The sequence below is a fragment of the Opisthocomus hoazin genome, chromosome W (assembly GCF_030867145.1).
Source record: "Opisthocomus hoazin isolate bOpiHoa1 chromosome W, bOpiHoa1.hap1, whole genome shotgun sequence".
Lineage (NCBI taxonomy): Eukaryota > Metazoa > Chordata > Aves > Opisthocomiformes > Opisthocomidae > Opisthocomus > Opisthocomus hoazin.
The window spans coordinates 46303427-46375515 of NC_134453.1; the positions used below are offsets into that span (position 1 = coordinate 46303427).

Consider the following 72089-nt stretch of genomic DNA (forward strand, 5'->3'; position numbering starts at 1 on the left):
AGAATGGATTCAGGTATCTATTAGTATTAATTGATACTTTTTCTGGATGGCCGGAAGCTTTTCCTTGTCGCACCAACAAGGCAAGAGAAGTGGTTAAGATATTGCTAAAAGAAATAATACCAAAGTTTGGGGTACCAATCGGCATGTCTTCTGATAGGGGACCACATTTTGTAGCAGAAATAGTTCAACAAGTAAGTAAAGTCTTAGGAATAAATTGGAATTTACATACCCCCTGGAGGCCACAATCAAGTGGAAAAATTGAAAGAATGAACCAGACATTAAAAAGACAAATAAGTAAAATTTGTCGAGAGGTGTCTTTAAAATGGCCACAAGCTTTACCATTAGCACTCCTAAGAATCAGAATCCAACCAAGATCTAAAGATGGTGTAAGTCCATACGAAGTCTTGTATGGCAGACCTTATCAAACTCCTTTAATCCCAGGGGATATGAAAATAGCAGGGGAAACAGATTTAAAAATGTATTTGATTTCTTTAGGAAAAATACTCGAAGCACTCCGAAAATACATTGTGCTGACCAGATCGCTTGCTTTGGATACACCTGTGCATCAGTATTAACCAGGTGATTTTGTGTACATAAAGACTTGGAACTCTGAACCACTGCAGGAGAAGTGGAAGGGACCTTTCCAGGTGCTGTTAACAACTTACGCTGCTATCAAAGTAGAAGGGGTGGAACCATGGATACACTACACTCGAGTGAAAAAAGGCCCCTTCGTGGAAGGTCATCAATAGAGACCCAGAAACTGCAAAACTGACTTTAAAGTATATCTAAAAAGAGATATTATTGCTGTAAAATGCCGGAAAATTGTATCTGGCAATTAATGGTGATGGGAGCTCTGTTTAGTGTGTTAGTAGAAAAGACAAAGAATGTTGATCCACTACCAATAAAAGCTGAACAATTAATATACCTCCCAAGGAGGACTCCGGAAGAAAATTTGATGATTTGGCTCATAAAAGAATTCGCAAATTTACAAAACGTGACCCAAATAACTGCATGTCTTCCAATCCCAAGGGCGGTAGGAGAATCAGTCCCGTGGGGAATCTTGACAACAAATCTGAGTAACAAAGAACCCAACAATAACGGTACTCATTGTGAGCAAGTTCCTGTTGTTGAGTGGCAGGAACAAATAAGTTATATTAAAAAGCAATGGAAAACCCCTGGGAGTAGAGCAAATTGTGAGAAGTTACTAAATTATGGTTTTGTCCAAATAGTTCTTCCCAATATAGGTTGGTGTGCTTATGATGAACTGGTGAAGAAAAACGTTAGTCGAACAATCATGAAATGAGAATGTAGAAAGTCCAACCAAACTAAACAAGAAATAACTTTGTGGGATTCGGTATGGTCAATGGCCATCACATCTCAGTTCCAGTATACGGCCAGTGCCCCCTGGTGTTTCACTTGGGATGGGATGATTTTTGCAGCTTTCCCATCGGTCGGTGACAAAGGAAGTAATTCCCGAGAAAAAGAAATTGTAGTACCCTGATGGAATTGTACAAAAATATATAATTGCAGCACAGTTAGTAAAGCGATCCAGAATGTTCCCCCTCTAGCAGCTGCCTTGAAATATGGATGCCAGTGTAGGGGACTTAGAAATGATTTACAATTGACTGATACCTATAAGCCCAAAAGAGGAACATTCTTTAGTTGTAGGAAATCTACAATTCAAAGTCCGGGACGTTTAGTTTGGGCAATGAGTGATGGAACCTGGTCCACTCACCTACCGGTGGATGGTAAGGTAAAACAAATCACTTTGGGAATGCCAACATTATGTCCGATTTGGAAAAAGACTCCCTTTAAAGGGAACTCTGAAAATTTGAAATTATTACGAACAAAAAGATCAGAAGTTGAGGAAGACGAAAACTGGAATGAGCCTTCAACAGGAGTAAAAATTGGATGGGCCTTAGAATCTTTATTGACTCCCTTATCGACTTATAGGAATAAGGCCTGGCTATATAAATTAACTGGTCAAGTAGAAAAATTAGCAAATGTAACAAGGAAGGGATTCAGACAATTAAATCTACAGTTGCAAGCAACCTCAAGAATGACCCTGCAAAACAGAATCGCCTTAGACATGCTCCTGTTAAAAGAACATGGAGTATGTGGATACCTGAGAGATAAAATAAATCATTGCTGTGTACACATCCCCAACGTCACTCAAGATGTTGAACATGACCTAGAGTTACTAGGACAAATAGAAAAAGACACTCAGGAGATTCAACACGACATGCAGGAAAATTGGCTTGACAAAATTTTGAATGGATTAGGGTGGAACATTATTTCTTGGGTCAAATCTTTAATCAGTACTGGACTGCTTTTATTGGTAGTAGTTGTAGTAATAATGCTCATATATTATTGCCTGAAAAGAGAACTCACCAACAGAACTGCTTTTAATTGGAAAATTATTCAAGCTGTTGTTAAAAGACAAAACCCTGGTGAATCGGCTGCTACACCTCCACCACCCTGTAGCGAAATGAATGAATTATAAAACGAATATAACAATCAATAGCTATCTAACCATTGTGACTGAAATAAAGTTTGGTATAGAATAGAATGGAAGTATTGAAAAGATAATTATTTCAAAACTTCCAAAGGGGGGAAATGTAACCAAGGGGATGAAATCTGTTAACCATAAACATAAACCATGTTGCTAGTTATGTCCCTTGTATAGCCCCTGCCCATCTGGACGTTAGGTCCAGCAACAGAGAGTTTGGTCTCTAGGTAATTATCAATGTTAAACAATAACGGTAAAGGGGGATTTTTAATAGGAATAGCATTACTATGGTTGCAGGTGTGTTTGTGGTTTTTATCTATTGTCTAAATTAACTGAAACAAAAAGTCCCATGTTTCCCACCTGAAATGTTAGCGGTCGCCTAGAGCCAGTCAAGGCGACCTAGCTACAGCGACCTAGTTACAGCGACCTAGCTACGGGACAAGAGCCAGAAGAGGACTGCGCATGTGCAGAAGCTGGGGTCAACCAGCGGACACTGTGATGAAGAGGATGAGCCTTCATCTTGGGACCCCCGACAACCACCACTAGGAGGCACTGCGCAAGTGCGGGTGGGAGGAGTGTATGAAAATGAACTAATTTTATTATGAAAGGGATAAGTTATGTAACCTAATAAATACGTATATTTTGATCTATATAAACTGCATGGAAAAGGTATGAGGTATGCACGTTCGGTGGAATTATCCCCCGTGCATCCAGCGCTGCAATAAAGAATGCCTGCCTTTTAACACTACATTGGTGTTACGAGGTTTTATTCCCGGATTTTCGGTGACACATGGGCGACTTCTGAAGAGGACCCTGCTCATTGTCCTGCTTGCAATCCTGATCCAAATTCCAATCCGTGCATTCCTGAGTCCAGTTCCTGCCCACTGCTGAGGCCACTCCAGGACTTCCTGGTGCTGCCCGGCAGCTGCTGGCAGGACGCCAGCGCCCTGCACTCAACTCCAGGAAACTCAGTATCGGTTTTGTATATTTTGCATTATTTCTCTTATTATTAGTGTCATTAGTAAAACTTCTTATATTCAATTTGTAAGTCTCTCTCCCTTTTCCTCCTTTTTCCCTTCCCCTGGTGAGAGGGCAGGGGTTAATAGAGAGCGTCTGTCACTCAGTTTATTGACACCCTGCTTTTAACCTGTGACACCAGGACAGGGTTAATTTTCACCAGAAGCCAGGAGGGGACATAGCCGTGATGGCTGACCCAAACTGGCCAAACAAAACAGGGTATTCTGTGCCATGTGCCGTCATGCTCGGTGCCGAGTGGGGGAGCTGGCTGGGGGGAGGTTAATCACTGCTCGGGAGCGCGCTGGGCGTTGGGCGGTGAGAGTTGTTCTGTGCATTTTGCTGTTTGTTTTGTATATTCTCCTTATCAGTATTATTGTTGTTACTGTTCGCTTCCTTTGCTGTTTTGTTAAACTGCCCTTATCCTGACCCACGAGTTTTGCCTTTTTCTTTCCATTCTCCTCCCCACCCCAGCGGGGGGAGGGGCGATAGAGCGACTGCGTGGTCCTTTGTTGCCGGCCATGGCCAAACCAAAACAGGCTGGCACAGCCATGATCCTGTTATCATAAAGTCCTTAGTATAGTTAGAATAGCAGGACTTCGTTGCTTATTCGGTAATGTGTTTGAAACCTTTGCCTTCAAGCTGCCAAGAAGATGAACAAAAGGAGCCTTTAAATCAAGGGAACTGTCCTTGAAGTGATGTGGGAAACTGACGTTTAATTCGATTTTGCTATAACTTTAGTTTGATTTTGTTATATAGTTTTGCAGCCATGTCGAGGCAAGGATTAACCTCTGACATTTAGTTTGGTCCTATTCTTTGTAACCTTGCTAATAAGGACTGCTGTGAGCTCAAATGTGGAGTTTGTTTCCACACGTCAGAAGAAGATAAGAACACCCTGAGAAGACTGCTTGTTAGCGCTTAGCTAGTTTGGCTGGTTGAACTGGGAATTTGGGAATTGGTTTTGGGATACTTACAAGTTAGTACGTATGTTGGGGTTACAAGTTCTCTGGTTATTTGGCATTGATCGATCATTTTGGGACTCTAGTTTTGGGTTGTATAATATATATACTGTATATATTGTTTTGAATGAGCTCTATGTGTATATATATATAAACATATTGGTTGAGGTAGTTAGGTTGTAAATTGTATGTATATATATTGTTGTACTTAAGTGATATACAGTTTATAGGCTGAGGGATTTTAAAAAGATCCCCTCTAGGATGTGTGTGTGTGTGTGTGTGTGTGTTGTGTTAACCAATCGGTCAAGAAGTAGAGAGGTTATTTTATTGTAAAATGTGATTCTGGACGATCTTCGGAGGGAGGTGATCCCCTCACAAGGAAGCAATTAATTGAATATTGTAATCATTGGTGGCCAATGTACATTTTGGAAGATCAAGAGAAATGGCCAAAGAATGGAACTTTAAAGTATAATATTGCAATTGATACCTGTGAATGTAACAAATGTAACATGTAGGGGATGTTATCACTTTAGGTGGTCAGAAACATTGCACAACCAAAACAAGTCTTGGTTCTTTGTGAATAATTGGGACGGTTGTAAGAGACGAGACTCTGGAATAATCCCTTTAGGCCTTGGGAGAGCAGGTATGCAAACTACAGAGATAAGGAGGCTGCAGGATAATCTGAAGACCTCCCCATCACCGAGAGACGCCAACAAACATGCGGAAGGACATTACCATATACTAATGAGTTGCTGGTGTGAAGGGAAATGGGATGCAACTGTTGGTGAAGAGGAAGTGAGCTTGGAGCAGAAAAGTATAGGAGATGAGAAGTTTAGCCTGGTATTGGGAAAAAAAACAGAGGGAATGGGAATGTGTCTAAATTCTATAAAGTATTACAGGAGCCAGAGGAAAATCCCTCTGGAGTTTACAAACAGTTGTGTAAAGTGACTAGGACAGAAAGGTGTCAAGTTACAGGCTTCTTTGCTAGCTGCTGCTTAGAATGGAAAAGGCAGAGAAGTACTTAGAAGACAAGAGACAGAAAGATTAAATGAAAGGGGGGGAAGACAGGGTAGTCTTCCCCGGAAATGAATGGCATTGGAAGATGGAGTGCCCCAATTAGCGGGACAAGTCCCAAAGGGGGGGTACAGTTCCTGAAGCTGATCTGCTTGTGTTAGATAGTTGTGAGTTAGATTAAAGGGGACCAGGGGTGACTTTAAAGGTATCCCCTGGTTCCAGTTAAGATGGGGAACAAAACTGTAGATTTTTGATTGATACAGCAGCAACTTAATCTGTGGCAACTACATGTAAAGGATGATGCCGTGAAAAGCCGGAGTTGAAGACTCAATATGTAACCACGGTGATGGAATTAGTTAATCATAAAGCACGAACAATGCTGCTATGTCCCTTGTACAGCCCTACCCATCTGGACATTAGGTCTGGGAACAGAGGGTTTAGTCCCTAGGTAATCATTAACGTTAAACAATAATGGTGAAGGGGATTTTTTTAATAGAAATAGCGTTACCAAATGATTGCAGGTGTATTTGTGGTACCTATCTATTGTGTGAATTAATTGAAGCAAAAAGTCATACATCTCTCCCCAAAGAAGTTAGTTTTAATTAAAACCAGCAGGTGCCTAGAACTGGTCAAGATGACCCGTGCCGCAGGGACAAGAGCCAGAAGAGGACTGAGTTTGCGCAGAAACTGTGATGAAGAGGATAAGCCTTCATCTTAGGACCCCCGACGACCACCACTAGGAGGCACTGCGCAAGTGCGGGTGGGAGGAGTGTATGAAAATGGACTGATTTGACTATGAAAGAAAGGGCTTATGTAATCAGATGAATATGTATATTTTGATCTATATAAACTGCACGGAAAGGGTATGGGGTATGCACGTTCGGCGGAATTATCCCCCGTGCATCCGACGTCGCAATAAAGAATGCCTGCCTTTTAACACTACATTGGTGTTACGAGGTTTTATTCCCGGATTTTCGGTGACAGTTTCTGGTGACCCAGATGGGACCCTGCTTGTGAATACCGACAGATCCGCGGGATCACGGGACCTCCAGCCGGCATCGAGGGATTCTCGAGGAGAACCTCTGATCCCCGGACCGAAGGATTCCAAGTAAGTCCCCTGGAATTTAATTAAGGCATTCTTTAGGTATGATATACGCCTGCTTGTAAATCGTGGTGAAAACCTCGTAGAGTTGGGCTGAAAGGTACCTTTGTGGAAAGTCTCTGCTCGGTGAAAGCCGGTGGAGCGGGGCCCAAGGGGGAGGTCTTCAACAGGGGGTTGAAGTCTCCAGGATCTCAGCAGGGGGCTGGGATCCCAAAAGGGAGCTCCAACAAGGGTTGGGGTCCCTCTGATTAGTGTTTGTGATATAGTGCACAATCACTACCACTGGTCATTTGAAGGATGGGCACCTTTCCCAGTAAAAGACCCATCCCAAGGGGCACGCCTTTGGGATGTATTTTAAAGCACTGGAAAGAGCTGGGGGGGGATCCTTTAACTCGGAAACAGTTAATTAAATATTGTAATCATCGGTGGCCGTTATATACTCTGGATGACGGGAAGAAGTGGCCGGAGGACGGGACACTGTGTTATAATACCATTTTGCAATTAATGTTGTTTTGTAAAAAGGAAGGTAAATAGGAAGAAATGACATATGTAGATTTGTTTTTCTCGTTGAGAAATCATTCGGAATAGCAAAGGCAGTGTGGGATACATCCGCGCGGTTCTATGGTAATGGCTTTAATAAAAGGAAACTGCGAAAAGGGTTCAAAGAAATGTTGTGTCGCTTGTAGTGTTGGCAAAGAGTGTTTGAAATATGAGCCTGAGGAGGATGATGTTGAATTAATAGTGGCACCGCATCGGAGATGGGGGGATAATTAGGAAGAGGAATCCGAGATCGTTAGCCCTTCCACCTCCCCTCTGGGGGAGGGTGCGAGAGGATTTAGCCCGGTTTCGGGAAGGACACAGGGAAGGACGGGGCGGGGGGGGGGGTACCAGAATCGGCTTCTCCCCTCCAAGCCCCTCTCTGAGAAGACAGAGAATGAGGAAGTAAAATTTTTAATAAATACAAGAACCACTTATTTGGTATTAAACACATGTAAAGGGAAATATAGTCATAAATCTGTAGATGTTGTTGGTGCGACAGGGTAAAAAGAAAATTAACCTTTCTTAGAGCTGTTGAAATTTAGATTAAGAAAACAGTGGGTAACTCACCAGTTTCTATATATGCCTGAATGTCCGTTGCCTTTGTTAAGACAAGATTTATTAAGCAAATTAGAGGCACAAATAACTTTAAAAAAAAAATGAAGAAATTGAATTATTGATACCAGAATCAAAAGCCGTAGAGGCAAGGGTGTTTGTGTTACAGGATTCTTTTAAGGAGGAACAAATTCCAGAAGAGGTGGAAAACGCAGTAATCCCGCTTGGTTTAGACAAATGAAGTTCCGGGACAGTCCAAATTGGCAGAACTGGTAAAAGTGACCTTAAAACCTGGATCCAAACCGGTAAGACAAAAATAATATCCTATTAAGTGGGAGGCACGAAAAGGATTAGAGGGGTTAATCATGAAATTTTTGGAATATGGGCTTTTGGTAGAATGCGAGTCAGAATACAACACACCTATATTACCGGTAAAGAAACCTGGGGGACGGGAATATCGACTAGTCCAGGATCTAAGAGCTATAAATCAAATAGTTCAAGATATACACCCAGTAGTAGCCAATCCCTATACTTTATTGACATCCCTGAAAGAGGAGCATAAATGGTTTACTGTACTAGATTTAAAGGATGCCTTCTTTTGCATACCTCTGGATGCACAAAGTCAAAGCATATTTGCTTTTGAATGGGAGAGCCCTGCAACAGAACGAAAGATGCAACTGACATGGACTGTACTTCCACAAGGATTTAAAAATAGCCCCACAATATTTGGAAAACTGTTTGTCCATGAGAGGCAACACCTGGCCCTTGGAGTGCTGGCACAACATCTGGGATCCTGGAAGCGACCAGTAGGATACTTCTTTAAACAACTTGACAACGTGAGTAAAGGATGGCCGGGATGTTTGCGCGCCGTGGCAGCGATAGTATTACTGATTCAAGAAACTTGAAAATTGACTATGGGCCAAAAGATGGTGGTATATGTACCACACATGGTGGTAACTGTTCTAGAACAAAAAGGGGGTCATTGGCTGTCCCCCAGCAAAATACTAAAATATCAGGTTGTCTTGCCAGAGCAAGATAATGTGGAACTGAAAACCACAACCATCGTAAATCCAGCAATGTTTCTGTCAACGAAAAATCCAACAAAAAATCTAGAACATGACTGCCTGCTAACTGTTGAACAAGTCTATTCTAGCAGACCGGACCTGAGGGATGAGCCTCTGGAGAACCCTGATCTGGAGTTGTTCACGGATGGAAGCAGCTTTGTGAAAGAAGGAAGACGAATGGCCGGATATGCTGTTGTCACCATGACCGAGGTACTAGAGTCAGGAACGCTACCTGCAAATACCTTGGCACAGAAAGCAGAACTGGTGGCATTGAGGCAAGCCTTGCGAATGGCAGAAGGAAAAAAGGTAAATATATGGACTGACTCTAAATATGCATTTGGTGTAATTCACGCTCATGGAGCCATCTGGAAAGAAAGAGGACTGCTCTCAGCCCAAGGTTCATCGATAAAACATAAAGAAGAAATCCTTCAGCTCCTCGAAAAGGCGCAGAAACCAAAGGAAGTGGCAGTGATGCACTGCAAGGCTCATCAATTTGGTCGGACAGCTGTAAACATAGGTAATCGATTGGCAGACAAAACAACAATGGAGGCTGCTGAACAAGGTATCTTTGCACTAGTACCAGTAAAACAAATAAAAATCCCAAATCTGAAACAAAATACAATAAATTGGATAAACAATTGACAGAACAATTAAAGACATCACAAAATACAGAAGAGTGGTGGGTAACACCAGAAAAGCGGGTAACAGTAACCCCGCAAGTCATGATAGAACTTGCGAAAGAAAAACATGCACAGACACATTGGGATGTAGATGCTATAATCTCGAGCCTAAAATCATCTGTAGTGTGTGTAGGAATGACAAGAGTAGTTAAATCCATAATAGCTAAGTGTCCAATTTGTCTCAAAAATAATCCTTTAAATCGGAAAAGGGCACCCCTAGGGGTAACAAAACAGGGTAACATTCCAGGAGATTACTGGCAAGTTGATTTTTCTGAACTCCCCAGGCAGAATGGATTCAGGTATCTATTAGTATTAATTGATACTTTTTCTGGATGGCCGGAAGCCTTTCCTTGTCGCACCAACAAAGCGAGAGAAGTAGTTAAAATATTGTTAAAAGAAATAATACCAAGGTTTGAGGTACCAATTGGCATGTCTTCTGATAGGGGACCACATTTTGTAACAGAAATAGTTCAGCAAGTAAGTAAAATTTTAAGAATAAATTGGGATTTACATACCCCCTGGAGGCCACAATCAAGTGGGAGAATTGAAAGAATGAACCAAACATTAAAAAGACAAATAAGTAAAATTTGTCAAAAGGTGTCTTTAAAATGGCCACAAGCTTTACCATTAGCACTTCTGAAAATGAAAATCCAACCAAGATCTAAAGATGGTGTAAGTCCATACGAAATTTTGTATGGCAAACCTTATCAGACTCCTTTAATCCCAGGGGATATAAAAATAGCAGGGGAAACAGATTTAAAAATGTATTTGGTTTCTTTAAGAAAAACACTTGAAGCACTCCGAAAATACATTGTGCTGACCAGATCGCTTGCTTTGGATACACCTGTACATCGGTATCAACCAGGTGATTTCATGTACATAAGGACTTGGAACTCTGAACCACTGCAGAAGAAGTGGAAAGGACCTTTTCAGGTACTGTTAACAACTTACACTGCAATCAAAGTAGAAGGGGTGGAACCGTGAATACACTACACTCGAGTGAAGAAGGCCCCTTCGTGGAGAGTCATCAATAAAGATCCAGAGACTGCAAAACTAACTTTGAAATATATCTAAAAAGAATAGTTATTGCTATAAAATGCGAGAAGACTGTATCTCGATCTGGAAACTGATGATAATAGGAGCACTGTTCAGTGTATTAGAAGTAAGAACAGAAAACGTTGATTCACTGCCAATAAAAGCAGAACAATTAACATACCTCCTAAGGAGGACTCCAGAAAAAATTTAATGATTGGGTTTATAAAAGAATTTGCAAATTTACAAAATGTGACCCAAATAACTACATGTCTTCCAATCCCAAGGGCGGTAGGAGAATCAGTCCCATGGGAAAATTCAACAAGACATGCAAGAAAATTAGCTTGATAAAATTTTTAATGGATTCAGGTAGAATATTAGTTCTTGGGTCAAATCTTTAGTCGGTACTGGACTGCTTTTACTGGTAGTAGTTTTAATAATACTGCTCATTTATTATTGTCTAAAAAAAAGAACTCACCAACAGAACAGCTTTTAATCGAGTGATTATTCAGGCTATTGCAAGAAGACAAAACCTTAGTGAGTCAGTTGCAACACTTCCACCACCCTATAGCGAAACAAGTGGACTATAAGTGTAGTGTTGTAATTTTAAAAAGTATATTTTAATAATATTTAATCATTATATAATAAAAAAAAATTTAATTATGGAAGTATTGAAAAGATAATTATTTCAAAACTTCCAAAGGGGGGAAATGTAACCACGGTGATGGAATTAGTTAATCATAAAGCACGAACAATGCTGCTATGTCCCTTGTACAGCCCTACCCATCTGGACATTAGGTCTGGGAACAGAGGGTTTAGTCCCTAGGTAATCATTAATGTTAAACAATAATGGTGAAGGGGATTTTTTTAATAGAAATAGCGTTACCAAATGATTGCAGGTGTATTTGTGGTACCTATCTATTGTGTGAATTAATTGAAGCAAAAAGTCATACATCTCTCCCCAAAGAAGTTAGTTTTAATTAAAACCAGCAGGTGCCTAGAACTGGTCAAGATGACCCGTGCCGCAGGGACAAGAGCCAGAAGAGGACTGAGTTTGCGCAGAAACTGTGATGAAGAGGATAAGCCTTCATCTTAGGACCCCCGACGACCACCACTAGGAGGCACTGCGCAAGTGTGGGTGGGAGGAGTGTATGAAAATGGACTGATTTGACTATGAAAGAAAGGGCTTATGTAATCAGATGAATATGTATATTTTGATCTATATAAACTGCACGGAAAGGGTATGGGGTATGCACGTTCGGCGGAATTATCCCCCGTGCATCCGACGTTGCAATAAAGAATGCCTGCCTTTTAACACTACATTGGTGTTACGAGGTTTTATTCCCGGATTTTCGGTGACAAATAGTCGGCAGACTATTAAGCAGGTATTCTTTATTGCGGCGCCGGGCACACGGGGGATCTCTCCTCCAAACGTGTGCACCGAAGAGACACAGTTACTAGGTATTTATGCTATGTTAACATACATATTAATTACATTTGCAAGAAATGTTTATCATAGTAATGGCTTTTCTGAGAACTCATTAATATATTGTAATGTCCGTCGCACATGTTTGTTTGGCGTCTCTCGGCAGGGGTCTTCAGATTATTTTGCAGCCTCCTTATCTCTGTGGTTTGCATACCTGTTCTCCCAAGGCCCAGGCGCCTAAAGGGATTATTCAGGAGTCCCTTGTCTTGCAACCGTCCCAATATTCACAAAGAACCAAGACTTGTTTCTGACAACCTGAAGTGATAACATCCCCTACATGTTACATTTGTTACATTTACAGTTATCAATCCCTCCTTTTCTTTTGAGGATTTGTAGCTAGAAAGCTATGAATCCTCACTATTCTATTTTGTAGGTATTATTTTCAAATAATTCTATTTGGTGCCTAATCTTGTTCCTTTTTCCAATCACTGTGTGTCTCAACTGAATCCTGACAACACCAAAGGAGACATTTGAGAGACATGCAAACAAGTATTCCTAAAACGACCAGTGTGATCATTCCCATGAATAATTGTTTCAACCATTCTAAACTGGGGAGCCAAGAGGTTAAATTTTGTTCCCCTACTTACAAGTGGGTTGTCTTCCCGTTTGGCTCGTCTCCATGATGTTCTTAATATGCCTTTAGGTATTTGGGACTGATTACATATTTGGTCCTGGCTGACTAGATGACCTATGGTACACATTCCCTTCCAACCCCCAGGGAGTGCTTTCTGCTAATGCCATCACCACATAGCCACCAATACCTGTTGTGTAATTTACAGGGCCCGTCAGTGGCTGTGAGATTAGCTCTGCAAAATGCTCCGCGGCCCACCCAGCCAATTGGCACATTCCCAAAACAATCCCAGCTCGAGGAGCCATAGGCCTCCAACTGGGTTTTGTCACGCCTGTCCCTTTCAAACCCCAAGTTCCCACTTCTACTGTAGTTTTGTTGATCAAATATTCCACCCATTCCTGCAAGTACAATTTTTGTGTGTATGGAAGGGGGTCAGCACGAACAAGTGCTTTCCATAGGCAGCTATTATTGCTGACCAATATCTGGGATTGTCACAATTCCAATGAGTGGATCCTACCCCGTATAAAGGGAGTCTCATGTCACCTTTTGGTAAGGCAGTACAAATCCAACAATCAAATCTTGGTCCAGTTATGTAGTTCGAGTTGTCATGATCGCAGTATACTAAAAAGCCTAAGTTTAACAAAGTTACCGCCACAATCATAGTTTCAAACCGCCAGCCTTTTCGACCATCCATCCTGGTTTAGGAGCCTTCTTCACTCGGGAATAATGGATCCAGGCCGGTTGTTCTCTAATCTTGGTTGCAGTGAAGGTAGTCAGCAATACCTGGTAAGGTCCATTCCACTTCTCTCTCAGTGGATCACCTGAAAAATTCTCTTAACATAAACCCAATCTCCAGGGCCAAATGGATGGATCGAGTGATCTACCCCTTTAGCCCTGATACCCAAAACATTTTTACTAATTTTTTCTAATTGTTTTCCCAAGGATATAGGATAATTCTGTAGATACTGATTTCCCAACTGGTTCAAATCTTCCCCTTGAAATTTAGCCTGATATGGTCTCCCATATAGTATCTCAAAAGGGCTCAAATTTTCTTTGGCCCTAGGCTTTACACATATCAGAAGTAGTGCAATAGGCAATGTTTGGTACCAATATAGGTTCGCTTCTTGGCACATTTTTGATGTATTTTGTTTTATCATGTGGTTCATCTTTTCTACTTGCCCACTGGCTTGTGGTCTGTAGGGCGTATGTAACTGCCAATTGATTGGTTTCTAAGCAATCATGTACCGATGGTTCAGAGATTGATCCGCTGAGAAAAGAAGCTGGGTTCGTATTATTAGTCACTACAATATTAATATCCTCTGCCTGGTATCGTAGAAATTGGGATGGGGAAAGCCAGTAGTTCCCTTTTTGTCTGATATCCTGTGTGAGATCGGTACTGTGATCTTTTGGCCCAAGGTGAATTTTCGGGCTTCCTGAATAGTCAAGACCACCACCACCACAGCTTGCAGACATCCTGGCCATCCTTTGCTTACTCCATCCAGCTGTTTAGCAAAATAGGCCACAGCTCTTTTCTAGGGTCCCAGCTGTTGAGCTAGGATCCCCAGAGCTATGCCTTGTCTCTCATAAGAAAACAGCCAAAAGGGTTTAGTAACATCAGGCAGGCCCAGAGCCGGGACCTTCATTAGATCCTTCTTAAGTGTCTGAAATGCGTTTTGAGCTTCTTTGGACCAGATCAGTCGGGTGGGGTTGTTTTTCAAAAGTTCACATAAGGGTCTCACTATTATTCCGTAATTATAAATCCATAACCGGCACCAACCTGTCAGTCCCAGAAAGGTCCTGAGCCCTTTTACCGTCTGACGGAGGAGTCCTGCAGATGGCTTCATTCTGTTCTGTTCCTAGTTCTCTTTGTCCAGACAGCTTGCATCCAAGGTAGGTTACCCGTTGCCGCACCATCTGAGTTTTCTGTTGAAAGACTTGATACCCGTTTAATCTCAAAAAGTTTAACAAACTGATAGTCTACTGTATACAGTCAGGTTTTGTTTCAGTTGCTATAAGTCATCTACATACTGTAAAAGGGTTCCATCTCTGGAGGAAGGGTTCCATGCTTCAAGTTCTCGTGCTAGTTGATTTCTAAAGATTGTTGGGCTGTTCTTAAAACCTTGGGTCCAGGCAAGCTGGGTTTTTCTACCCGTGGTAGGATTTTCCCACTCAAATGCAAATAAATTCTGACTTTCTTTGGCTAAAGGCAGACAGAAGAATGCATCATTTAAATCCAATGCCATAAACCATACTTGCTACCACAGGGTGTATGCCCCTAACAATATTATTCACTTCTCTTAAATCCTGTACTACCCAGTAAGTTCCACCTGTTTTTGTTTTGGTGTGGTTTTTTTTTACTGGTAACACAGGAGTATTGTATTCTGATTCACACTCCACTAGTAGTCCATACTGTAAAAAGTTACCTTGTTTCCCCTCTTTTTCATTTCGTTTTTCTGTTGCTTAACTTCTAAGAACTTTGCTTTTTTTTTTTTTCTTCATTTAGAGCAGCAGCTAGCAAAGCAGCTTGTAACTTGATACCTTTCTGTTCTAATCACTTTACACAAGCCTTTGTAAAATCCAGAGGGGTTTCCTTTTTTTTTTTTCTTTTCAATACCGCATTAAACTTTTCATCTCCTGTACTTTTTAATTGTCCACAAAACCGCATCAATTCTAACAACATATCATAATTGAATTAATTGTTTCCTTGTGAGGGGATCACCTCCCTCCGAAGCTCATGTTACAATAAAATAACTTCTCAACTTCTCCACCAATCGGTTAACACAACACACACACACCCACACACACACCCACACACACACACACCCCCCCCCCAGAAGCGATCTTTTAAAATCCTTCTGTTTACAAACTGTATCACCCAAGTACAACAATATATACAGGAAAACTACTTCAGTTAACATGTTTATATACATAGAGCTCTTTCAAAACAATATATACAGTATATTTAATACATACCCCAAAACCAGAGTCCCTAAATGATCGATCAATGCCAAATAACTAGAGAACTTGTAACCCCACAATATATACCAACTTGTATTTTAAAACCAATCCCCAAATTCCCAATTCAATTCCTAAATCATGCTGATTTTCTTTAAGCAAACCAAGCCCCATACATTATTAAGATGTTGTTGAGTGAGGGGTCTCCCCCTACTTTTCCCAATGTTGCCATATAGATCCTGGGAGAGACTCTCAAAATCCTCCCCCCCACGGGAAGACCCTGCACTGATACTTAAGAAATCATAAACCACAGCCCCGATGAATCAGAGTTCAAATACAACAGTCCCAAGTCAAAAACCGGAAATCAGCAGAACGTATCAAACGTACGTGGTGGTTTTTTTTTTTTTCCTTCACCATTTTTTTCTCTCTCTTTTTTTTTTTTTTTTGACTTATTTGTCTTTCACACAGAGGCTTCATACACAGTCACACAAGCTTTCCAATGTGCTAGAATACATCCTAAGGGGCTTTTCTTTAAAATACCACTGCTTTGCTGTCCCCCATTTTACTTTGTTGATTCTGTACTTCTGTTAGTCTTTATTTTAACAATTTTAATCTGTCATCCCCTTCTGTCCCGCTCTGACCACGTTCCAAAAATGTCACAATTAATATTCTGGTCAGGAGAAAAGAGGTTCACCGTGCAAGGTGTTTTTTTTTTGGTTTGTTTTTTTTGGTTTGTTTTACGATGCCTGATGGGTATGTTAACAAGCCAGTATCCGAGATATCCGATATCCAAGTTCAATACCAACAAATCCGTATCGCCAGAAGTACAACTTAAGCGGGTTTCCTAAGCGTACCAATACCGAGTGTACGTTATTACAGAAGCACAAAGCTTAACCCGTGCTTGTACCAACGCACAACTACCAAAAGCACGTTATTACAGAAGTGCAAATCACAACCTGTGCCTGCACCAACGTACCAAGACGTACACCCTCAGGCACTAGTAGCCTGGTGTACAGCGCTCAGCGTAGGACGTCTCCTACGACTTATGAGAACTCTCCAAATGACCGGTCTCACATACCAAAACAGAGAAAGAAAGGAAAAAAAAGAATACCTTTACTCGTTTAGATGGTCCTTGTCTGGTCCCGCAGTGATCCGAATGAGGCGAGGAGTCCCTCCGGGAAATCCCGGGGGTACCCTAGGGAGTCCTGTTCTCAGCGGGTCCTGCAGCCGAGCAGAGCGGGTCCCATCTGGGGTGCCAGAAATGATGCCGTGAAAAGCCGGAATTGAAGACTCAATAGTCAGCAGACTATTAAGCAGGTATTCTTTATTGTGGCACCGGGCACACGGGGGATCTCTCCTCCAAACGTGTGCACCGAAGAGACACAGTTACTAGGTATTTATGCTATGTTAACATACATATTCATTACATTTCCAAGAAATGCTTATCATAGTAATGGCTTTTCCGAGAATTCATTAATATATTGTAATGTCCGTCGCACATGTTTGTTTGGCGTCTCTCAGCGGGGGTCTTCAGATTATTTTGCAGCCTCCTTATCTCTGTGGTTTGCATACCTGTTCTCCCAAGGCCCAGGCGCCTAAAGGGATTATTCAGGAGTCCCTTGTCTTGAAACCATCCCAATATTCACAAAGAACCAAGACTTGTTTCTGACCACCTGAAGTGATAACATCCCCTACATGTTACATTTGTTACATTTACAGTTATCAAGGACCTTTTAGTAAATTTAACATGCCAGTTGTTGGGGTAACAGGAAAAAGGAAATAAGGCCATTTTTACAACCAATGAAATGTACAATTGGATAAAACTGTAACGCAAGAATTTCTATATATACCTGAGTGCCCGGTACCTCTCTTAGGTCGAGATTTGTTAAATAAATTACAAGCTCAAGTAGTATTTGCCAAAAATTCAACCAATTGCGTATTCCAAAAAAAAAAAACAACAAACCTGAAAGACTCAGATGTGTTTGTTCCAGAAACAAGAAGAACAGGATCTCAGTATTCCAGAAGAGATTCTAAATGATGTCATTCCTTTGGTGTGGTCAACAGAAATCCCAGGAAGAGCCAAAGTTGACCCTATTAAGGTGGAACTCAAACCTGATGCTAAGCCAGTAAGGAGAAAACGATACCCTATGAAAACAGAAACTAAGGTAGGACTGGAGGAATTGATAAATAAATTTTTACAGTATGGACTCTTATGAGAATGTCAATCTGAATATAATAACCAAATTTTGCCTGTTGAGAAACCTCATTCTTCAGAGTTGTTGCAAATGAGCTGTTAGGTTGCTTAAATGATCACTGTCACAGTTTAAAACATGGTGTCAATAAACTGAGTGACAGATGCTCTCTATTAACCCCCACCCTCCCACCAGGGGAAGGGAAAAAGGAGGAAAAGGGAAAGAGACTTACAAATTGAATATAAGAAGTTTTACTAATAACACTAATAATACTAATAATATTAATAATAAGAGAAATAATGCAAAATATACAAAACCGATACTGAGTTTCCTGGAGTTGAGTGCAGGGCGCTGGCGTCCCGCCAGCAACTGCCAGGCAGCACCAGGAAGTCCTGGAGTGGCCTCAGCAGTGGGCAGGAACTGGACTCAGGAATGCACGGATTGGAATCTGGATCAGGATCGCAAGCAGGACAATGAGCAGGGTCCTCTTCAGAAGCCGCCCATGGACAAAGAGAGCAAGACCCTCGTGATCCTCCAGCTTTAATCTGAGTCTGACGTGCATGGCATGGAATACCACATTGGTCATTATCGGGTCACCTGTCCTGTCCGCCCCTCCACGCAAGTACAACCCCTTCCAACCCCTCATTTGCAGGACCTAAGAGGTCTATCAGTGACCTTGGCTGCTATAGTGATAATTATAAGCATGAGCCTTTTTCTGCATTCCTTTCCTACCGTTAGCTCAGTGTAACTATAAACATTAGGTGTTATCAGCTTTTGAGCGGACAGCGTCTGTAAAATATGCAGCCAGCTTCAGAACAATGCAGATACTTAGAAGAACTTAGCTGTACGGAGGATTCACTAAAAGAGAATCGGTTCTGTTTTAACCAAAACCAGGACATTCCACCCCTTATTCCATACCATTTACATCATGCTCAATTCATTGTTGCGTTTTGAAATATATACACATATATACATGTCATTAGGTTATGATTCATCTTTTTACACAAAAAGTTCACTGAGTTAATTTAGTTTATAACTGTGAGTCTCCATCTGCCATAGCAGTCTTTCTGGGCAGGAGAGATGGTATGTACTTTGGTGCAGTTTGTGTCCAAGGATTGCAGGTTAGTGGTGTCAATCTTGTGGAAGTTATTGGATGTCATTCGATGAAGCTAGTTCGTGTTTCACCACCACTACATTAACCTGGAAGACACTTACTGAACACTGTTAGTATTATGTATAAATTAACATAATACTGTTCTAAATTGAGTATTGTCACCAAGAATCAGATCTCATTCAGGTGCGCATCAGACTTCACCATCCTTCAGCATCACCCACCAAGTACATCCAGGCCCTTGAGCGAAAACAATCCCACAAATGGGTTTGTCTTTGCCCAAAGCAGGAACAACCCAGACAGTTTTCCCCAACATGTTCCTTTCATGTACCACAGGGACTTTATCCCCTTCTACTGTATGTGAAAGATCTGACTGAGCAGGGGCAGCTTGATTGATTGATCCCCTGGTGTTAACTAACCAGGTGGCTTGTGCCAAATGCTTATCCCAGTTTTGGAAAGTTCCACCTCCCATTGCTTTCAGGGTAGTTTTTAACAATCCATTATATCGTTCGATCTTCCCAGAGGCTGGTGCATGATAGGGGATGGGATATACCCACTCAATGCCACATTCTTTAGTCCAGTTGTTTACAAGGCTGTTTTTAAAATGAGTGCCATTGTCTGATTCAGTTCTTTTTGGAATGCCGTGTCACCACAGAACTTGCTTTTCAAGGCCCAGGATGGTATTCCGGGCAGTGCCATGAGGCACAGGATATGTTTCCAGCCACCCAGTGGTTGCCTCCACCATGGTAAGCACATAGCGTTTACCCTGGTGGGTTTGAGGGAGTGTGATATAGTCAATTTGCCAGGCCTCCCCATATATATATTTCAACCACCACCCCCCATATCACAAAGGCTTTAACCATTTGGCTTGTTTGATTGCGGCACATGTTTCACAGTTGTGGATAACCTGTGCGATAATGTCCATGGTTAAATCCACCCCTCGATCACAAGCCTATCTGTATGATGCATCTCTTCCTTGATGACCTGAAGCATCATGGGCCCACCGAGCTAGAAACAGTTCACCTTTGTGTTGCCAGTCCAAATCCACCTCAGCCACTTTAATCTTAGCAGCCCGATCCACCTGCTGATTGTTTTGGTGTTCTTCAGTGGACCGACTCTTAGGGACATGAGCATCCACATCACGCACTTTAACAGGCAACTTCTCTAACCAGGCAGCAATATCTTGCCACAATGAGGCAGCCCAAATGGGCTTGCCTCTGCGCTGCCAGTTACTACACTTCCACTATTTTAACCACCCCCACAACGCATTTGCCTCCATCCATGAGTCAGTATAAAGATCAAGTACTGGCCACTTTTCCTGTTCAGAAGTGTTTAAGGCCAGCTGTACGGCTCTTACCTCCGCAAACTGACTTGACTCACCTTGTCCCTCATCAGCCTCTGTGATTTGTCATGTGGGAGTCCATACTGCTGCTTTCCACTTATGATGTTTTCCTACAAGGTGGCAGGATCCGTCAGTGAACAGGGCACACTGCTTTTCATTCTCCGGTAGTTCATTATAGGGTGGGGCTTCTTCAGCACGCGTCACCTCCTGTTCTTCTGGTGACACTGTGAAATCTTTGCCTTCTGGCCAGTCCATGATTACTTCTAAGATTCCTGGGCGATTGGAGTTACCTATTCGAGACCATTGTGTGATTAAAACCATAGAATCATAGAATCATAGGTTGGAAAAGACCTCTAAGATCATCAAGTCCAACCATCTACCCAACAACACCATGCCTACTAAACCATATCCCGAAGTGCCACATCTACATGTTTTTTAAACACCTCCAGGGATGGTGACTCCACCACTTCCCAGGGCAGCCTATTCCAATGTCTGACCACTCATCCAGTAAAGAAACTATTCCTAATATCTAATCTAAACCTCCCCTGATGCAACTTGAGGCCATTTCCTCTCGTCCTATCGCTAGTTACCTAGGAGAAGAGACCAACACCTGCCTCACTACAACCTCCTTTCAGGTAGTTGTAGAGAGTGATAAGGTCCCCCCTCAGCCTCCTCTTCTCCAGACTAAACAGCCCCAGTTCCTTCAGTCGCTACTCATTAGACTTTTTCCCTAGACCCCTCACCAGCCTCGTTGCCTTTCTTTGGACACACTCCAGCCCCTCAATGTCCTTCTTGTAGTGAGGGGCCCAAAAGTGAACACAGTACTCGAGATATGGCCTCACCAGTGCCGAGTACAGTGGCATGATCACCTCCCTGCTCCTGCTGGCCACACTATTCCTGATTGTCGCGTTAAAAGAGGTAAGGGAGTCTGATAAGCGGCAAAAGGAAAGCCCTCCCATTGAGTCACGAGGTTCAGAGAAGACCTCCTTGCGTTCTAAATTCTCTCTCAGAGAGGAGTCTAGGTGCGGCTGGAACTACTCCTAGTCCCAGACTTGGTCAATGGTTTATATCTAAAGGGTTAAGTGTGTAGCCACTTATCAGAGTCAACTTGCCTGTCAGAGCCCTTCCAAGGACTTTCACTGAATCAGTTTCGCAAAGCTGAAACAATAGGTAATTTATTCAAGCGACAGGTATCACAGATTCGGGATTGCTGTTGATAAATGCACTGTCTACAAAAGTTGAGCTCAAGGTAATGGTTTAGCGCTTTAGTTAACAATGTGTTCCTGGGGATATGTCTGACAAAGTCAGAGGCGCGACTCTTACCAAAAAGGCGTCCCTTCTTGGGGGGGGAAGAGAGGTTCAGGCCCGTCGACCTGTCCGTCAGGTAAGGTTCTCGCTTGGCTCCTCCTCCCAAAGAGAGTTTTCAAGTGCCAATTTTTATATGTTTGGAAATCTTTTGGCGAGGTGGGACTAAGTCCATAATTGTGCATCGATTGGCTCTTGGCATGGAATGTCGTGTCGTCAGAAGCGGGACTCAGAAGTTTGACACGCCTTCGGAGCAGGCATCTTGGTATGCGCATCCGGGGGCCATCTGTGCTTTATCCAAAGCAATCTCTGGCTGCTGGGCCTCTGCCACGCCCCACAGATCACTTGGTTTACAGGGATGGGCTGTCTCTCCCTTACTTCTGTCTGATAAGATAAGCACAAGTTAATTGCTCCATTTGTTAACTCTTCAGATCTTGGCACCTGAGTCCCAGCATGTGTTTCATCTTGCATTGACAAGTCCAGTAAGGCCATTGATTACATTATCACATTCTGTTTCCCTCCTTCTGGAGCATTCAGTAGCTGGGCTCAGTTGAACTATTTACATAAAACGTAAAATATTACTTTACTGGTACTATTTATCTTCATGTTAAAGGCCTGAATCAAATGCCAAAAGAAATACAGTATATTAGTGAGGAGTATTGCTTTATAAAATGCAGAAATACAACATAGAATAAATTAAGTACTGCTGTATCTGATAAAGCCAAAGCCTTCCTAATTTCAAATATTTCTCAAGGATTTAGTAAATGAGGCACTGTGGTTACTTTGAGATTTAAAAATCAAACATACAACCTATCTTTCAGGATTTTACTAGACAAAGCGAAATCGATATATGCCACTGTATTTTCAAATTATTCCTCTTTGTCACCAAATCTTTCGTCATTCAGCTGTATGTCTTTTACTCATGTGGATCAAATAAAAGCTGATATGATTCCTAGTTTTCTATTTTTTTTAAAGTAATTGCTAAATACTAAAATTAATAACTTTTAGAAACTTTGGATAAAACATACTAGATAAACCTCAAACTTTCTGACTCATACAGTCTGGTTAGAGCTCATAAAGCAATCTGGAGCTAGATTTGGCACATAACTCCTATTGATTTCATAAACTTTTGTGAATGGTGCCATAGTTACTCAGTGGTAACATGTTGCTGGTATAGATCACGCTGTCTAGGTAGAAGCTTATAAGAGTTTTGTATGGACAGTGTATGACCAATGTGAATGTTCTTTGCTGGTTGAGGAGGGAGCTAAGGATGCTTAGCACAGAATTACCAAAGGAATTTATTCTCTCATATTAGCTGTGCACATAGCATTGCCCCAGCCTAAAGCATAGAGGACCTCAATATAGAGGAAAGCAAGGTTTATGTATGTTACAATACAGTTGTGCAGCCTAATCAAATCACTGTTACAAGGTGGACTAATCAGTTACTATTGCTCGCGTAATCAGTATGCACTCGTCCCGTGCAGGTGGCGTAGATGGCTATGGTTATATGCCTGTTTGGTTTTTTGAAAGGCAATTCTCTTATTGTTTTATTGTCAATATGGGGTATTCTCAGCCAGTAAGAGCTGGCTTAGGTTAGGTCTTCAGGTCACACCAACGCTGAGGTAAAAGCTCATACTCTCAGTGTTCATTCTTCTAAGCAAGTCATATTGCAGTTAGCACCTTGCCTTTCATACCAATCATCACAAAACAGCATTAGACACATTGGACTCTCTGTTAGTGTATGATCAAGCAGTTGGACAGAGCTATAGGTAATTTTAAACCTGTGCGCGGAGGAGCAGAACTGCCGACCAGCGTGGCTTATCAGTGCTAGGGTCTAGTACCGAAACAGGTATTTCTCCCTACACTCTAGACCCCCCGGTACCACAGGGAGGCAGCAGCCTGCAGGAGCTCACCAGAGGCTCCAAGCGTTCTTACAAGGGCACGACCACGCGCTTGCCGCTGCAGCGCCCCACAACGGCCACCGCATGTCGCAATGACCGCGCTGCCGCAGCCTCCACAGCGCCTGTTCCAGGTCTCCCGCCCTAAACATATCTAGGTGATTGCAGTATCACGTCCCGATGGCGACTTCCCTCCGCTCCTCCGTTGTTATGTGCAATGCTCAGCTACTCTCCGCCTCTAGAGACGGAGTCGCGTCAGAAGACGAATCTTCCTTGCGATAGGGCAGAAATCCACACAGGCAATGAAATCTCAGCTCTTCTACACGACAAGCACCAAATACCCGAGCAGTGGCCGACCCTTTAAACCCCACATGTGATGCTCCGCGTCCAGAGCCAGGTGCGCCAGAGCTCGTCCACCAAGCACCCAAACGGCGAAACAAAATCGCGCGCCAAGCTAGAGCAGACGAACAAGCCCTCCCCTGCTCGCCCGCCCGTCGTGGCAGGCCAATCAACAGCCAGGCTGTGCCTTCTCAGAGGAAATGAGTTATAATGAAGCAAAACACCCCCAGCAGTCCACCATCCCAGTCAGTTTCGAATTCTACCAGTCGACCTGGCGCCTGGCCAATAGAGTGGCAGAAGTGAAGCAGTTCCGCTCTGTCCCCGCCCACAGGGCAAAGTGGTTGGTGAGCGGAAACTGTTTTTCCGTGACGTCAGCGCTTGGTTCGGTGATTGGTCACGCCCAGGCGCGAAATGTTACGCGGGAAAATTTCGGGTCCGGCTTGGGTTGTGCAATAGTAGCTCTTCCTCAGGAGTCACCAAGATTGGGACTACAAGAGGGGACCGGCGCCGCTTCAGAAAGGTGCGGGGAGACTGTAACCGTCACAGATTTTGCGATGGTGGTAGTTGGGGAAGGGGGGTGAAGCCCCGAGAAGAGCCGCTGTCTCCGGCGATGAACAGCTAAAGCACACCTGGGGGGTGACAAGTGGTGGTGATTGCAGGATTTCTATGCCTTCCTCGCCCTGGGGTGTAGACTGGGAAAGGGGACCTGAGCCGTTGTGGAGCTTCCCCACTCCCTCTTCCCTTTTCTGCGCTGGCGTCTGTGAGGGGGTGGCGATGGTAGAGAGGCCACCGCCAGGTCCCCTGGTGACTTTTTGCCAGGACTCCCCGAAGCGCGTCCTGGTTTCCGTTATCAAAACCACCTCGATCAAATCGCTCTCCCGGGGGAGAGGTGAAGGGCCAGCACTCCCCCCGCCCGTCCCCATCAGCCCTAGCTTCAGCGACTTCATGGTTTACCCCTGGCGCTGGGGGAAGAACTCCCACAACGTGACCTTTAGCCCGGGTGGCTCCGCCGCCCCTTCATTCATCCAACAGCCCCGTGGGGGGCCAGCCAGAGCCTGCAGCGGGGAAGAAGAGGAGGCGGGTAGCCCAGGCAGCAGTAGCAGCGGTAGCCGCCTCAAGGTGAGTGTGGCTGGGACAGGCCAAGCAGCCGGGCGCGATGGGGTGAACTCTGCTGCCCCTGTGCGTGCAGCCCGGAGTCGGTGGGGTGGTAAAGTGCCTCACTGCGGAACGGCAGAGATTGCAAAGTTAAAAGGCGACGCGCTGAGCACTCCTTCCCTGTTCTCAGCGTCTAGCTCCTCCCGGCTACTTGAAGTCACTTCCGATGACACTACGGTGCGCCTAACCGCATCGAGGGGGAGGGGAAAGAGGCGAGCCGCTCTTAACGGTCCCGAGGGGTGGGATGGGGGCGGAGCCAGCTGCAGAGGGATGACAACCCTCCAAAACCCTCAAAACATAAAAAGCGCCCACACCCTTAAAAACTCCCTCCCCTTAAAACAAAAAACTTGAACCCCCAACCCCTCAAAAAAACCCCAAACCCTGAAACTCTCTAATCCATAGAACCCTCCACAAATCCCAACCACCAAATCAAAAAAAAACCCCTCCATGACCCCCAAACTCCATGAATCCGACTCCCCCAAAGTACCTCAAACTAGAACCCCCCAAAAACCCAAATGAAAACGTTAAATTCCTAAATGTAAGAAACCCTGAACCCCCTACCCCCCTGAATGCTCACATGCCCTCCAAAAGCCCCAACCATGCACAACACCCCAAACCCCAGAAGCCCCCACACTGAAAACTACCCCAAAACCCTGGACACTACACCCCCCCCCGAGAAAAGAAGCCCCAAATGCAAATAAAACCCAAGCCAAAACCCCAAACCCAACCCCCTCAAAAACACCCCCCCTAAATCCAATAAAACACCCACAACCCCCCATGAACCCCCAGACCCAACCCCTGCCTCCCAAGAGCTTCAGAACTCCCAAAACTGGTAAATCATACCTAAACCAAAAAAACCCACAAATTACAACTGTCTCAACCCCTCCTGCCCAAAACACCTCAACCCTGCCAAAACCCCAACAAAACATCCCAGCCCCCTGTAAAAAGCCCAAACCAATAACCCCCCAAAAAAACCCTTAGACCCACACAATATACTCCCCAACCCAATAAACCCATCCCTCTAAACACAAAAGCTTCCCTCAAACACAAAACCAGAAAATCCCTAAAATGAGCTGAAAGAAAAATGTTCTAACCCAGCCCCCTGAACTGGGAGAAGGCAACCCCCCCTCAAAACACACTACACAAAAAAGCATGCTGAACCCTGAAGAGGCAACTACATTCCCCAAAATGCACCACATGGAAAAAGCACACACACCCCAGCCCCTTCAACCCCGAGAAGGCAAACACTCTCCCCATACATTGCCACATGAAAAAGCGTGCCTCTCCCACCTCTTCCTTCCCCCCATCCTTGTGTTGGCATTCCACCCCCTAAATGTGCAACATGAAAAAGCACACCAACCCAACCCCTCAAACCCCAAGAAGGTACCCCCATCAAAATGTGCCACGCTAAAGAAAAAAAAACCAAAAACTGTACCAAATGAAGCCCTCCAAACCCTGAACATCAAACCCTCTCCCCAAAATGCATCACGTGAAAAGATGCTCCAAACCCAGCTCAAACCACTGAACCACAAAAAAACTAATGTGCCAAAAGAAAAATGCACCAAAACAAAACCTAACCAAACCGAGACCGCTCAACAAGAACCCCCCCAAAAGCCCAAAACATGCTGAAACAAAAATGCACCAAATAAATCCCTCAGAACCACTGATCCAAAAAACCCTGCAAAACACTGTCACCCAACACTAAGGGGGAAAACAGGTTCTTTTAGGGATACTTGGCAGAATGATGACGGTACTAAATCATAGTTAAAATTAAAGCTTTATTTTCTTAACAGGATATTATGATTATTATAGGACAGAATTTATTATTAGAATGGCACAGGTTTTCTACAAGCAGAATCAATATAGTACCATCTATAAGTAGCATAATATACACTTTATAATACAACTTAACTTTTTAATCACCTGGATCCTCTGCAGATCGTCTCAAATGTTAATACATGGTTTGCCTTATCAAAATAACAATCATAATCTAGACTTGAAAATCATATAAAAGAATACAAGTCAGTCCTCAGAGGAAGCAGACGACGACAGAGGTGTCCTAAGCCACTGGGGATTCGTGGGTCTCACTGTCCAGCAGCAGTTCTGGTCCAAGTTCCCCATTTAGGACTTGTAACTGCTTGATTTTAAAGACAGTGCTCTGTGTGCTGCTATGCTTCCATGTTCTGTGATGGGGTGTGGTGGGTTGACCCTGGCTGGATGTCAGGTGCCCACAAAAGCCGCTCTATCACTCCCCCTCCTCAGCTGGACAAGGGAGAGAAAATATGATGAAAGGCTCATGGGTCAAGATAAGGACAGGTAGAGATCACTCACCAATTACCGTCATGGGCAAACCAGACTCAACTTGGGGAAAATTAATTTAATTTATTGCCAATCAAATCAGAGTAGGATAATAAGAAATAAAACCCCTAAATCTTCAAAAACAGCTTCCCGTCCCACCCCCCTCTTCTTCCTGGGCTCAACTTCACTCCTGATTTTCTCTACCTCCTCCCTCCGAGCAGTGCAGGGAGACAGGGAATGGGGGTTGTGGTCAGTTCATCACAGATTGTTTTGGCCACTCTTTCCTCCTCAGGGGGAGGACTCCTCACACTCTTCCCCTGCTCCAGCGTGGGTTCCCTCCCAGAGGGTGCAGTTCTTCACGATATGCTCCAGCATGGGTCTTTTCCATGGGGTGCAGTCCTTCAGGAATGGACTGCTCCAGCGTGGATCCCCCATGGGGTCACAAGTCCTGCCAGCAAATCTGCTCCAGCATGGGCTCCTCTCTCCACGGAGAGTCCTGCCGAGAGCCTGCTCCAGCACAGGCTCTCTATGAGGTCACAGCCTCCTTCGGGCGTATCCATCTGCTCCACTGTGGACCTCCATGGGCTGCAGGAGGACAACCTGTGTCACCATGTTCTTCACTAGGGGCTGCAGGGGAATCTCTGCTCTGGCTCCTGGAACACCTCCTCCTTCTTCTCCACTGACCTTGTTGTCTGCAGAGTTGTTTCTTTTACATATTCTCAGTCCTCTTCCGGCTGCTGTTGCTGTTGTGCAGGTTTTTTTCCCCTTCTTAAATATGTTATCACAGAGGTACTACCAGTGTCGTTGATTGGCCAGCGGTGGGTCTGTCTTGGAGCTGGCTGGCATTGGCTCTCTTTGACATAGGGAAAGCTTCTAGCAGCTTTTCACAGAAGCCACCCCTGTAGCCCCCCTGCTACCAAAACCTTGCCACGTGAACCCAATGCATTCCACTCCTCGCCTCTGTGAATCACATATTTAAAATAATCATTAAAATCCACATTCATCGCACAGTCTTCACAAATTTCAGTCACAGCAACAAAAAGAATTCCCCCCACCAAAATCAAAACATTGAACGAAAGTGGACAAATTACACACAGTCCACCCCTCATCCCTTCACCACAATTACAACAACAGAAATTCCCCACAATCATTCTGCTCTTAGCTCTCTAGCTATGTTCAGTCCGTGTTTTGCCTGTTACCTCTCCTTATCTCTAATTCCTCGAGCCCCGCGTTGGGTGCCAAAAAGGACTGTGGTGGGTTGACCTTGGCTGGATGCCAGGTGCCCACCAAGCCACTCTATCACTCCCCCTCCTCAGCAGGACATGGGGGGACAAAAAAATAAGATGGAAAAGAACTTGTGGGTCAAGATAAAGGCAGTTTAATAAAGCAAAAGCAAAGGCCATGCGCAGAAGCAAAGGAAAACAAAAGATTTATTCTCTGCTTCCCATCAGCAGGTGATGTCCAGCCACCTCCTGGGAAGTAGGGCTTCAGTATGCACAGCAGTTGCTCCGGAAGACAAACGTAATAACGAATGCCCCCCATCCTCCTCCTTTCTCTTAGCTTTTAATTCTGAGTAGACATATGGTATGGAATATCCCCTTGGTCAGTTTTGGGTCAGCTGTCCTGGCTATGTCCCCTCCCAGGATCTTGCCCACCCCCAGCCTACTGGGTGAGGGGGAGTATGTTTGAGAGACAGCCTTGATGCTGTGAGAGCGCTGCTTAGCAGTAGCCAAAACACTGATGTGTTCACTGGTGTGTTATCACACCTTTCTAGCTACCAATACAAAACACAACATTATGAGGGCTGCTATGGGGAAAGTTAACTCTATCCCAGCCAGGCCCAATACAATCTCCACCCCTTATTCCATACCATTTGCATCATGCTCAGGCCCCACATAATTTAATACATGTATATATGTCTTCTAACCATCCCCATTGTATTTAATTCTCATTACCGAAATCCCTTCTTACCAATGCTTACAACGTATACTTAAACCATCTTTATACCCAACATTCAGATTTATACATTCTCATTAACTACTATCCCCCGTCCTTTAACAGATAGATATTATTCTCCAATTCCACGGGCTTCCTCCACTCCTCCTGATGTTCACAAGAACAGGCTATGACTTGGGCCCCATCTGTTAAGATGGGCGCTCAGGGCAGGGGAAGCATTATGTTTGATTGTTGTGCACCAGCACTGGCTTGGTTTGGGTCATCGTTGCACTCATCTGCTTCCTTGTGAAACTCACTCCTCATCGGTTCAGTTCATTCCTGCTACATTACTTTCTGCAACATACAACACATCACAGATTATTTTTCCCCCAAGGTTAAATCTCCTAGAGGCACACACCGGGTCTCCCCATCCTTCCGCATTACCCACCAAGGTCCTTGAGCAAAAACAGTCCCACGAATGGATTTGCCTTTTCCCATGGGAGGAGCAATGCACACCGCCTTCCCCAGCCACTTCCCTTTGTGCACTATGGGGGACCTTATCTCCTCCCACAGTATGTAAGGGTTTTGTTTGGGCAGGACCAGGACGGTTAGCAGACCCTCTGGTGTTAACCAGCCAAGTGGCTTCTGCTCAATTTACATCTCGGTGCTTCCATGCCCCATTGCCCAATGCTCTCAACAGAGTCTTTAACAGTCCATTATATCTCTTAGTCTTTCCAGAGGCTTGTGGGTGATAGGGGATGTGATACACCCACTCAATGCCGTGTTTCTTAGCCCAGGAGTTTATGAGGTTATTTCAGAAATGAGTCCCATTGTCTGATTTAATTCTTTCTGGGGTACCATGTTGCCACAAAATTTGCCTTACAAGGCCTAAGATGGTGTTTCAGGCAGTGGCATGGTTTACAGGGTATGTTTCTAGCCAACCGGTAGTTGCTTCCACCATAGTGAGTATGTAGCGCTTGCCATGGTGTGCTTGTGGCAGTGGTCTAATATAGTCAATTTTCCAGGCCTCGCCATATTGAAAACCCAGCCGCCACCCTCTCTTCCAGGGAGACTTTATTCATGTGGCTCACTTGACTGCAGCACATGTTTCACATTCATGGGTGACCTGTGTGATGGCCTCCATGATTAGGTCCACCCCTCAATCACAAGCCCATCTGTATGTTGCATCTCTCCTTAGATGTCCCGATGTTTTGTGGGCCCATCGAACTACAAATAGCTCACCCCTACGCTCCCAGTCCAGGTCCACCTGAGCTACTTCAGTTTTGACAGCTTTGTCTACCTGTTCGTTGTTTTGATGTTCTTCAGTGGCACAGCTTTTGGGCATATGAGCATCTATATGGTGTACCTTCAGAGCCACGTTTTCTACCCAGGCAGCAATGTCTTGCCACGGTGCAGTAGTCCAGATGGGTTTACCTCTGCACTGCCAATTGGTCTTCTTCCACTGCTGTAGCCACCCCCATAGGGCATTAACCACCATCCAGGAGTCAGTATAGAGTACTGGCCACTTTTCTCGTTCAGCAATCTCTAGGGCTAGTTGGATGGCTTTCACTTCTGCAAACTGACTTGACTCACCTTCTCCTTCAATGGCTTCAATGACTTGTCGTGTGGGACTCCACACAGCAGCTTTCCGCTTCCAATGGTTTCCTACCACACGACAGGATCCATCAGTAAACAAAGCATAATGCCTTTCATCTTCTGATAACTCATTATATGGTGGTGCCTCTTGGGCACCAGCCACCTCCTCAGGCGATGCTCCACAATCTCTGCCTTCTGGCCAGTCCATGATCTCTTTCTTCCAGGATTCCTGGGCAGTTGGGTTTCCCCATTTGAGCCTGTTGCATGATCAACACTCCCCACTTACTCCATGTAGCACTGGTTGCGTGATGTGTAGAGGGAATGTTTCCTTTGAACATCCAGTGTAGCATGGGCAATTGTGGTGCCAAGAGGAGATATGTTTCTGTACCAACAACTTCTGAAGCGACTCGAACCCCCTCATGTGCTGCTAGTATCTCATTTTCAGTCGGGGTGTAGTAGGCTTCTGATCCTCTATATCCCCATCTCCAAAACCCTAGAGGTCGACCTTGGGTTTCTCCTGATGTTTTCAGCCAGAGGCTCCAGGCGAGACCATGCTCCCTGGCTGCAGTGTAGAGTACATTTTGCACAGCTGGTCTTGTAAAGACAGGACCAAGAGCTACCACACGAGCTATCTCCTGTTTGATCTGCTCAAAGGCTTGTTCTTGCTCAAGGTCCCACTCAAAATAGTTCTCCTTTTGGGTTACTCAATAGAGAGGGCCCACGAGCTGACTATAACCTGGAATATGCATTCTCCAGAATCCCTCAAGGCCTAGGAAAGCTTATGAGCTCTCTCTAGCCCGGCTAGCTCAGTCAGTAGAGCATGAGACTCTTAATCTCAGGGTCGTGGCACGTTGGGCACCAAAAAGGACTATGGGGGGTTGACCTTGGCTGGATGCCAGGTGCCCACCAAGCTGCTCTATCACTCCCCCTCTCAGCTGGACAGCGGGAGAAAAATATGATGAAAGGCTCTTGGGTTGAGATAAGGACAGGGAGATCACTTAGCAATTACTGTTACGGGCAAACCAGATTCAACTCGGGGAAATTAATTTAATTTATTACCAATCAAATCAGAGTAGGGTAATGTTGTGGTTTAACCCAGGCCAGTACTAAAGAACCACGCAGCCACTTTACTGCCCCTCCCCCCCCAGTGGGGTGGGGAGGAGAATCGGAAGAAAAAGGCAAAACTCATAGGTTGGGATAAGGACAGTTTAACAGAACAGCAAAGGAAGCAAAGAGGAACAGCAATAATACTGATAAGAAGAATGTACAAAACAAGGGAATACACAGGGCAACTCTCTCACTGCTGAAGCCCAGTGTGCTCCCCAGCAAGGATTAACCTCCCCCCCCCCCCCCCCCCCGGCCAGCTTCCCCCCCCAGAACCAAGCATGACATCACACAGTATCGGATACCTGGTTTGGTTGGTTGGTTTGGCTCAGCCATCCAGGCTATGTCCCCTCCTGTCTTCTTGTGAAAAATTAACCCTATCCTAACCGAACCCAGGACAGGTAATGAGAAATAAAACCAAATCTTAAAACACCTTCCTCCCACCCATCACTTCTTCCTGGGCTCAGCTTCACTTCCTATTTTCTCTACTGCCTCCCCCCGAGTGGCACAGGGGGATGGGGAATGGGGGCTGTGGTCAGTTCATGACATGTTGTCTCTGCTGCTCCTTCCTCCTCACTCTCTTCCCCTGCTCCAGCGTGGGGTCCCACCCACAGGAGACAGTCCTCCATGAACTTCTCCATGGGTCCTTCCCATGGGCTGCAGTGCTTCACAAACTGCTCCAGCATGGGTCTTTTCCAGGGGGTCCAGTCCTTCAGGAATGGACTGCTCCAGTGTGGGTCCCCTGCGGGGGTCACAAGTCCTGCCAGCAAACCTGCACCAGCATGGGCTCCTCTCTCCACGGAGAGTCCTGCCAAGAGCCTGCTCCAGCACAGGCTCTCCATGAGGTCACAGCCTCCTTCGGGCATATCCATCTGCTCCGTCATGGGGTCCTCCATGGGCTGCAGGGGGACAGCCTGACTCACCATGTTCTTCACCATGGGCTGCAGGGAAATCTGTGTTCCAGTGCCTGGAGCACCTCCTCCCACTCCTTTACTGACCTTGGTGTCTGCAGAGTTGTTTCTCTCACATATTCTCACTCCTCTCTTCTGGCTGCTGTTGTGTAGCAATTTTTTTCCCCTTCTTAAATATGTTATCACAGAGGCACTATCACAATCACTGATTGGCTCAGCTTTGGCCAACGGCAGGCCCGTCTTGGAGCCGACTGTTATTGGCTTTATTGGACACAGGGGAAGCTTCTAGCAACTTCTCACAGAAGCCACCCCTGTAGCCCCCCCACTACAAAAATCTTGCCCAATACAGAGTTTTTCCACCAAGTTTCTGTGATTCCTATGACATCATAACTCTCAGACTGGGCACAGAGCTCCAGTTCCTCCTGTTTGTTGCCCAGACTATTTGCATTGTTATACATGCACTTGAGGTGGCTGGACTTAGGATTCTTGCCTTTGGGGAGGGTTGGGAAGCATTCCTCACTACTCTGGTAGGTGTGCTCATCCACCCTGTTGCTTATGGATGTGCAGGTCATGGCTGTGGACCACACCCCCCAAGTTAATTAATTTAAAGCACAATTCACTGTCAGTCAATCTGCCAGTGAAGATTCCCCTGCCTCTTCTAGATAGATGGATTCTGTCTCTCCCCAATAGGCTGTATTTGTTGAAGTCCCATGATCCCATGAAGCAAAAGCCCTGGGGCAACGACACCAACCACAAAGCCAGGTATTGATCTGCACGATGCATTAACCTCTGCCTGCACCTCTATCCCTGACTTGCAAGATAGAGGAGAAGATCACTTGGACCCCTGTCCCTTTCACTTGTACCCCCAGGGCTCTGAAGTCTTGCTTGATCTTGTCCAGGTTATGCTTTACCATGTCACTGGTGCCCACATGGAAAAGAAGTAGGGGACAGTAGTCTGCACTTTTAACCAATCGTGGCAGTCTCTCTGTGACATCCCGGATCTTGGCTCCTGGCAAGCAGCAAGCTTCCTTTGACTGTATATCAGGCCAGCTGATGGGTGTGCCTTGGTGCCTCTCAGTAGGGAGTTGCCTACTACTAGCATTTGCTGCTTCCTTTTGCAGCTTTTATTATGTGCTGCTGATGTGGTTTCTCCCTGTGAATCTTGCTCATTGGTTTTGTCTGCTGCCAAGAGTTTGTATCTGTTGCTGGTTGATACATATGAGGAAGGGGAGTGAAGTGATATCGTGTTGCCACGAGTCACCAGAGACCATGGCACCTCCTTCTCCAAGGTGCTGGTTTTTTGCTGTTGACACTCTTTGTCTGGTAGTCCTTGGAGGTCAGTGCCATGGGGCCCTAGTATTTCTTCTTGCAAAGTCTCGAATAATATACTATCTATTTCTTTTCCCCCTCCCTAATATAGCATAGCCTGCTGACTTCCTCATGCAGCTCCTCCACCTGCTGCCTGAGTGACTCCACCAGAGCACACCTTGCACAGGTGGAGCTTCCACCCTCCTCCACCCAGGAGGCAAGGGTGCAGTCTTTGCAGCCCTCCACCTGGACAGCAGCTTCCTCCACTGGTTCCAGGCTAGCCTGGCTAGGTAGCTGATTCCTGTCTGCTGCAGAGCACAGCCCTTGCCTGTTGTCTACCACTGTGCTTCTGACAATCTTAAAGCACTGCCTAATAAGCCCTTCAAATTTCCTGGAGATTTCAAGCTGATGGGTAGGCTTGCATAGCCACCAACTTAAAGGGGTTACCGTCAGGGCTGCAGCCTAAGCCTGAGGGTGAGCAGAGCAGGCGGCAGCCTGATAACTGGTAGAGTGTGCAAACTGCCGATTCGTCTCCCAACAGACGCCGCTCCCTGTTTGCACGCCCTGGTCGTTGGTGCTCCCTAGGGGCAAGTTATATGCAGCTTCGCGCGGCTTGAACTGGCCGCGGGGACCGCCGGCACCGCCCGACTCTTGCCCGCCCCTCTCGTGAGACTTACTGCCAGCTGGCTGGTCTCTCCCACACACAGCCCAAGGATGTCAGGGGCCCAGAAACCCCCTCAGACACCCCCAGGGACCTCAGAAACCTCACACTCCTCTCAGCACGAGGCAACTGCTGCTGCTAGCATCGGCTTCCCACTGTTTGAACTGGCTGTGGGGACAGCTGCTGACAGGAGCAGTTTGTGAAGGACTGTATCCCATGGGAGGGACCCCATGCTGGAGCAGGGGAACAATGTGAGGAGGAAAGAGCTATCTCCCTGTCCTTATCTCGACCCATGAGCTTTTCATCTTTTCTCCGCCTGTCTTGCTGAGGAGGGGGAGAGAGTGGCTTGGTGGACACCTGGCAGCCAGCCAAGGTTAACCAACCACAAAACCAAGGACTCAGAATGAAAAACAAACAGACAAAAAAACCCAGATGCCCCAAAAGCCCATAACTAGACAAGAAAAACAGATGATGCAAAAGCCCAGAACCAAAAGGACAAAACAGATTACCCAAAAGGCCAGAACAAACAAAACCACCATATGCCCCAAAAGCCAGGAACCAGAAAAAACTCCAACCCCCTTGATGTGCGGAAAGCAGACTCCACAATCTGTAAGACTGTAAAGTAGGTATGTTTATTCGGCACCGGGCAGCACGGGGGGTAGTCCCACCAAAGCCGTGCGCGCCAAGCAGCAACTTGTCTCTTCAACTTATACAATCAAGTATTACATATACATTACATTTCCCAATACGCCTATACATATGCATTTATCCTCATTTCATATCAAAATCAGTTCCAAGAAATAATTTCCATATTATAATTAGTTCCAAGAAGTATTTTCCATAGACTCCTCCCAGCTGCGCTTGCGCAGTGCCTCCTGGTGGTTGTCGTCGGGGGTCCCAAGATGAAGGCCCATCCTCTTCTTCACGGTATTCGCTGATTGACCTTTGTTTCTGTGCAAACTCAGTTCTCTTCTGGCTCCCATCCATACAGCAGGGTCGGTCTTGACTGGTTCTAGGCGACTCCCAGCCCCTATCAGGAACTAACCCCTTTGTATGGAGATGCAAGACTCTCTGCTTCAGTTAATTTACACAATAGATAGGCACTATCAGTTCTCTTTAAATGCACCGCAACTATTAGGTAATGCTACTTCTACTAAAATCCCTTTTAACACCTTCCTTCACCCTATGACCCAAAAGGCTGGAACAAAAAAAAAAACAAGCCTGTATGACTAAAAAAATAGCCCAGACAACTCAGAAGCCTGGAAGCAAATGACCTCAAGACTCATGATTTCACCAAGGGGAAATCATGCCTGACCAATCTGATAGCTTTCTACGATGACATGGCTGGCTGGGTAGACGAAGGGAGAGCCGTGGATGTTGTCTACCTTGACTTCAGCAAGGCTTTCGACACAGTCTCCCATAATATCCTCCTAGGGAAGCTGAGGAAGTGTGGGCTGGATGAGTGGTCAGTGAAGTGGATAGAGAACTGGCTGAATGGCAGAACTCAGAGGGTTGTCATCAGCGGCGCTGAGTCTAGTTGGAGGCTGGTAACAAGTGGTGTCCCCCAGGGGTCAGTACTGGGCCCAGTCTTGTTTAACTTCTTCATCAACGACCTGGATGAAGAGTTAGAATGTACCCTCAGCAAGTTTGCTGATGACACCAAACTGGGAGGTGTGGTAGATACGCCGGAAGGCTGTGCTGCCATTCAGCGTGACCTGGATAGGCTGGAAAGCTGGGCAGAGAGGAACCTGATGAGGTTCAACATAGGCAAATGCAGGGTCCTACACCTGGGGAGGAACAACCTCATGCACCAGTACAGGCTTGGGGTGGACCTGCTGGAGAGCAGCTCTGTGGAGAGGGACCTGGGCGTCCTGGTGGATGACAGGTTAACCATGAGCCAGCAGTGTGCCCTGGCTGCCAAGAAAGCCAATGGGATCCTGGGGTGCATCAAGAAGAGTGTGGCCAGCAGGACGAGGGAGGTTCTCCTTCCCCTCTACACTGCCCTGGTGAGGCCTCATCTAGAGTACTGTGTCCAGTTCTGGGCTCCCCAGTTCAAGAAAGATGAAGAGCTACTGGAGAGAGTCCAGCGGAGGGCTACGAGGATGATGAGGGGACTGGAACATCTCCCCTACGAGGAGAGGCTGAGGGAGCTGGGCTTGTTCAGCCTGAAGAAGAGAAGGCTGCGAGGGGACCTAATGAATGCCTATAAATATCTGAAGGGTGGGTGTCAGGAGGATGGGGCCAAGCTCTTTTCAGTGGTGCCCAGCGACAGGACAAGGGGCAATGGGCACAAACTGAGGCACAGGAAGTTCCATCTGAACATGAGGAAGAACTTCTTCCCTCTGAGGGTTACGGAGCAATGGAACAGGCTGCCCAGGGAGGTTGTGGAGTCTCCTTCTCTGGAGATATTCAAGACCCGCCTGGACAAGGTCCTGTGCAGCCTGCTGTAGGTGACCCTGCTTCGGCAGGAGGGTTGGACTAGATGACCCACAGAGGTCCCTTCCAACCCCTACTATTCTGTGATTCTGTGATTCTGTGAAGACTCCAGAACTGCAAAATCCCAAAGCCCAAGAATCCAAAAGCCCCAAAATACAATAAGCAAAGATCTCACCCCAAAAAACCCAGACCCAAATAAGACACAGACCACCACCCCTGAAAAAAACCGAAACACTAGAACCCCAAAACTAAACTACCAGAATCAAAAAATGCCCGAACAACCCAAAACCCCAGAGTCGAACACCCCAAGCAACCCAAAACCCCAGAACTAAAAAAAGCCCCCAAAAGACCAAGCAACCCAAAATACTGGAATCAAACACCACAAACAATCCAAGACCTCAGAACAAATTAAACCCCCAACAACCCAAGACTCCATAATGAAAAAACCTCAGATGACCCAAAAAGCAGGAACCAAAATAAAAAAAAACCCAAACAAACCTGGAAACCCAAAAGCTCATAACCAAAAGAATCCCCAACAACCCAAAACTACAGAATGAAAAAAAATCCAGACAACTCAAGACCCTGGAGTGGAAAAGAAAAAAGCAAAATAGATTCCCCCAAAGCCCTCATATGCGTACATTCCCACCCCATACCTAATTCTGACACAACCCACACCTACCCACAACCCACCACATGTACCCCACAAATGCACCCCACACAGCACCCATGCATGCACCACATACCCCATGCACACACACCCACTGTGCATGTACATGCACACCTCCCCATGCACATGCATGCATGTACCTCCTACCTCACGCACCCCACACTCTGCTCCCACACACACCACATAACACCTGCACCCACCCACAGCACACATCCATGCACCACACACACCACACTCACACACTGCCCTTGCCCACATGACATTCGCCGCACACACTGCACCCCCATGCACACACACACCCCCCATGTATGAACTATGTGCACACACCATGCACCTCACGTACCACACACACCATGCTACACACACTTCACATATCCTGCACACAAACACACCCTCCACACAAAACCAACGTCCCCTATACTGCTATTTGATGACTCCTGTGATAGTATAAGCTGTGTTGTTGGATAGGCTTAGACTTGGTTCACACAGTTCTGTGTTTTACTTATCTTTGGATATATCTACATTATAGCTCTGTAAAATATTTTTTGGGATAATTCTAAGTGAGTTCTAGTATCTTTTTTTTTTTTCCATAAAAATACTTGTTGTTTCCTATGTATTATTTTAGTAGATCCCTCAATTTTGTTGAGCTTATGTAAGAATACTGTGTGTGGTTGCTTGTGGGTTGTGTTGTAGGTTTGTTTGTTTGTGGGAGGGGGAATGTTCTTTGCTAAACTGCTTACATGGAAAAGTATGGCACTTCAGTTTCTTAATTATTTTAATACAGGAAGGGATAAGACGTGGCCGACCAAGAGCAGACACAGTTCGTGACCTAATAAACAAAGGAGAGCATTCTTCTAGCAGAATACGTTGCAATATCTGCAACAGGGTGTTTCCACGAGAAAAATCACTACAGGCACACAAACGAACTCATACTGGTAAGTGAAGAGATTAAAAGGAAGATGTGAGTAGCTGACAAACACTTATGAAGCAGTTGGGAAGGCAAAAAACATCCACCCTCAACCTGTTAATATATTATTGTAATTGTTAAATTAATCATACTTTTCTCCCAGGGCTTGTTAGTGCAGTCAAAGGAAAGTCTTTCTGTTTCTTTTTTTTTTGTCACAGGGTAACCATAGCAGTAATTTGGGCTCTAATAGTAAAAGCATATAGTGTAAATATTTTATCTGCTGTTGTCAGACTTTCTTAATAAAAGGAAAAAAAATTCCTGAGCTTGGTGTTCTGTACTTGGTAGTGTTTTTCATTCTGACTACCTCTTCTCTGACTTCTGTTTCCTTCTTCTTTTGTGTAGTTTTACACAGTAATTGAATCATAGAATCATAGAATCATTTAGATTGGAAAAGACCTTTAAGATCATCAAGTCCAACCGTAAACCTAACACTACCAAGTCCACCACTAAACCATGTCCCTAAGCACCACATATACACATCTTTTGAATACCTCCAGGGATGATGACTCCACCATCTCCCCGGGCAGCCTGTTCCAATGCTTGATAACCCTTTCAGTAAAGAAATTTTTCCTAATATCCAATCTAAACCTCCTCTGGCACAACTTGGGGCCATTTCCTCTCGTCCTATCACTTGTTACTTGGGAACAGAGACTGACACCCACCTTGCTACAACCTCCTTTGGGGTAGTTGTAGAGAGCAATAAGGTCTCCCTGAACCTCCTTTTCTCCAGACTAAACAACTCCAGTTCCCTCACCCGCTCCTCATAGGACTTGTGCTCTAGACCCTTCACTAGCTTCGTTGCTCTTCTTTGGATGCGCTCCAGCCACTCAATGTCTTTCTTGTAGTGAGGGGCCCAAAAGTGAACACAGTACTCCAGGTGCGGCCTCACCAGGGCCGAGTACAGGGGTGTGATCACTTCCCTACTCCTGCTGGCCACACTATTCTTAATACAAGCCAGGATGCTGTTGGCCTTCTTGGCCACCTGGGCACACTGCTGACTCATGTTCAGCTGGCTGTCGCCCAACACTCCCAGGTCGTGAAGCATAGATGTAAGAGGAAAAAGTATCTTAAAAAGTAGCTGATAATTTGGACAGTGTAATACATTAAAAGTGTATCTTAAGTGTTGAGAAAAGAGTTCAAATGCTTAAAATCATTGTCCGTTTGTCTCCCTTACCATTTCCTCATTTAGAACTCATTTTCTGGGGTGGAGGTGGTCACTTTAATTTACTGAACTATATACATAAAGCAGCTTTAGAAGATGACTCATTTAAGTTAAAATGTAATGACAATTCACTTGATGTCCAACTGAGCTTGAACTGAAAGGGAGATGCTGTTTTTATACCAAGTAAATACACTTTTTGTTTTCTTCATGTTCCAACAAGTCTGTATTTTGCAATGAAGCATTGTACACACATAAAGCCTTGGCTCCTGTTGTCTCTTTTTCTGACTCAAATAAGACAAGTCTGTGGATACTAATATTAAACACCAGATTCTTCATGCCTTCTGGTCAAAAGGTGTTTTCATTTCACTTGCTTGAATTAGGTGTTGAACTTGTGTATTAAACATGGACTACTTAATTGAGCAGAACTCACCTTGGTGTTACTCTTCTGACTTAGTAAGTCAGTGTTACCTTCTTTTAGTTGTCCTTTCTGAGGAGTGGTGTCATGGCACACCTTTGCAAACTTGCCACCCAGTCATACTCTCGAGAGACAGAGAGGAAATACCCACTATCTCCATTCCTCTTGTTGCAGTTTGCATGGGGAAGTAATTCTTGATGGTTGGCCTAAATTCTCTTGGGTTGAGTCTAGAATGAGTTTCTCTTCCTACCTCCATTTATTCATTCCAACTTTTTAAAAATAGTGTAGTAAAACTCTCTAATAAGATACTTCTGCAACTTTGTACATCCCTATATTGTTAACCTCAGTTATTTTACCCTAGTTCAGTTTATATTAATGATAAAATGTATCTGGTTGCAACTGGAATTAAATTGTTTGCCTTTATTTTGTTCTACCTATACTATAGGATGCTATCTATACAATATACTGTGTATATTTCATTCTACCTAACTACAAGTACCAGTTCTAGGACTTCTCTCATTGCTTTAGGAAAGTTTTATGTCCAAAAAAAAGTTCTTAAACAAACAAATCACTCTAAACCCTCAGTCTTTCGTGATACTCTCTGAAAGGCAGGATGCAGTGCTCAAAGGGAAACCATTGTCAAATTCTCTTCTCTGGAACTGCCCTTTCTAATACCAAAGGTGATGGGATGCTGCTAACACTGCAGAACCACAAAACTGTACCCTTTCTGGAATCTTGGCCACTAAGTTCACACATCTGCTTACATGCTGAAGCAGAAGTTTTCAAAGGAGAACAGTGTGTAACATTGCTTGCCACTGTCTCACATACCAAAATGAACAGAACTAAGGATGACTCCTTGATAAGGAGTCATCTTATTTGCAGTTGCTGTAGTGCTCTGTCTGCCTCACTCAAATTCCTACTGCAGTCCAAAAAAATCTGGACAGTGACAGGGAGAAACGTCCAATCTTCTCATGGAGGGGGGAAAAAGCGAGGCCCATGATTTCTCTGAACTGCTGTCAGCCCATACTTTTTATGCCTTCTAGAATTATCTTGTACTTCAACATACCAGAAGCTGACTTGAATATGGATTATTTAAATAATATGCGAGATTAGGAATACGATAAGGCAAAAATATAACTTTGTTGTTTTTCTGGGGAAAAAATGTATTATCCAGTAGCATTTAATGCATACTTTAAACATCTGTTTGGGGTAAAAGTGTATCTCTGCTGTCCAGTGCACTAAGGCTTTCTGAATACATGCAAGTACAAGTGCATAAAAGGAGACCTTGCTTGTGTAAGTCTGAAGCCAAGGACCACCACTGAATAGTATGACTCTTCTATATTCAGTTTTCATAAATCTGTATGTGTGGTTGTGGGTTTGGGTTTGGTTTGGGGGGTGTGTGCTTTTTTTGTGCTTTTTGTTTGTTTGTTTTTTTGTGGGTTTTTTTTGTTTTTAAAGGCGAAAGACCTTATTTGTGTGACTACCCAGACTGTGGGAAAGCCTTTGTTCAGAGTGGGCAGCTCAAAACTCACCAGCGTCTTCATACAGGGGAAAAGCCTTTTGTCTGCTCAGAGAACGGTGAGCCCTCAGAGAATAACTTGTGGCTTTCAGAATTAGTGTCAGTCTAGTACTGGGAATGTATAGACGCTCATGTGGCAGTGATCTATAGAAGCTTTGGATCTTAATTTTAGAGGAGCTTCTAGGGAAAGGAGAAGCCTCACAGAATCTGTGCATAATCACGCAAACTTAGATATTAGGATTGCATGCTTGATTATATAAGCCAGATTATCAGTAATTGTATCAGTTCATACCAATGCATAAAATGATTGGGCATGTTATGGGCCTTGCGACTAGTATGCTGTTTTCAACTGAATCCAGGTTTTTGTGGAGTAAGGAAGGTTGGATTCAGGAGCATCTTCATCCCACAGATGTTATGCTAACATGTCAGTTGACTGCTTTCCTTAATGTGTTCTACATTGGTATTTTGTGTTTTTAAGGCTGTTTAAGCAGATTCACACATGCAAACCGTCATTGCCCCAAACACCCATATGCCCGGCTGAAGAGGGAAGAACTCACAGTCAGACTGAGTAAAAAACAGACGGCTGACAATAAAGCTGCAGCTGAGTGGTTAGCAAAGTAAGTTTACTTACGGTGTGATCTCTCTCTAAACTTATAACACAGAGTGGCCTGAGAAAGTGTTTTGTTCTTAGGGGCAAAAAAACGAAAAACAATAAACAAAACCCAGCTGTTCCTTTATTATGATTCAACCCAGCCTTGCCTTTTGTTTAAGTGCTGACTCCTGGTTAGGACAAAGTTCCTCATGAGGCTTTCTCACCTGTTTTTCCTTCTCTACTTAAATGCTTCTCTTTGCTTGAACAACACCCGCTAATACCATGTTAGTTAGTACTACAGTCATGCTGCTGAATTTGCATCTATGTGAGGAACAACAGGATGCACAGGGAGAGCTGACTGGTGGGAATACCATGTAGCAGAAAGATCTGTGTGAAAGATCAGATATCCCTTGGGCACTTCTGCACTTAAAATGCTGAATAAAGGAGGCTTCTGACAGCTTAAATAGTGCCATAAAAGAGTTGAAAGAGAAAAAACAAATGCAGTGATTAGTCATGTGCAAGGCAATACTTGGAAGGTCTTTGCTAGCTTTGAATGGTAGTTCTTACATAAACTGTACATAATTTAAAAGCCTTCTCCACCTCTGATGTTGTAGGTACTGGGAGACTAGAGAACAGCGTACTCCCACTTTGAAAAGTAAAACAATCCAGAAAATGGATCAGGAACAGAAGGACCCGATCGGATATCTTCAATCTGATGAAGAGGACAATGAAGAGAAAAATGACACTCATTCAGCTGCTCACCACTGCCTCCAGGAACAGCGTGAACGCATGCATGGTGCATTGGCTCTTATTGAGCTTGCAAAGCTAGCTGTGGCACCACTGTGACAGTAGCATAGGAATGGAGTCTGCCTTTATGAAATGGTGGTACTTGGTGGTCCTTAACCAGTTAGATCCTGGGCATAATCTAAGCACCTTATTTACTTATCATAGGCTGCTGTTCTGTAGAATTTATGAAGAATGTTGTCGCCCCATAACATGGGGTGAGAGAGTTGCACTTTTTGTAAGGTAAAAGACAAATGTAAAGTTTAAATATCTTGTAAATATGGAACTGCATAATGCAGGGTGGACAAATTTCATGTTGTGGGAAGCTAGATTTTTGCAAGGTTAACTCATTTATTTGAAACAGTTCTCACAGGAAGCACTTTCTGAGCACAGTGTTTGTGGCTAGCAGAATGGTATATGTGGCCAAAGAAGGCTGAGAAAAGGGAAAGTATTTATCTTACTGTTTAAACAAAACTATATTAAGTAATAGGTCTGAACATACTGTAAGCAGCAATAGAACCAAGTTTTCTAATGTCAGTATATTTTTACCTATTATCACTAAGGCAGAAGGCAAAGCTTAGATATCTCAACTCATAGAGGGGAAGAAACTGCTTCATGCAGGAAATTGTAAGATCAGGATCTTCACTGCGACTGCTCAAGATATGAGACTTGACTTTGCTATTTTATGGGGTTTTTTATTTGATCTCAGCAGAATCTCTTGGTTTGAGTAGCACTTGTTATTCCAAATGTATGACGTTAGGAACTTTTGCACATTGTTGGGTTTATCTGAAAATGATTAATCTTGCAAAGTCTAGACAGAGGTAAAAAATTGGTAATTTTTTTTAGATATTTTGGGCCCTTTAATGATTTGGCACTTGCTTTTGTTAGTAAAGAGGATATTGACAGGGTGGTATTGATTTGTACTAAACTATTTTAGCAAATACTAAGTTTTAAAGTATTGCTCTTATATGATTATTAGCAAATAGAAGCCTCCATACTTGCTGTGCATGAAGCCGCCTTATTGCTTTACTTCAGGATAACATGCCAATTTTGTGTTCACTAACTGTAGCACAGCTATCAGTTAAACATGGGAAAAAAGTATTCACTATATAACCAGAAAATAGGCTTCCAAAGGTAGTTTTGAGTATGTTAACTGTGTGATTTCATACATTTCCCAAATAAATGAAGGTACAGAACGCTGCCTAGTGGTCTAAGATGTAGATAAAAAGTATTTAGTAGTACATCTTGTCACCTCAGGAGTACTGTGTACTTTCAAATACCGTTGTCTCATGGTGATCTCTTTCTGTATTTTGCTTGGAAGGCAACCAGATTCCTAATATGCTACAGAAATTTTGTTTCCAAATTGGATAAACTCTTCAGTTGAGGTACTGTTTTAGGGGATGTTAATAAGTCATATTTACTGACCCACTTGCTCTTAACTCCTCCCTCTCATTGAAGGTCAGGAAATTCAGATAAGAATTCAGACTTTCCCTCTTTCTTAAGTGAGAATAAAAAAAATGTTCAATTACTTGGTATAGACTGACTAGATGCATACAGCTGTTTCAGAAAAGTAGTCTAATTCTACAGCAGAAACTGCATTTGTTGGGTTATGTTCTCTGATAATTGATACCTGCTGTGGTAGAAAATTGTATTAACCCCATTTGTTTAAAATAATGTATTAATGCACTTCGGTTTTGGTCTTTTGGGCTTAAAAAAATGAAACACTTTGTAGTCATTTCAGGCTTCTTAGCCTATATAAGACTACCTGGCAATTCATGGGTATGGGTTTGGAATTTCTCAGTTACATGCTTTTGACTGTTCAGTTGACTGCATGCAAATAGTCCAATCCCAAAATCTGTTGTACTTGTGAGTCATAACTTGGAATTGCTTGTAAGTGATATTTCACAGGGCACAAGACTAATCACCAGCCAGTGGCAGATCCAAGTCATAACTTAACTCAGTAAAACTGATTTTCCCAATCGGCTGTAATGCTTTTGACAACTTGCACAATACTTCTTTCAGTATGACAAGTATACTGAATTCTATGTAGCCGTAGAAAAAATTCAGACATTTTGTGTAAGTAAAGAATTTTGGGTAAAATTGCAAGTAAAAAACCTGAGGTGGAAGACTGCTTTTTGTTTTATTAAAAAGTGATTGTATACCAGAAATATTGAAGTGTTCTATGCTTCATAAGATTAAACTGTAGTTTGGCATGACTTAACAGCAGAAGAGTAAATGTGCTGTCATTTTAAGAGGTGCTTTTGCTGTCTCACAAAAGGAGTTCGTTACCGGTGTGCAACATCCAATATACACACAGAACCGAGATATCAGTTTATTTCATGTCTGCACAGAGATGGGTACTAGGTGGTAACTCCACAAAGCTAGCACACCTGGTTACAGTTAAAAATGTTAGTTCCGCCTATTAGCCATGCCCTCCTAACTATGATTGGTTAGTTCTCTTTTTACTTCAGTTTAAAGATACAGTACTCCTAAAATTCACTACGCATGCTCAGTAGGTAAGGATCTCTGCTCAGGCCAGGGTCTCCAGCTCAAGGGGTGTGATTTTTAGTATTATAATGAGGATAGTTCATTTAAGGGCACATGTTATCATTCTTCTGCTGTTGGTTCCAAACTGTTCAAAAACGTTTTATTAGCTTACATATTTTTCCAAGCTTCATTCCCAAGGACGGTAGTTCCTGATTAGACATTCCTGTATCAGCCACTCTTGTCAACATCTTGGCCTTCTGTTAACCCTAGAGTACATATTCTACCTAAATAATTAGGTCAGACTGGCCTTCTATGCATACTTGTATAATGCTGAGTTCAACTGACTAAAATTCCCCCCTTTGAGGCTGTCTAAGAGTATTCCTCAGATAAGTCTCACTTTCTCCACAGATTAGCTAGTTAATGCTAAGCAACACCTGCAGGTACATTGTATTAACACATATAAACATACGAAAATAACTAATCCGATCCATATTAAGCTTAATAATTTCTTTATCCACAGGCTTAAATTAGGGAACCAAGAGGTTAGCCATTTCCGGGTCTCTTCAAATCCCAAAGAAGTTTCATCCTTTTGAATTGCATATAAAATTTTAGTTTGTTGCCAAATTTCATTTAAATCAATCGAGATTCATCCACTTTGGTCTATATAAGCACTGACATTAAAAGAGGTATCCTTCCACAGATTTCGCCACAAAATATTTGCTGGAATCAGGATCCCTGCCAAGGGGATTCCTTTTTCTCCATGTTCCGGGAAGCGTGTACATATCCAGCAGTGGGTTTTATTTGCAAATTTCATAGTTATTTCTATTAATCCCAGATGGACATTAAAGTTCCATGGATTCAGATACCTTTCCTGGTTCCCAGCTAAAACTAAGTCTGGCCACTGCTGTAAGGGACAACAACAAATGTTTTTACAAATACATTAACAACAAAAAGAGAGTCAAGGAGAAACTCCATCCCTTATTTGATGCGAGGGGGAATATTGCCACCAAGGATGAAGAAAAGGGTGAGGTATTTAATGCCTTCTTTGCCTCAGTGTTTAATAGTCAGACTGGTTATTCCCAGGGTAGTCAGCCCCCTGAGCTGGAAGATAGCGATGGAGAGCAGAACAAACCTCCCATAATCCAGGAGGAAGCAGTTAACGACCTGCTAGGCCACCTGGACACTTACAGGTCTATGGGGCTGGATGGGATCCACCCAAGAGTGCTGAGGGAGCTGGCGGAGGAGCTGGCCAAGCCACTCTCCATCATCTATCAGCAGTCCTGGCTAACAGGGGAGGTCCCAGATGACTGGAGGATCGCCAATGTAGCATCCATCTACAAGAAGGGCCGGAAGGAGGATATCCCGGAAACTACAGGCCTATCAGCCTGACCTCGGTGCCAGGGAAGATTATGGAGCAATTCATCCTGAGTGCACTCACCAGGCATGTGAAGGACAATGAGGGGATCAGGCCCAGCCAGCATGGCTTCATGAAAGGCAGGTCCTGCTTGACCAACCTGATCTTCTTCTATGACCAGGTGACCCGCCTAGTGGATGAAGGAAAGGCTGTGGATGTTATCTACCTGGACTTCAGTAAGGCCTTTGACACTGTTCCCCACAATATCCTCCGGGAGAAACTAGCTTCCAGTGGTTAGGATGGGTGTACACTTTGCTGGATAAAGAACTGGCTGGTTTGGCCAGACCCAAAGAATTATGGTGAATGGAGTTAAATCCAGCTGGCGGCTGGTCACGAGTGGTGTTCCCCAGGGCTCAGTTTTGGGTCCGGTCTTGTTTAACATCTTTATCAATGATCTGGATGAGGGGATTTAGTTCTCCCTCAGTGTTTGCAGATGACACCAAGTTGGGTGGGAGTGTGGATCTGCTTGAGGGTAGGAAGGCTCTGCAGAGGGATCTGGACAGACTGGATCGATGGGCTAAGGCCAATTGTATGAGGTTCAACAAAGCCAAGTGCCAGGTCCTGCTCTTCACAGAATCACAGAACGGTAGGGGTTGGAAGGGACCTCTGTGGGTCATCTAGTCCAACCCTCCTGCCGAAGCAGGGTCAACTACAGCAGGCTGCACAGGACCTTGTCCAGGCGGGTCTTGAATATCTCCAGAGAGGGAGACTCCACAACCTCCCTGGGCAACCTGTTCTAGGGCTCCGTCACCCTCAGAGGGAAGAAGTTCTTCCTCATGTTCAGATGGAACTTCTTGTGCCTCAGTTTCTGCCCATTGCCCCTTGTCCTGTCGCTGGCCACCACTGAAAAGAGTTTGGCCCCATCCTCCTGACACCCACCCTTCAGATATTTGTAGGCATTTATAAGGTCCCCTCGCAGCCTTCTCTTCTCCAGGCTGAACAAGCCCAGCTCCCTCAGCCTCTCCTCGTAGGAGAGATGTTCCAGTCCCCTCATCATCCTCGTAGCCCTCTGCTGGACTGTCTCCAGTAGCTCCTCATCTTTCTTGAAGTGGGGAGCCCAGAACTGGACAGAGTACTCCAGATGGGGCGTCACCAGGGCAGTGTAGAGGGGAAGGAGAACCTCCCTCGACCTGCTGGCCACACTCCTCCTAATGCACCCCAGGATCCCATTGGCCTTCTTGGCAGCCAGGGCACACTGCTGGCTCATGGTCAACTTGTCGTCCACCAGCACACCCAGGTCCCTCTCTCCAGAGCTGCTCTCCAGCAGGTCTGTAACCACGGTGATGGAATTAGTTAATCATAAAGCACGAACAATGCTGCTATGTCCCTTGTACAGCCCTGCCCATCTGGACATTAGGTCTGGGAACAGAGGGTTTAGTCCCTAGGTAATCATTAATGTTAAACAATAATGGTGAAGAGGGATTTTTAATAGAAATAGCGTTACCAAATGGTTGCAGGTGTATTTGTGGTACCTATCTATTGTGTGAATTAATTGAAGCAAAAAGTCATACATCTCTCCCCAAAGAAGTTAGTTTTAATTAAAACCAGCAGGTGCCTAGAACTGGTCAAGATGACCCGTGCCGCAGGGACAAGAGCCAGAAGAGGACTGAGTTTGCGCAGAAACTGTGATGAAGAGGATAAGCCTTCATCTTAGGACCCCCGACGACCACCACTAGGAGGCACTGCGCAAGTGCGGGTGGGAGGAGTGTATGAAAATGGACTGATTTGACTATGAAAGAAAGGGCTTATGTAATCAGATGAATATGTATATTTTGATCTATATAAACTGCACGGAAAGGGTATGGGGTATGCACGTTCGGCGGAATTATCCCCCGTGCATCCGACGTCGCAATAAAGAATGCCTGCCTTTTAACACTACATTGGTGTTACGAGGTTTTATGCCCGGATTTTCGGTGACAGTTTCTGGCGACCCAGATGGGACTCTGCTTGTGAAAACCGACGGATCCGCGGGATCACGGGACCTCCAGCCGGCATCGAGGGATTCTCGAGGAGAACCTCTGATCCCTGGACCGAAGGATTCCAAGTAAGTCCCCTGGAATTTAATTAAGGCATTCTTTAAGTATAATATACGCCTGCTCGTAAATCATGGTGAAAACCTCGTAGAGTTGGGCTGAAAGGTACCTTTGTGGAAAGTCTCTGCTTGGTGAAAGCCGGTGGAGCGGGGCCCAAGGGGGAGGTCTTCAACAGGGGGTTGAAGTCTCCAGGATCTCAGCAGGGGGCTGGGGTCCCAAAAGGGAGCTCCAACAAGGGTTGGGGTCCCTCTGATTAGTGTTTGTGATATAGTGCACAATCACTACCACTGGTCATTTGAAGGATGGGCACCTTTCCGAGTAAAAGACCCATCCCAAGGGGCACGCCTTTGGGATGTATTTTAAAGCACTGGAAAGAACTGGGGGGGGATCCTTTAACTTGGAAACAGTTAATTGAATATTGTAATCATTGGTGGCCGTTATATACTCTGGATGACGGGGAGAAGTGGCCGGAGGACGGGACACTGTGTTATAATACCATTTTACAATTGATGTTGTTTTGTAAAAGGGAAGGTAAATAGGAAGAAATGACATATGTAGATTTGTTTTTCTCATTGAGAAATCATTCAGAATGGCAAAGGCAGTGTGGGATACATCCGCGCGGTTCTATGGTAATGGCTTTAAAGAAAGGAAACTGCGAAAATGGTTCAAAGAAATGCTGCGCCGCTTGTAGCGTCGGGAAAGAGTGTTTGAAATTTAAGTCTAAGAAAGATGACGTCGAGCTAATGGTGGCACCGCATCGGAGATGGGGGGATAATTAGGAAGAGGAATCCGAGATCGTTAGCCCTTCCACCTCCCCTCTGGGGAAGGGTGCGAGAGGATTTAGCCCGGTTTCGGGAAGAACGCGGGGAAGGACAGGGGGGGTAGCGGAGCCAGCTCCCCTCCAGGCTCCCCTCTGAGAGGCAGTAGGAAATACTGGTCCGGTGACAGTAAATGTTCCATTTTCAATAACTGATTTAAGGTCGTGAAAAGAAGTAGCAGGACTCTTCGCGCGATTAAATTGAGGACTTCAGATAAGAAATCATGAAGAGGACCGGGGGAGTCAACCCTAGCTAAACCCCTGGTCACACTAAAGCTAGGGAATAAGGAAGTAAAATTTTTAATAAATACAAGGACCACTTATTTGGTATTAAACACATGTAAAGGGAAATGTAGTCATAAATCTGTAGATGTTGTTGGTGCGACAGGGTAAAAAGAAAATTAACCTTTCTTAGAGCTGTTGAAATTTAGATTGAGAAAACAGTGGGTAACTCACCAGTTTCTATATATGCCTGAATATCCATTGCCTTTGTTAGGACGAGATTTATTAAGCAAATTAGAGGCACAAATAACTTTTAAAAAAAATGAGGAAATTGAATTATTGATACCAGAATCAAAAACCGTAGAGGCAAGGGTGTTTATGTTACAGGATTCTTTTAAGGAGGAACAAATTCCAGAAGAGGTGGAAAATGCAGTAATCCCCTTGGTTTGGGCAAATGAAGTTCCGGGACGGTCCAAATTGGCAGAACCGGTAAAAGTGACCTTAAAACCTGGATCCAAACCGGTAAGACAAAAATAATATCCTATTAAGTGGGAGGCTCGAAAAGGATTGGAGAGGTTAATCACGAAATTTTTGGAATGTGGACTTTTGGTAGAATGCGAGTCAGAATATAACACACCTATATTACCGGTAAAGAAACCTGGGGGACGGAAGTATCGACTAGTCCAGGATCTAAGAGCTATAAATCAAATAGTTCAAGATATACACCCAGTAGTGGCCAATCCCTATACTTTATTGACATCCCTGAAAGAGGAGCATAAATGGTTTACTGTACTAGATTTAAAGGATGCCTTCTTTTATATACCTCTGGATGCACAAAATCAAAGCATATTTGCTTTTTAATGGGAGAGCCCTGCTACAAGACGAAAGATGCAATTAACACGGACTGTACTTCCACAAGGATTCAAAAATAGCCCCACGATATTTGGAAAACTGTTTGTCCGTGAGAGGCAACATCTGGCCCTTGGAGTGCTGGTACAACGTCTGGGATCCTGGAAGCAGCCAGTAGGATACTTCTCTAAACAACTCAACAACGTGAGTAAAGAATGGCCGGGATGTTTGCGCGCTGTGGCAGCAACGGTATTAGTGATTCAAGAAGCTCGAAAATTGACTATGGGCCAAAAGATGGTGGTGTATGTACCACACATGGTGGTAACTGTTCTAGAACAAAAGGGGGGTCATTGGCTGTCCCCCAGCAGAATGCTGAAATATCAAGTTGTCTTGCTACAGCAGGATGATGTGGAACTGAAAGCCACAACCATCGTAAATCCAGCAATGTTTCTGTCAATGAAAAATCCAACAAAAAATCTAGAACATGACTGTCTGCTAACTGTTGAACAAGTCTATTCCAGCAGACCGGACCTGAGGGATGAGCCTCTGGAAAATCCTGATTTCAAATTGTTCACGGATGCAAGCAGCTTTGTCAAAGAGGGAAGATGAACGGCCGGATACGCTGTTGTCACCACCACCGAGGTACTGGAGTCAGGAACGCTACCTGCAAATACCTCGGCACAGAAAGCAGAACTGGTGGCGTTGCAGCAAGCCTTGCGAATGGCAGAAGGAAAAAGGGTAAATATATGGACTGATTCCAAATATGCATTTGGTGTGATTCATGCTCATGGAGCCATCTGGAAAGAAAGAGGACTGCTCTCAGCCCAAGGATCATCGATAAAACATAAAGAAGAAATCCTTCAGCTCCTCGAAGAGGTGCAGAAACCAAAGGAAGTGGCAGTGATGCACTGCAAGGCTCATCAATTTGGTCAGACAGCTGTAAACATAGGTAATCGATTGGCAGACAAAACAGCAAAGGAGACTGCGGAACGAGGTATCCTTGCACTAGTACCAGTAAAACAAATAAAAATCCTGAATCTGAAACCAAAATATAGTAAATTGGATAAACAATTGGCAGAACAATTAAAGGCATCACAAAATACAGAAGGGTGGTGGGTAACGCCAGAAAAACAAGTCATTGTAACCCCGCAAGTCATGTTAGAACTTGCGAAAGAAAAACATGCACAGACACATTGGGGTGTAAATGCTATGGTCTCGAGCCTAAAATCATCTGCAGTGTGTGTAGGAATGACAGAAGTAATTATATCTATAGTAACTAAGTGTCCAATTTGTCTCATAAATAATCCTTTAAATCAGAAAAGGGCACCCCTAGGAGTAACAAAACAGGGTAACACCCCAGGAGATTATTGGCAAGTTGATTTTTCTGAACTGCCCAGGCAGAATGGATTCAGGTGTCTATTAGTATTAACTGATACTTTTTCTGGATGGCCAGAAGCCTTTCCTTGTCGCACCAACAAAGCGAGAGAAGTAGTTAAAATATTGTTAAAAGAAATAATACCAAGGTTTGGGGTACCAATTGGCATGTCTTCCGATAGGGGACCACATTTTGTAGCAAAAATAGTTCAGCAAGTAAGTAAAATTTTAAGAATAAATTGGGATTTACATACCCCCTGGAGGCCACAATCAAGTGGGAGAATTGAAAGAATGAACCAAACATTAAAAAGACAAAGAAGTAAAATTTGTCAAGAGGTGTCTTTAAAATGGCCACAAGCTTTACCATTAGCACTTCTGAGAATCAGAATCCAACCAAGATCTAAAGATGGTGTAAGTCCATACGAAATTTTGTATGGCAAACCTTATCAGACTCCTTTAATCCCAGGGGATATAAAAATAGCAGGGGAAACAGATTTAAAAATGTATTTGGTTTCTTTAAGAAAAACACTTGAAGCACTCCGAAAATACATTGTGCTGACCAGATCGCTTGCTTTGGATACACCTGTGCATCAGTATCAACCAGGTGATTTTGTGTACATAAGGACTTGGAACTCTGAACCACTGCAGAAGAAGTGGAAAGGACCTTTTCAGGTACTGTTAACAACTTACACTGCAATCAAAGTAGAAGGGGTGAAACCGTGGATACACTACACTCGAGTGAAGAAGGCCCCTTCGTGGAGAGTCATCAATAGAGATCCAGAGACTGCAAAACTGACTTTGAAATATATCTAAAAAGAGTAGTTATTGCTGTAAAATGCGAGGAGACTGTATCTCGATCTGGAAATTGATGATAATAGGAGCACTGTTCAGTGTATTAGAAGTAAGAACAGAAAACGTTGATTCACTGTCAATAAAAGCAGAACAATTAATATACCTCCTAAGGATGACTCCAGAAAAAATTTGATGATCGGGCTTATAGAAGAATTTGCAAATTTACAAAATGTGACCCAAATAACTACATGTCTTCCAATCCCAAGGGCGGTAGGAGAATCAGTCCCATGGGGAAATTCAACAAGACATGCAAGAAAATTGGCTTGATAAAATTTTTAATGGATTCAAGTGGAATATTAGTTCTTGGGTCAAATCTTTAGTCGGTACCGGACTGCTTTTACTGGTAGTAATTTTAATAATAATACTGCTCATTTATTATTGTCTAAAAAAGGAACTCACCAACAGAACAGCTTTTAATCGAATGATTATTCAGGCTATTGCAAGAAGACAAAACCTTAGTGAGTCGGTTGTAACACTTCCACCACCCTATAGCGAAACAAGTGGACTATAAGTGTAGTGTTGTAATTTTAAAAAGTATATTTTAATAATATTCAATCATTATATGATCAAAAAAAATTTAATTATGGAAGTATTGAAAAGATAATTATTTCAAAACTTCCAAAGGGGGGAAATGTAACCACGGTGATGGAATTAGTTAATCATAAAGCACGAACAATGCTGCTATGTCCCTTGTACAGCCCTGCCCATCTGGACATTAGGGCTGGGAACAGAGGGTTTAGTCCCTAGGTAATCATTAATGTTAAACAATAATGGTGAAGAGGGATTTTTAATAGAAATAGCGTTACCAAATGGTTGCAGGTGTATTTGTGGTACCTATCTATTGTGTGAATTAATTGAAGCAAAAAGTCATACATCTCTCCCCAAAGAAGTTAGTTTTAATTAAAACCAGCAGGTGCCTAGAACTGGTCAAGATGACCCGTGCCGCAGGGACAAGAGCCAGAAGAGGACTGAGTTTGCGCAGAAACTGTGATGAAGAGGATAAGCCTTCATCTTAGGACCCCCAACGACCACCACTAGGAGGCACTGCGCAAGTGCGGGTGGGAGGAGTGTATGAAAATGGACTGATTTGACTATGAAAGAAAGGGCTTATGTAATCAGATGAATATGTATATTTTGATCTATATAAACTGCACGGAAAGGGTATGGGGTATGCACGTTCGGCGGAATTATCCCCCGTGCATCCGACGTCGCAATAAAGAATGCCTGCCTTTTAACACTACATTGGTGTTACGAGGTTTTATTCCCGGATTTTCGGTGACAGGTCCACCCCGAGTCTGTACTGGTGCATGGGGTTGTTCCTCCCCAGGTGCAGGACCCTGCCCTTGCCCTTTTTGAATTTCATCAGGTTCCTCTGCGCCCACCTCTCCAGCCTGTCCAGGTCTTGCTGAATGGCAGCACAGCCTTCTGGTGTATCCACCACTCCTCCCAGCTTTGTGTCATCAGCAAACTTGCTGAGGGTACATTCTAACTCTTCATCCAGGTCGTTGATGAAGACGTTGAACAAGACAAGGCCCAGTACTGACCCCTGGGGGACACCACTTGTTACAGGCCTCCAACTAGACTCTGTGCCGCTGACGACAACCCTCTGAGTTCTGCCATTCAGCCAGTTCTCAATCCACTTCACTGACCACTCATCCAGCCCCCACTTCCTCAGCTTCCCTAGGAGGATATCATGGGAGACTGTTTCGAAAGCCTTGCTGAAGTCAAAGTAGACAACATCCACGGCTCTCCCTTCATCTGCCCAGCCAGTCATGTCATCGTAGAAAGCTATCAGATTGGTCAAGCCTGATTTCCCCTTGGTGAATCCATGCTGACTACTCCTGATAACCTTCTTTTCCTCCACTTGCTTGATGATGACCTCCAGGATAAGCTGCTCCATCTTCTTTCCCGGGATGGAGGTGCGGCTGACCGGCCTGTAGTTCCCTGGGTCCTCCTTCTTGCCCTTTTTGAAGACTGGAGTGACATTGGCCTTTCTCCAGTCCTCGGGCACCTCTCCTGTCCTCCAGGACCTCTCAAAGATGATGGAGAGTGGCTGAGCAATGACATCCGCCAGCTCCCTCAGCACTCGTGGGTGCATTCCATCGGGGCCCAGGCAAGCCAGGAGATTCTTGGAACGCGTTGAGGACAACTTCCTCCTCCAAGTGATAGAGGAGCCCATGAGGAGAGGTGCGATGCTGGACCTTGTTCTCACCAAAAAGGAGGGGAATGTGCAAGTCAAGGGCAGCCCTGGCTGCAGTGACCATGAAATGGTGAAGTTGAAGATCCTTAGGGCAGCGAGGAGGGTGCGCAGCAAGCTCGCTACTCTGGACTTCAGGAGAGCAGACTTTGGCCTCCTTAGGGATCTGCTTAGTAGAATACCATGGGATAAAGCCCTAGAGGGAGGAGGGGCCCAGGAAAGCTGGTCAGTAGTCAAGGATCACCTCCTCCAAGCTCAGGAGCAATGCATCCCAACCAAGAGGAAGTCAGGCAGAAATGCCAGGAGGCTTACATGGATGAACAAGGAGCTCCTGGCCAAACTCAAGCAGAAAAAGGAGGCCTACAGAGGATGGAAGCAAGGACAGGTAGCTTGGGAGGAATACAGAGAAATCATCCGAGTAGCCAGGGAGCAAGTTAGGAAAGCTAAAGCCCTGACAGAATTAAATCTGGCCAGGGATGTCAAAGGGAACAAGAAAGCCTTCTATAGGTATGTCAGTGATAGAAGGAAGACTAGGGAAAATGTGGGCCCTCTCCGGAAGGAAACGGGAGACCTGGTTACCCAGGATGTGGAGAAAGCTGAGGTGCTTAATGACTTTTTTGCCTCAGTCTTAAACAGCAAGTGCTCTAGCCACACCGCTCAAGTTGCAGAAGGCAAAGGCGGGGACTGGGAGAATGAAGAACCACCCACTGTAGGAGAAGACCAGGTTCGAGACTGCCTAAGGAGCCTGAAGGTGCACAAGTCCATGGGGCCTGATGAGATGCATCCGCGGGTCCTGAGGGAACTGGCGGACGAAGTTGCCAAACCACTCTCCATCATATTTGAGAGGTCGTGGTGGTCTGGGGAGGTCCCCATCGACTGGAGAAGGGGCACCATCACCCCCATTTTTAAAAAGGGCAAAAAGGAAGACCCGGGGAACCACAGGCCAGTCAGCCTCACCTCTGTGCTTGGCAAGACGATGGAGCAGATCCTCCTCGAAACCATGCTAAGGCACATCGATGACAAGGAGGTGATTGGGGACAGCCAACATGGCTTCACCAAGGGCAAATCATGCCTGACCAACTTCTATGATGGGGTTACAGCATTGGTGGACAAAGGACGGGGAACTGACATCACCTAGCTGGACTTGTGCAAGGCATTCGACACTGTCCCGCATGATGTCCTTGTCTCTACATTGGTGTGTTAGTTCAGCTGCGGCCGGCAACAAAAACACCATGCGGCTGCCCCTCCCCCTGCTGGTGTGCAGAGGAGAATGGAAAGAAACAGGCAGAAACTGGTGGGTCGGGATAAGGGCAGTTTAATAGAACAGCAAACAAAGGGAACAGGAACAACAACGATACAGATAAGGACAATACAGAACACAAACCGCACAACCCAGAGAGCCGCTGTCCCCGACCGCCGCCACCGCGCGCTCCCCAGCTGCAAGTGAGTTCCCGCCGCTCAGCTCCCCCCCAACCGGAACCCAGCATGATGGCACATGGTATGGAATACCCTGTTCTGTTTGGCCAGGTTGGGTCAGCCCGCCTGGCTGTGCCCCTTCCTGGATTCCGGTGAAAATTAAACCTGTCCTCGCCAAACCCAGGACAATTGGAAGGACATGGATTTGACAGATGGATCACTTGTTGAATAAGGAACTGGCTCAATGGACACACTCAAAGAGTTACAGTCAATGGCTTGATGTCAAAGTGGAGACCAGTGACGAGTGGTTTGCTTCAGGGGTTTGTACTGGGGCCAGTGCTGTTTAATATCTTTGTCGGCGACATGGACAGTGGGACTGAGTGCACCCTCAGCAAGTTTGCTGACAACACCAAGCTGTGTGGTGTGGTTGACATGCTGGAGGGAAGGGATGCCATTCAGAGGGACCTGGACAGGCTGGAGAGGTGGGCCTGTGTGAACCGCATGAGGTTCAACAAGGCCAAGTGCAAGGTCCTGCACGTGGGTCGGGGCAATCCCAATCACAAGTACAGGTTGGGCGGAGAGTGGCTTGATAGCAGCTCTGAGGAGAAGGACTTGAGGGTACTGCTGGATGAGAAGCTCAACATGAGCCGGCAACGTGCACTTGCAGCCCAGAAAGCCAACTGTATCCTGGGCTGCATCAAGAGAAGCATGGCCAGCAGGTCGAGGGAGGTGATTCTGCCCCTTTACTCCACTCTCATGAGACCCCACCTGGAGTACTGCATCCAGCTCTGGAGCCCCCAACCGAAGAAGGACATGGAGCTGTTGGAGTGGGTCCAGAGGAGGGTCACCAAGATAATCAGAGGGCTGGAGTACCTCTCCTATGAGGAAAGGCTGAAAGAGTTGGGGATGTTCAGCCTGGAGAAGAGAAGGCTCCGGGGTGACCTCATAGCAGCCTTCCAGTACCTGAAGGGGGCCTACAGGAAGGATGGAGAGGGACTTTTCACAAGGGTGTGTAGTGATAGGACAAGGGGGAATGGCTGTAAACTAAAAGAGGGCAGATTTACATTAGATATTAGGAAGAAATTCTTCACTATGAGGGTGGTGAGGTTCTGGAACAGGTTGCCCAGAGAAGCTGTGGATGCCCCCTCCCTGGAAGTATTCAAGGCAAAGTTGGATGGAGCTCTGATCAACCTGGTCTAGCGGAAGATGTCCCTGCTCATGGCAGGGGGGTTGGAACCAGATGATCTTTAAGGTCCCTTCCAACCCTTACCATTCTATGACTGTATGATTTGTGGGTGTCCAGATTGCCTAAGCGATCTCTCCTTCTCGACCAAGGGAAGGTCATCCTCTCTGTAGGCTTCTTCTCTTACCTCCAGGGCTTCGTATTCCTGAGGGCCGGCATTAGCACTGAAGACTGAAGCAAAGAAGGCATTCAGTAGCTCTGCCTTCTCTGCATCCTCCATCACCAGGACACCTGCCTCATTCAGCAGCAGCCCTCCATTTTCCTTAGTCTTTTGTTTGCTACTGATGTAGTTGAAGAAGCCCTTCTTGTTATCTTTGACATCCCTTGCCAGGTTCAATTCCAGGTGGGCCTTGGCCTTCCTCGTTGCATCTCTGCATGCTCGGACAACATTCCTGTACTCTTCCCAAGTGGCCTGTCCCTCTTTCCACATTCCATGGACCTTTCTCTTCCACCTGATCTCTGCTAGAAGCTCCTTGTTCAAGCACGTGGGTCTCCTGCCTCCTTTTCTAGATTTCTTTCTCAGGGGGATGCACTGATCCTGAGCATGGAGGAAGTGACATTTAAACAGCGACTAGCTCTCTTAGACCCCCCTGCCTTTGAGAGCCCTGGCCCATGGGATTCCTCCCAGTAGCTCCTTGAAGAGGGCAAAGATAGCTCTCTCGAAGTCCAATTTTTTGATACTACTTATCGCCCTGCTTCCTCCACGCAGGATCCTGAACTCCACCATTTCATAGTCACTGCAGCCAAGGCTACCTCCAACCTTCACATCCTCCACCAGTCCCTCCTTGTTTGTTAGTACGAGGTCCAGCAAAGCACCTCTCCTTGTTGGTTCCTCCACCGCTTGCATCAGAAAGTTATCATCGATGCTCTGCAGGAACCTCCTGGATTGCGCCTGCCTAGCTGTATGGTCTTCCCAGCTGATGTCAGGGTGGTTGAAGTCCCCCATGAGAACCAGGGCCTGTGACTGTGAGGCTGCTTGCAGCTGCCTGTAGAAGGCCTCATCAACCTCCTCCTCCTGGTCAGGTGGCCTGTAGTATACACCCACAATAACATCACCCATATGAGCCTGTCCCTTAATTCTAACCCATAAACTCTCAACTCCTTCTTCATCCGCCCCCAGGCCAAGCTCAATGCATTTCAGTTGCTCCCTCACATATAGAGCAACTCCCCCACCTCTCCTTGTTGGCCTGTCTTTCCTAAAGAGTCTGTAGCCATCCATGACAGCATTCCAATCATGCAAGTCTCAAGTTACATCAGGGGACGTTTAGATTGGATATTAGGAAAAATTTCTTTACTGACAGAGTGGTCAGGCATTGGAATAGGCTGCCCAGGGAAGTGGTGGAGTCCCCATCCCTGTAGGTGTTCAAAAAATGTGTAGACATGGCACTTCGGGATATGGTGTAGCAGGCATGGTGGTATTGGGTTGATGGTTGGACTTGATGATCTTAGAGATCTTTTCCAACCTTAATGATTCTGATTCCCTTGGGTGGCACATAAAAATATTGTTAGACAGAAGAGGGATATTATTCCATCCGTTTTTTTCGCTCCTTACTTTAAAGAAAACGTTATATCTACAAGGATATGTTAGTAACACTGTTGTTCCAAATAATGTAAGAAAATGCAAGAATAATTCCCCTTGAATACAATCTATGTGGGCCATACATTCTATTTGAGTCCAAGTACAGTTCATTTAATTCTGAGTCAGCTTCAGTGTCGACAGTTCTGTTTTTTCTCTCGATGTCCACTCTTTCGGAGGGGCATTTTTCACCCATGTGTAGTGGATCCAAGAATCTATTCCTTTTACTTTGATAGCTGTGGGGGTAATCAGCAATACCAAATATGGTCCCTTCCAGTGTTCTTTCAGAGATTCACCTTTCCAGGTTCGGATATAGACTTGGTCTCCTGGTTGAAAGGTGTGCACTGGAGTATGTAGTGGAACAGGTGCTTTCTCATTCAGGTATCTGTGAAGGGAAGACAAAGTACATACTAACGACAGCAGATATTCAGTTAGTACCTGGTCTCCATTAACGTGCATCTGATCACTCTTTCCTGTTAGCTTATTTACAGGATATGTTTTATCATACAGAATTACAAAAGGACTGACCCCTTCCCTGACTCTAGGAGTAATTCTAATTCTTAACAGTGCTATAGGTAGAATTTCTACCCATCTCATTTGGGTTTCCTGGCATAATTTTGAAATTTGTCTCTTTAAAGTTAGATCCACCCGCTCTACTTTCCCACTGGATTGCGGCCTCCAAGGAGTATGTAAATCCCAATCAAATTGCAAGAACTTAGCAACTTCCTGTACAATTTTAGCAACAAAGTGGGCCCATTATCTGAGGCCATTTCTTCAGGGATACCAAATCTAAGAATCATTTATTTCAACAGCACTCTGACTACCTCCCTAGCTTTGTTGGTCCAGCACATGAAAGCCTCTGGCCATCCAGAAAAGGCATCTACCAATACCAATAAGTATTTAAATTTATTACATCTGGGTAATTCTCAGAAATCTATTTGCCAGTACTCCCCTGAAGTTTGTCCCCTTTTAACTTGTCCTGGAGGAGATCTTTTTTTGTATTTTTTGATTGTTCTTGCAGCATATTGAGCTCTGTCTTACAATAATATTTGCTAGTTTTAGCATTTTTGTCCACTGATGATATCTGTCCTTTCTGATTGTCTTTACAGTGCGTTACAGACACTTCCTTCATCTTTAGAATGGCCTGTAATAAATTCAAAATTGCTTTCCTATGTTTAACTGGAGTTCCTTGGGAGGATAGCAGTCCTCTTTCTTTTCATATGGCTCCATGGGCATGTATTGCTCCAAAGGCATATTTTGAGTCTGTACATATGTTTACTCTCATATTTTCAGACAATTCCAGTGCTCTGGTTAGTGCAATGATTTCAGCTTTCTGTGCTGATGTATTAACAGATAATAGTTTAGTCTCTATTTCTCTATTCAACATCACTACAACATATCCAGCTTTTCGTTCTCTGTTGATATATCATCTACATACTATAATAAAGTAACAGAAGGATGCTTCCCTTGCCAGTCTTCTAATTCTTTAGCTAGTGCATTACCAGACAGGGTAGGGCTGTTCTTAAATCCCTGGCGTAGCACGGTCCAGCAGAGATAGACTTTTCTTCCTGTAGTTGGACTTTTCCATTCAAATGCAAACAATTTCTGGCTTTCTTCTTCCAGAAAAATACAAAAGAAAGCATCCTTCAGGTCCAGTACTGTAAAATAAACATTATTCTCAGATACTGATGACAATAAAGTACGTGATTTAGGAACTACTGGGTGCACGTTAACTGATATCTGGTTAATTTCTCTTAAATCCTGTACTGAGTGATACTCCTGTGTCCGGGGCTTTCTGACTGGCAAAACTGGAGTATTATATTCAGACTGACATTCTGTTAATAGTCCGCACTGAGTAAAGTCATTTATCAACAGTTCCAAACCTATTCTGGCTTCCAATTTAATAGGATACTGTCTCTTTCTTACCAGTTGTGCTCCGGGTTTCAATTCAGTTTTTACTGATACAGCATTTTTCATTATTCCTGATCTCTTCATTGCCCATACTGTAGGTATCACAGCATCCAGGAACTCCTCTGGCATGTTGATATCCTCCTATTGTTTCATAGTCAATAAAGAACATTGTGTTTTCCGGGCAGTTTCTTTTGGTAGATGTAACTATCAATTTATCAGAAAAGGTTATTTGTTCTCTTAATTTACAAAGTAAATCTTGCCCTAGAAGAAGAATGGAGCATTCTGACATACAGAGAAACTCATGAGATACCACTTTACCTCCAATTTTACATTCCATCGTTTTCAGGATTGGTTTCAAAGCTCGCTTTCCTGTGACCCTAACAATAGGCATATACATAATACTTAAAGGTTTCTTACAAGTCACTACAGAATGGGTGGGCCCTGTGTCTATCAGAAAATCTATAATTTCATTCCCCAGCTGAACTGCAACCAGAGGATCAGCCGGGGGAATTTTAATGTTCTCCCCTGGTCCCCGTTTGTCCGAATCTGAAGTTCCCAACATAATCAGGTCAGCCTCTTCTGTAGACCCCCCCTTGGGTAATCAATTTCTTCTTTGGGCATTCATTTTCCAATGTCCTTCCTCCTTACAGTATGCACACTGATTTAATCCTCATTGGTGATTTACAACAGGGATAGGACCAGGGTTCCAACCCCAGCCTCTACCTCTGCCTCTGTCATTCCTTTGATAGTATCCTCGACCCCTTCCTCTGCCTCTTGAAGAGTTCCCCACAATTGCTGTGGCTAGTAATGTAGTATGCAGCTTTCTATCCTTTAATTTCTCCTTTTGCTATTCCCTTTTCTCTGTTTCATCCCAATTAAGTTATTTCTCTCAGTTGAGATATAGACATTCCTCCTACTCCACCCACTTTCTCCAATTTCTTCCTCCTTCTCATCCCCTGCACAACATGCAGATACTTGCTTTTTCTCTTTTTCTCAACCAACTACACTTTGAATAAAAAGTTGATTTAACTTTCAACTTTTACGTGTGTGTGGTATTGGGGAATTTTTATTGTACCCCTTGAGGCGAATTAAGCACACGTTTGTGCTTAAATAAAAACCCCCAAATTTATGAACAATGCATTTGGCAGTCCTACCGCCATAATCAGTTCTACAAGGAATCTGCAAACATGCATTACAAGCCCATTCCTTATATACACTTGCACCAGTACCAGTCCCATGAGTGTAGGCATGGGGTGGGTGCCTTGGCCCAGCACTGGATTCATCCACCAGAGCCAGTTCTGCTGCCCAAAGGTGGCCCCTGAGCACTCGCGTTCCAGGATCGATACTAGACAATGCTGTGGCTGTTTCTCATCTCATGACCAAGGGAAACTTTGTGGATAGTTAGGGCCTGGCGGTCGGAAGATGTCGTGCTGTACGGAAAGGTAGGCCCCCCCCCCCTCTCTTGATAACCAGTAGCGTTTAGCCCATAGGTGTAAGCAGACGGAAGTGACGCTGTAAACCTAAGCTATACAATACTGTGCTACCCGTCAATAAACGCCATTTGCTGTCCACCACATTGGTGTCTGCGAGCTGATGGCCCGAGCGGCCTGGGGTTGGTCGCCGTGCCGTTCCTGAACCAGGTCGCCACGCCAACAAAGGCAACAAGTGGTGCCGAAACCCGGGAAAGACTCGCCTGGAGTCGGGTGAACGGCGGCCGGAGCGGCGGGACCAGCCCGGCGGGGAGGACGCTCCCGGACCAACAAGGAGGATGGAAGCCCTTGTGAAGGTCGTATTGCAATTACATAAGCAGTGGGGAATTGATTGTAAGCCCAAAGATTTTACGCTCGCAGTTGCGAGGCTTTTGCAAATTGGGGTCATTGACCAGCCGGTGGATATTCTCCACCCTGAGGTGTGGGATAAGTGCACTAAAGCGTTAGCCGAGGAAACAATGTCCTCGGGTTGTGGGAAAAAGCTTAAGTCGTGGGGGAAAGTCGTGCAGGCCCTGCAAAAAGCTATACAAGAGCAGGAGACCTGGAAGGCGGCAAAGAACTGTTTCTTAGCTACCCCAAAATTGGGAATTGGGGCAGCTACACAGACTTCGCACCCCCCAGACAATAACAGTTCTGCTGAGCCTAAAAATCAGCAAGAGGGCGACACGTCCCCTCAACTCCCGAACCCCGACCCGCTTACGGAGGGAGAGAAACAAGCTAAATCCTTCTGGGGCAGGTTAGCCGAGGAGGCTAGGGGCGCCGCGAAAGAAAGAGAGTCTGATAAAGTCTGGGCCACACCACCGCCCTATGCGCCCCAAGATGGCACCGAGCACAAAGGGGAAAGGCGGGGCGAAAATTCCTTTGGTGATAACAGGGAGGAAGCGCTAAAGTTATCAAGCGCACACAAAGGGGAGGCGGAGGAGAACAGGGGGGAGAGGAGCGGTAGGAGCGACCTAGAAGGGGAAAGGGGGGCCAGCGGGGGGCAGAGAGCCAACCAGCGCGTGCATTTCAAAAGGTGCGCCTGTGAGGTGGGCACCCCGCTGAGCAGAGGGCGGGGCGGGCCCGGGGGGGGGGGAGGAGCGGCCCGCCCATAGGGGAGGGGGCCAGAGCTCGGCAAAAAGGTACTGGAGACCGGAAGTAACCAGTCAGTCGAGTTCCGACTCCGAATCAGACACTAGCAGGGATGAGTGGCTTGTAACTAATTTAAGTTTAGAAGAGAAGAAAACAAAGATAAATAAAGTCAAGAGCCAAAATATCCCCATCCAAATTAAAGAGAAACCGCGAGGGGGAGAAATCCCTCTCACGGACTGGAGGAAAATAAAGATTACGTGCGCCGACTGGACCCCATCGGCCGCACTAGCGTTCCCGGTCCGGGTGACGGATGGGGGACAGAGGGTCCACACAACGATAAACCCTAAGGATATACAAGCGATTGTTAAGGCAATCGCAGATAAAGGCCTTAATTCTGCCATTGTCTCCGCCCTCATAGATGGTGTCTTCGGGGGAGATGATATGCTCCCGTTCGATATAAAACAAACTTGTAGATTGATCTTTGACGGGGCAGGGATGATCGTTTTTAAACAAGAATGGGAGGACAACTGTGCGAGGCAATTGGCCCAAGTAACTGGGGCAGACCATCCACTGCATGGCTCCAGCCTGCAGCGGTTAATGGGCACAGATCCCACAATGATTACTCCCCAGGCACAAGCCCAGGGCCTGCGGGCCCATGAAGTCATTACAACTACTCGTGCGGCCAGAGAAGCTATTCGCATAGCCTCTAGAGTCATTGCCAAACCATCGCCATGGTCCACAATTAAGCAAAGTGGAAGTGAGAGTTTCACAACATTTGTGGATCGTCTCCAAGCAGCGGTCGATTCATCAGCCTTGCCTGTGGAGGCAAAAGGCCCAGTCGTAGCAGAATGTTTACATCAGCAGTGTAATTCGACAACCAAAGAAATCCTGCGATCACTATCAGTGGGGTCGAGTATCGCAGACATAATTAAGCATGTCGCGAAGGAAGAGCATCTAACCCCGATCCAGGTGGCTGTTCGCACCATACTAGCCAGAATAAAACTAATGAAAACTGTGAGTTTTTGTTCACAGGACCGGATCATCGGACACCCCCATAACCCGCACACCCTGACGACAAAAGAAGATGACAAGTCAGCAAACGTTCTGTCCAAGCCTGGAAATTCCTCGCTATCAGAAGTTGTGTTACAAAATAGGAGGGGAATGGATATTCTTTTCTTGCGACAGGGAGGCCTCTGCGCTGCATTAGGGGAAGAATGCTGTTTTTATGCTGATCACACTGGAGTAGTCAGAGATACCATGGCCAAACTTAGAGAAGGTCTAGAAAAAAGAAAAAGAGACAAAGAAGCCCAACAAGGATGGTTTGAATCGTGGTTTAACCATTCGCCATGGTTAACCACCCTGATATCCACCTTGATAGGGCCGATCGCGATGATCGTAATGACACTAATTTTTGGACCCTGTATACTGAACAAGATCGTGTCATTCGTCAAGAGTCGGCTAGAGAAAGTTAACATCATGTTCGTAGAACACCAACAACTGCTTTAAAAATGTACCTACCCAGTGTTATCCTCAATCGTCCCTAAAAGTTAACTTCTACCCGTTTACTGTGCCTTATGTTTTCTATTCAAGTTTATAGCATATACTTTTTAACAGTACTGTACAATATAGAATAAAAATAAGAATAACAATAGAATTTTTAAGATTATATTTTAGCTAATTTACAAATGCATTTGTCTAAGGTACCTTATCTTTGTAATCGTAAGATTTTAATATTTACATTTTTTTTAAATTGTAGTTAAGGTTAAGTAAGGTTAAGTCTGGCCAGATATTAAGTTTAAGTCTTAAGGTTAAGTATTAACACTTTTATATTTTATATTAACCTATTTAGTTAAGCATAAGGAGGGGGGAAATGTGGATAGTTAGGGCCTGGCGGTCGGAAGATGTCGTGCTGTACGGAAAGGTAGGTCCCCCCCCTCCTCTCCTGATAACCAGTAGCGTTTAGCCCATAGGTGTAAGCAGACGGAAGTGACGCTGTAAACCTAAGCTATATAATACTGTGCTACCCATCAATAAACGCCATTTGCTGTCCACCACATTGGTGTCTGCGAGCTGATGGCCCGAGCGGCCTGGGGTTGGTCGCTGTGCCGTTCCTGAACCAGGTCGCCACGCCAACAAAGGCAACAAAACTTCACTCCTTTACAGGCAGTCCTTCTGTCTCTGGCATTCCTTCTTCCAGCCAGTTTAACCCCTTCTGCAGTTAGACCTTCTTGCCTTCCATGCCAGACCATTCCTTGGTCGCAAATTACCACTGCTGATGAGTTACAATTTTAATTTCCCCTTCAGTGGTATTTGGTAATTCTTAATCCTTCTCTTTATAATTGCTATAATCCTATCATTCTGACATGTCACAGAACATACAGGTGTTTATGTTTCCTGTTTGTTGAAATTTGACATATTTTTTGATTTTTTAATATTATGATTGATCTAATTTCATTTCACTAATTGGTAATTAAATGCCACAAAATAGTATCTAGACTGTCATGAAAATTTTGCAGCTGACCCATGCCAACCGAAGAAAGAGGCTAGGATAGAATGTATAGAATTACAAGAGTAATTCTTTTATCCACGGGCATGAGGTGTCCTATTCAAATTGGGGCACCTGAATCCAGTTTTACATATGGTTCTTATACCTTTCAAGTGTTCAGATACAACATGATTTGACCAGTCGCTACTTAACACACACACACTCTCACACTCTCTACTGTTTTGCAAAGCAACTATAATTCTATGCCGTCATCATCCATCTGCTTCTTTCTTGATCTAGATGTCCCTGGAGTCAGTCTTGCTACAGTTGCCGATCTATGATGCCAGATAATGGGAGGGTTTCACAGAGGTGTTAGAGGGGCTAGGATGCTGGTGTTATCTCTCAGTAGTCTGGGGTATCCTTTATTCTTGGTGGAAGGCTTTAAGATTCAGAGAAACAAAGGTCTTTCTATCTTCAGGATGGGAGCTGTCCTCCTCCTTGCAATGAGCTGAGATCCTTTAGTCATGCTTACTTAACCATGACTATGCAGTATACAACATAAACTATATTTCTCTCAAGTTCATACAATTTCATACTGTGGGAAAATAACAGAAGACTGGTGAGGAGGATTGTAACCACGCTCAAGTGACTTGCAGCTGGGGTGTAGAAAAAAAAATCATACTAATCGTTGTTTAGTCTTGTGTGCTTGACAAGTAGAACATCTATGTTTAGATAACATAGGCCTGTGATGGACTCAGAGGCACCCTATTGACCATGCTTGAGATTCCTGCCCTGCTGTGGGAAAGATCAAAGCACAGTGGTAAACTATGCCTGTGTGAATTCCTGAAATGCAGGCGAAAACAGCAGGTTCGTTGATCCTCTAGCACGAACTGAGCTCTGCAGTGCCTCTGTCCCTGTTTGTGTGCCTCTGCCTGGGTGCTGCTTCAGGGATCCCCCAGTTGGCGAGGTAATGAAAATAAATTTACTCTTTGCATTTCATCCGTGGTTTTGTGGTTGTTCCTGCGTCCTGCCTGTGCTGGCTCACACACATACTATAAAGAATAATTGGCACACTAGTTACGGAATCAGTTTTTCCTAACATGACCCATATGAACAGCTGAAGCAGGTTTTGATATTATGATTGAAATGAAAAAATTCAGTCTACTTGGAACTAATTTTATCTACTATAATATATTGCTTGTTTGGGATGCAGTGTTGGTAAATGTTTATTTTCTGCTTGCTTTTATTTTATTGTATTATTTCTCAAACATGTTAAATCTGAGGTAAGCCTAGACCTTCAGACTTGTAACACATATAAAGCTTTGAAGTAGTCCAAAAGACCTCTTTTCTTTAGCGTTACGTTTTGGTGTTAGAATGGAAGATTTATTTACAAAATGTTGTAAATCAGCATTTTAAAAAGTTACTATTATTTTAAAAGTTTGGTTCTTGACTGCCATTTCCTCCATTTGCTGGAGGCCTTTCCAATTTGAAACAAGTCTCCTAAGATGACTTTACCAGATAATTTAGTACTTAAACCTTGAGAATATAAACCATGATACAATTACAAGGAGATTATTTTTTAGTCTGTCTTTAAGAAAAAAATGGATCCCTATTTCATAGCCTAACAAATATATTAAAGCTCCTTTTTGACCACAATGGTGAGTGGGAGTAGGGGCATGGGTTTTTTTCCCTGACATTCTTGTTTTGTTTCTTAAACTGCGTGCTGCAGATTTCGGTAGTTGCATCCCTTAACGTTAACTCGGTTCATTCTTAGCACAGCAGCACAGCATTTGCCAGCTCTACATTCAAAAGTTACAGAGCTTGCATTCTTTGCCAGTCCAGGCAAATTTAACTTGTTGATCATGCAGCAATAAGCTCTGTTCAGCTGAAATATCTAAACCTTTGTTACCAATACTTCTAAAAGGTGGTAGTGGGTTTTTCTTTCATGTCAGTTTGACTCGTAAAATTTAAATGTAGTTCCTGAGTATTAAGTATTTTAGCTACTTTTTTAGGTTAACATGGCATGGAGTGTTTCTGAGGAATCTAAAGTTATACTGGCTGTAGTTCCCATGTTCTTTCACAGGATCACAGAATCACAGAATCACAGAATGGTAGGGGTTGGAAGGGACCTCTGGGGATCATCTAGTCCAATCCCTCTGCCAAAGCAGGGTCACCTAGAGCAGGCTGCACAGGACTGCATCCAGGCAGGTTTTGAATATCTCCAGAGAAGGAGACTCCACAACCCCTCTGGGCAGCCTGTTCCAGTTCCTGTTCTTTAAATAATTAATTCCAATATCATTCTTTCGGATGCATACTTGTAAAGATTGTCTAGAGGAATGCTGCAGTAGGCAATTCTGCAATTGAGTACTGGTGCACATGAAACAATATCACAAAGTAGAATCTAACTCCATTTAGCTTTCTTTGTGTTCCATGAGATAGCTGAAGCCTGGTTTTGTATTTTGGGAGTTTAGTATTGTTTTGCAAATCATTTAATTAGCCATGATTTAGTTCACAAAATTAAATGCTTAAAGGTTAGAATTAAAACCACATGGACACACACATATGCAGAGGGGATGAACTAAGATAGTTTATACAGTCTTAAATCTGATATACACTTGTCTCAAAATAAGTGCCTGAGAGTTAGAACCATCTTATAATGTGTCTAGTTATGCAACTTGAAAACAAAGTAAGAACTATTGTCTGTGTATATATATTACTGTGTTACTGACACGGTAATGAAGTAGCATGCATGCATGGAGCCGTAATTAATGATGAGGATCCTTGAATTACAGCACTATTTCTCCACTTGCCCTTGTTCCAGACCAACTGGGAGCAGTATTCCTGTTTGGTTTTGTACTTGCTATATCTCTTCTGAATTGGCATTAAATTGTTTCTTCATGCTTAAACTTCTTTAATAAAAATGAGCTGCTAAGGTGAAAGCTGAGGGAAGAAGGTTATGGGTCTCTTAGAATAAGTGAAAAGGAGCAGTTTGATTTTTAGGACCGATGAATGTGCTGCTGATAGTTTTTAGACATCTACAAGGCATTTGAAACTTGTACTGAAATGAAATAATTTAAACTCAGTTTGAATTATTTTTGTGTATATGCGAGTGGGAAATCTGTGCTTAAAAAAAAATTTCTAAAAGGGATAAGTAAGTTTGATACAAGGTTATTCTTCCTGCCCCCTCCCCCCGTCAAGAAATTTAAAATTGCCAAGAATTGCAGGGTGCTGTCACAAAACATATTATGAAAGTTGTGAATGAGCTATAAAATGGCAGATGAAACTCACTGACAGTAAATATAATGTGTGGGAGGACATGAATAGAGGTGGAGCTAGCTATGCCACACCAGGAAACATTTTTCTAATTCAAACTATTGTAGTTCAGGAAAGAGCTTAATCATTAGTGATGCCCGAGCAAGCAGGTCTCAAAGGATCCCTGAAAGCCAGAGGGAAAGGATTTAACCCCCGGGGGGATGCTGTACTGCCACTTGCCCTCCCCCCCCTTCATCGCTGCTGCATCTGGGATAGGGAGGAGAAGGTGACGGTGATGTCAAACAACTAAGAGGAGGATAGCAAAAGAACACAAGTAACTGAAAAGGATAGCACCGCAGCCTTGAAGTGCCACAGTTGTAATTAAAACAAGGTATTAAGATAAGTGCAAAACGAAACGAAACAAAACTGCCCATAAAAAGAAGACTACTTGAACTATGAGTGAACTATCCTAATTAGCATGGTAAAAAACCCGCCCTCGAGTAGTGAAAGCCCCCTACCAAGAAAAGCCCCTTCCTCATCGAACAGGCGCAGCAAAAAGGAAGGATACTGAGACTTTAAGTGGAGAGGAGACATGTAAGGACCAATGGGAAAGAGGGTGATTAAGCGTAACTGCAAAAGTACTGATGCTCGAAATGTATAAATGTTTACCGCGTATTAGCCAAAGTGTGCTAGCTTTGTGGAGTTACCACCTAGTACCCACCTCTGCGCAGACATAAAATAAACAAATATCTCGACTCTGTGTGTTGGTTGGCATTTTGCACACTGGGTAAAAGAACTCCAATTTTTGGGACAATGTTAGGACTGATAATATTAGAATAGTAGTTCCATTTCCAGTTGCAGTTGAAGAGTCAAAGTTGTGTTAGGAATTACTGAGATAGTAGTAGCCTTTGAATGAATCTGGTGTTCCCATATCTTGAAATACCTGCTCTTTTGGTTCCTTCAAAAAGATATTAAAATTAGAAGAGGTACGGATGAGTGACAAGCATCATCAAAGTCATAGAATCATTTACGTACAGGGAGAAATTAAATTAAGGCTTTTCTTTTGAAAAGAGGTGTCTGAGGGCACAATAGTAGTGTATATAATGCTGCAGGTGAGGCTAAGAATACAAAGTATATTTATTGCTTCTTAGTATACAGAAATAAAGATATAGGGGAATTTTTATTGTACAGCTTGGGGCAAATTAAACACATGTTTGTGTTTAAATATATAAAAAATATTACTGAGCAATGCATTGGACAGAGTCCTACAGCCATAAGTAGTTCTACAAGGAGTCTGCAAACATGGGTCACTAGGTGATGCCTTATATACGCTTGCACCAGCACCAATCCTGTGACCATTGGCACGGGGCACCTCAGCCAGTGGTTGGGTCCATTCCCTAGAGCCAGCTCTGCTGCGCAAAGGTGGGCCCTGAGCACTTGCATTCCAAGATTGCTACAAGACAATGCTGCAGCATTTCTTACCTCATCACCAAGGGAAACTTCACTAGCTTACAGGGAGTCCTTTGGTCTCTGACATTCCTGCTTCCAGCTAGTTTAACTCCTTCTGCAGTTGGGCCTACTTGCCTTCCATGCCAGATCATTCCTTGGTCACAAATTACCACTGCTGATCAATTACAATATTGTCCTGGTTTCGGCTGTGATAGAGATAATTTTCCTCCCAGTAGCTGCTGTGGTTTGGATTTAGTACGAGAAAAATGTTGATAACATTGATGATTTTAGCTGTTGCTAAGAAATCAAGGACTTTTTCCAGTCTCCCATATTCAGCAAATGAGCAGATGTGCAGGAGCTGGGAGGGAGCATAGCCAGACAGATAGCCCAAGCTGGCCAGTGGAAATATTCCATACCATAGACGTCACGCTCAATTTATGAATGGGGGTTGGCCGGGGGGCAAGAATCTTTCTTCGTTCTTTCTTGTTTCTATTAGTTTGAATTCTCTCTTGCCCGGGAGTTCGAACTTTTTGGGGAATTTAGTGAAATCCGCGATTTCCAGGTTTGGTACATACTTGCATGCTGAATTCAATTTGTTCTTGTCCAGAGGCCATGCTTAGGTGTTTGGCAGTATTTTGTAAACATGATTATTGGTGTGCCAAAGAGCTTATCAACTTGATTAATGAAAATACACAAGCAGTTACTAAAAATGAGAAGGGTCTGTGCTTAAAATAACCTGCTACAAAACAAATCTTACCTGCCCAAAACAGTGAATAT

At 44.4% G+C, this 72089-nt stretch overlaps 1 protein-coding gene across 1 annotated transcript; it reads left to right on the plus strand.

Moving 5' to 3' along the window:
- The first annotated feature begins 24439 nt into the window (after positions 1-24439).
- LOC142365650 (zinc finger protein 367-like) lies at positions 24440-43250 on the plus strand. The gene is made up of 5 exons (XM_075446660.1): positions 24440-24784; positions 38521-38671; positions 41739-41858; positions 42278-42416; positions 43006-43250. The coding sequence occupies exons 1-5, from the start codon at positions 24440-24442 to the stop codon at positions 43235-43237; spliced, it is 987 nt and encodes a 328-aa protein (XP_075302775.1). The 3' UTR covers positions 43238-43250.
- Positions 43251-72089: the final 28839 nt, after the last annotated feature.

Coding starts and splice junctions, on each gene's coding strand:
- LOC142365650 (XM_075446660.1), top strand. CDS start 24,440: ATGGTAGAGAGGCCACCGCCAGGTCCCCTGGTGACTTTTTGCCAGGAC. Junction 24,785..38,520: donor GCAGCGGTAGCCGCCTCAAG/GTGAGTGTGGCT, acceptor ATTTTAATACAG/GAAGGGATAAGACGTGGCCG. Junction 41,859..42,277: donor TTTTGTCTGCTCAGAGAACG/GTGAGCCCTCAG, acceptor TGTGTTTTTAAG/GCTGTTTAAGCAGATTCACA.